Source organism: Triturus cristatus, chromosome 2_1 (genome assembly GCF_964204655.1).
Source record: "Triturus cristatus chromosome 2_1, aTriCri1.1, whole genome shotgun sequence".
In the NCBI taxonomy this organism is placed as follows: Eukaryota; Metazoa; Chordata; class Amphibia; order Caudata; family Salamandridae; genus Triturus; species Triturus cristatus.
The window spans coordinates 619,039,831-619,111,919 of record NC_140581.1 but is presented as its reverse complement, the minus strand read 5'-3'; positions in this window follow the sequence as shown (position 1 = coordinate 619,111,919).

Genomic DNA, 72,089 nt, shown 5'->3' with positions numbered 1-72,089 from the left:
GGTCAGCAGAGGTGCTCTAGAGCCAGAGAAACCAGGTCAGCAGAGCTCCTTTAAAGGGAGAGAACCAGGTCCGCAGAGCTGCTTTAGAGCCAGAGAACCAGGTCAGCAGAGCTGATTTAGAGGGAGAGAACCAGGTTAGCAGAGCTGCTTTAGAGCCAGAGAACCAGGTCAGCAGAGCTGCTCTAGAGCCAGAGAACCAGGTCAGCAGAGTTGCTTTAGAGCCATAGAACCAGGTCAGAAGAGCTGCCTTAGAGCCAGAGAACCAGGTCAGCAGAGCAGCTTTAGAGCCTAAGAACCAGGTCAGCAGAACTGCTCTAGAGCCAGAGAAGCAGGTCAGCAGAGCTGCTGTAGAGCCAGAGAAACCAGGTCAGTAGAGCTGCTTTAGAGCGAGAGAACCAGGTCAGCAGAGCTGCTTTAGAGGGAGAGAACGAGATCAGCAGAGCTGCTTTAGAGCCAAGGGACCAGGTCAGCAGAGCTGCTCTAGAGTCAGAGAACCAGGTCAGCAGAACTGTTTTAGAGTCATAGAACCAGGTGAGCAGAGCTGCTTTAGAGCCAGCGAACCAGGTCAGCAGAGCTGTTGTAGAGTCAGAGAACCAGGTCAGCAGAGCTGTTGTAGAGCCAGAGAACCAGGTCAGCAGAGCTGCTCTAGAGCCTAAGAACTAGGTCAGCAGAGCTGCTCTAGAGCCAGAGAAACCAGGTCAGCAGAGCTGCTTTAGAGGGAGAGAGCCAGGTCAGCAGAGCTGCTCTAGAGCCAGAGAACCAAGTCAGCAGAACTGCTCTAGAGCAATAGAAACCAGGTCAGCAGAGCTGCTTTAGAGGGAGGGAACCAGGTCAGTAGAGCTTCTTTAGAGCCAGAGAACCAGGTCAGCAGAGCTGCTCAAGAGCCAGAGAACCAGGTCAGCAGAGCTGCTTTAGAGCCAGAGAACCAGGTCAGCAGAGCTGCTCTAGAACCAGAGAACCAGGTCAGCAGAGCTGCTTTAGAGCCAGAGAACCAGGTCAGCAGAGCTGCTCTAGAGCCAGAGAACCAGGTCATCAGAGCTGCTTTAGGGCCATAGAACCAGGTCAGCAGAGCTGCTTTAGAGCCAGAGAACGAGGTCAGCAGAGCTGCTCTAGAGCCTATGAACCAGGTCAGCAGAGCTGCTGTAGAGCCAGAGAACCAGGTCAGCAGAGCTGCTGTAGAGCAAGAGAAACCAGGTCAGTAGAGCTGCTTTAGAGCGAGAGAACCAGGTCAGCAGAGCTGCTTTAGAGGGAGAGAACCAGGTCAGTAGAGCTGCTTTAGAGTCAAGGGACCAGGTCAGCAGAGCTGCTCTAGAACCAGAGAACCAGGTCAGCAGAACTGCTTTAGAGCCATAGAACTCGGTCAGCAGAGCTGCTTTAGAGTCAGAGAACCAGGTCAGCAGAGCTGTTGTAGAGCCAGAGAACCAGGTCAGCAGAGCTGCTCTAGAGCCTAAGAACTAGGTCAGCAGAGCTGCTCTAGAGCCAGAGAACCAGGCCAGCAGAGCTGCTTTAGAGGGAGAGAGCCAGGTCAGCAGAGCTGCTCTAGAGCCAGAGAACCAAGTCAGCAGAACTGCTCTAGAGCAATAGAAACCAGGTCAGCAGAGCTGCTTTAGAGGGAGGGAACCAGGTCAGTAGAGCTTCTTTAGAGCCAGAGAACCAGGTCAGCAGAGCTGCTCAAGAGCCAGAGAACCAGGTCAGCAGAGCTGCTTTAGAGCCAGAGAACCAGGTCAGCAGAGCTGCTCTAGAACCAGAGAACCAGGTCAGCAGATCTGCTCTAGAGCCAGAGAACCATGTCAGCAGAACTGCTTAAGAGCCATAGAACCTGGTCAGCAGAGCTGCTTTAAAGACAGAGAACCAGGTCAGCAGAGCTGTTGTAGAGCCAGATAACCAGGTCAGCAGAGCTGCTTTAGAACAAGAGAACCAGGTAAGCAGAGCTGCTTTTGAGGGAGAGAACAAGGTCAGCAGAGCTGCTTTAGAGCCAGAGAACCAGGTCAGCAGAGCTGTTGTAGAGCCAGAGAACCATGTCAGCAGAGCTGCTCTAGAGCCTAAGAACTAGGTCAGCAGAGCTGCTCTAGAGCCAGAGAACCAGGTCAGCAGAGCTGCTGTAGAGCCAAAGAACCCAGGTCAGCAGAGCTGCTTTAGAGGGAGAGAACCAGGTCAGCAGAGCTGCTTTAGAGCCAGGGAACCATGCCAGCAGAGCTGCTTTAGAGCCAGAGAACCAGGTCAGCAGAGCTGCTTTAGAGGGAGAGAACTAGGTCAGCAGACCTGCTCTAGAGGGAGAGAACCAGGCCAGCAGATCTGCTCTAGAGCCAGAGAACCATGTCAGCAGAACTGCTTTAGAGCCATAGAACCGGGTCAGCAGAGCTGCTTTAGAGCCAGAGAACCAGGTCAGCAGAGCTGTTGTAGAGCCAGAGTACCAGATCAGCAGAGCTGCTCTTGAGCCAAGAACTAGGTCAGCAGAGCTGCTCTAGAGCCAGAGAACCAGGTCAGCAGACCTGCTGTAGAGCCAGAGAAACCAGGTCAGCAGAGCTGCTTTAGAGGGAGAGAACCAGGTCAGCAGAGCTGCTTTAGAGCCAGAGAACCAGGTCAGCAGAGCTGCTCTAGCTGACACTGACTGACTGACACTGACTGATCGACACTGACTGACACTGATTGACCGACACTGACACTGACTCACACGAATACTGACTGACACTGATTGACTGACACTGACTGACAATGACTGACCCTGATTGACTGACACTGACTGACTGACACTGACTGACTGACTGACACTGACTGACACTGATTGCCTGGCACTGACTGACTGACACTGACTGACACTGATTGACTGACACTGACTGACACTGATTGACTGACACTTACTGACTGACACTGACTGACTGACACTGACTGACACTGACTGACCACTCTCTCCTACTGTACTACTCACTCCCTACTACTCTCTACTACTCTCTCTCTACTACTCACTCACTCTCTACTACTCACTCTCTACTACTCTACTACTCTCTACTACTCACTTTCTACTACTCACTCTCTACTACTCTCTACTACTTACTCTCTACTACACACTCTCTACTACTTGCTCTCTACTACTCGCTCTCTACTAATCTCTACTTCTCACTCTACTACTCACTCTCTACTACTCTCTACTAGAGAGCCAGAGAACCAGGTCAGCAGACCTGCTGTAGAGCCAGAGAAACCAGGTCAGCAGAGCTGCTTTAGAGGGAGAGAACCAGGTCAGCAGAACTGCTTTAGAGCCAGAGAACCAGGTCAGCAGAGCTGCTCTAGCTGACACTGACTGACTGACACTGACTGATTGACACTGACTGACACTGATTGACCGACACTGACACTGACTGACACTAACACTGACTGACACTGATTGACTGACACTGACTGACAATGACTGACACTGATTGACTGACACTGACTGACTAACACTGACTGACACTGACTGACACTGATTGCCTGGCGCTGACTGACTGACACTGACTGACACTGATTGACTGACACTGACTGACACTGATTGACTGACACTTACTGACTGACAGTGACTGACTGACACTGACTGACACTGACTGACCACTCTCTCCTACTGTACTACTCACTCTCTACTACTCTCTACTACTCTCTCTCTACTACTCACTCACTCTCCACTACTCACTCTCTACTACTCTACTACTCTCTTCTACTCACTCTCTACTACTCACTCTCTACTACTCACTCTCTACTACTCACTCTTTACTACTCTCTACTACTCACTCTCCACTACTCACTCTCTACTACTTGCTCTCAACTACTCTCTACTACTCACTCTCTACTACTCTCTACAACTCTCTCTACTACTCACTCTCTACTCACCCTCTACTGCTCTCTACTACTCACTCTCTACTACACACTCTCTACTACTTGCTCTCTACTACTCACTCTCTACTACTCTCTACTTCTCACTCTACTACTCACTCTCTACTACTCTCTACTACTCACTCTACTACTCACTCTCTACTACTCTGTACTAACCACTCTCTACTACTCCACTACTCTCTACTACTTACTCTATACTACTCACTCTCTACTACTCTCTACTACTCTCTCTCTACTATTCATTCTGTACTACTCACTCTCTACTACTCTCTACTGCTCACTCTCACTCTCTACTACTCTCTACTACTCACTCTCTACTACTCACTCTACTACTCACTCTACTACTCACTCTCTGCTACTCACTCTCTACTACTCACTCTCTACTACTCTCTTCTATTCACTCTCTACTACTCACTCTCTACTACTCTCTACTACTCACTCTATTACTCACTCTCTACTACTCTCTACTACTCACTCTCTACTACTCATTCGCTAATACTCACTCTCTACTACTCTCTACTACTCACTCTCCACTACTCACTCTTCTAATCTCTACTACTCACTCTCTGCTACTCTATTACTCTCTACTACTCTCTACTTCTCACTCTCTACTCTATTACTCACTCTCTACTCTCTACCTCTCGCCTCCTCTCTCTCTACTACTCTCTACCTCTCTACCTCTCTACCTCTCTACCTCTACCTCTCTACCTCTACCTCTCAGCATCTACACCTCTACCTCTACACCTCTACCTCTCTACCTCTCTCTACCTCACTCTACATGCACACATATGCACATATATATGCATATGCATTTATATATATATTTATGTATATATATATATATGTGCACCAGCTTTCTACTCTGCCATACTTCCCTGCAACAACATGTCTGGGTCGTTTGTGGGGAAACATCATTTGGATTGTACAGATATTCCATAGCGGTCCAAGATGAATTATGGGACATGTAGTATGGTGGTTGTTAGTCATGTGATTTTACAAACTTAACCACCCCTGGGACACTGCATTTCACAATGCTCAAACCTTTGAAAAAAGCTATTTGCTGAAACGCGTCAGGTGCATCGTGCCTGCGGCTGCCTGCGCTGATTGAAATAAAGCTGATATATCCGGATCCAGGCTGTGGCACTTTTCTTTGTTGGCATGTTACTTGGTGGGAAGTGCTGTCTCCCTTCTTAGTCAGAGCTGCCCTGCAGGGTTGGGGGTCCCCGACGACAGCATCGTTTTGGAAAAGTATTGATGGGGACATGACCTGCCCGTCCTGCTGCAAGCTTTGAGGATTTCCGGGCGATCATTGCAGCATGTGATGGGAAAGGGAGCCGAGGGAGATGATTCACAGCTTGGCAGGCTCCGGACACAGCGCTTATGGACATTTGTGTGGCAGCAACACAGACTTTTTGTGCACCAGCTTTCTACTCTGCCATACTTACCTGCAACAACATGTCTGGGTCGTTTGTGGGGAAACATCATTTGGATTGTACAGATATTCCATAGCGGCCCAAGATGAATTATAGGACATGTAGTATGGTGGTTGTTAGTCATGTGATTTTACGAACGTAACCACACCTGGGACACTGCATTTCACGATGCTCAAACCTTTGAAAAATGCTATTTCGTGGAGGAGGCTCCTGATATTTTTTTCATGACCGAAACTTGGCTGCGTGATGAGACCATTGTGGAATTGAACCTAGCAATCCCTCCAGAATACTCTATCTATACTCATAACCGTAACTCTAGGGGTGGGGGTATAGCAGCGGTAGTTAAATCATGCTACCCCTGTGTTTGGAAGAAATTAGCTATGGATGGATGCGAGAGTGCGCACTTTTTGTATTTCGGTTAATCATCACCTCACTTTCTCTGGGCTGCTGATTTATAGACCTCCTGGTAACAACATTGCCTTTAGAAAGGCCCTTCCAGAAATAGTGAGCTCGCTTGCGTTAGGATCGGCTAATTTTACTGTCCTTGGTGATCTTAACCTCCACTTTGACCTCTGTCATATTCCAGCTATTAGTAGTACACTTGCAGATTTAGAGGCGCTGCAGTTAAGTCAGGTGGTCATCCATCCCACGCATGTGGGTGGACACATCCTGGACCCCATTTTTACTAATCTGACAGCAGCTAATTTCCTGCCACCGATTCCGATAGCTTGGTCAGACCATTTTCTGGTGGAATTGAACCTCGCGATCACAAACCCCTCTTTTAAAAACTTAGACAGATCTGTCTTTAAACGTCCTTGGAAGAAACTTAAGCATGAGGATTTCCATCGGGTACTTAGCGAATACCCGCTTGGTCCTCTTAACGACGTCGAGTCTGGCCACGATCTCTTCTGTGATTGGGTCTCCCGGGCACTTGATTTGCTGATCCCTGCTACGTGGAGCAAATGTCGCTCTGCTGAACCCAGTCCATGGTATGATAGTGCCTTAGTGCTCCTAAAAAAATCATGTAAACAAGCGGAAAGAGACTGGCGTAAAACGTTTGATGCAGACAAAAAAACGCTGTACCTTGCTAAAACTAAAATCTACCATGGAGCCATATGTAGACCCCGTGCTGCCTACTATTCCCAGGAGTTCAAACGCAGCTCTAATCCTGCGAAGTTGATTTTTAAAGTTCTCAAAGACCTGACTGCTAAAAGAGCCTCTGTAGCTGAGATATGTTCAGTATCCCACTAAGATGAGCTCGCTACCTTTTTTTTGGAAAAGGTGCATACTATCTATCGCGCCTTTCCTAGTATCATCTCTCAATGTGAGAACCAGAGGCCTAATTCTACTTCTAATGTGGCTTTATCCACACTTCCTGGAATTTCAGAGGTAGAGTTCGATAGGCTGGCGGCTAAAGTTAAATCCGGGTCCCCTGCCGACCCGCTCAGACCCGCACAGTTCAGAGAATCGGCTGCATTATGCTTCCCCCCGGTGCGCCAACTCATCAATCTTTCGCTGTCTTCAGGGATTGTACCAACTAAGTGGAAACAAGCCTATGTCACTCCTATACTGAAGAAACCCGCCTTGGATCCCCTCAAATTGGAGAATTACCGCCCTATTTCTCTCCTCCCATGGGCCGCCAAGGTTGCGGAGGCTCATGCCAACGGAATCCTGACTCACCACCTACAGATTGCCAATATCCTGGATTCCTCCCAGAATGGATTCCGGGCTGATCATAGCACAGAGACTGCTCTCCTTGCGATGACGGAACATCTGCGTTCTGTGCTTGATTCCGGTCAAACTGCGGCACTGGTGTTACTCGACCTCAGTACTGCGTTTGACACGGTCTCTCAAGTGATATTATTGCAGCGTTTGGGTGAAGCAGGTGTCTCTGGCTTGGCACTTGAATGGTTTCGGTCATTTTTAGCGGGTCGCTCATTTCGGGACGCTACACCTCCATTTGAGTCTAAACCCTATTTCATTGAGCAGGAAGTGCCTCAGGGGTCGGCACTTAGCCCCACGTTATTCAATCTGTATGTGCAGCCGCTGGCTGCGGTCGCCAAGCAGTGGGGCCTGACTATGGTCTCCTATGCTGACGACACGCAGTTGGCGGTTGCACTTAATGGGGATTCCGACTCTGAGGCCCCTAGGTTCAGGGAGGGTCTGACAGCAGTGGCTGGCTGAATGACTTCTAATTGCTTACAGCTTAACGCCAAGAAAACAGAGGTCCTTATTGTTGGGAAGCAGAGCTCCTTCTGGGGTGCTCAGTGGTGGCCCCCAGAGTTGGGCGCAGCCCCCATTCCGGTCCCCGAGGTTAAAAACTTGGGTGTCTGGTTAGATCCCGCCCTGAGTTTTTGCGGACACACTAAAAAAGTGGCTGCTTCTTGCTTTGGTGTCTTGCGGGGGCTCAGGTCAACCCTGAAATTTTTTGACGCCCCCACTAGACAGCTGATAATTCAGGCCACCATACTTTCACGGCTTGACTATGCGAGCTCACTCCTATTGGGGGCCAATCAGGCGGAAGTTATCCGGATGCAGCGCGTACAGAATGCGGCGGCCAGAGCCCTGGTGGGTCTTCCCAGATTTAACTCTGCGAAGGAAACTATCCGGAAACTCCATTGAATGCCCATGGCTCAAAGGATTGAGTTTAAGACTCTATGTCTTTCCTTCAAGATTCTTAAACTGTCCTCCCCTCCGATCTTGGAGCATCTTCTTACCCCCTATGTCCCCTCTCGCTCTCTGAGATCATTGGGCCAAAATCTGGCAGCAGTCCCTCGGTTCAAACACTGTAGAGCGGGAGGGCGTTCCTTCCGCTATCTGGCGGCCAGGCTTTGGAATTCATTACCAGCTCACATCCGCGCTCTGGATGATTTGCTTATGTTCAGGAGGGTGATTAAAACCTATCTTTTCCCCCCTGGATCTTAATGTACTGCTCAGAACCTCCTTTCCCTGTCCCGTTGCCTCCTTCCTGGTTTTGTTCTCTGTTTTATGTATATTTCTTCTGCCAGTCAGAGCGCCGGGACGCCCCTTTGCTGGGGCAGCTGTGCGCTATAGAAGCTCATATAACATAACATAACATTTGCTGAAACGCGTCATGTGCATCGTGCCTGTGGCTGCCTGCGCTGATTGAAATAAAGCTGATATATCGGGATCTGGGCTCTGGCGCATTTCTTTGTTGGCATGTTACTTGGCAGGAAGCGCTGTCTCCCGTCTTAGTCAGAGCTGCCCTGCAGGGTTGGGGGTCCCCGACGACAGCAGCGTTTTGGAAAAATATATATATATATACACATATATAAACAAACATATACATATACATATATGCATACATATGCATGTTATGTACATGAAAGTTTGAGAAATAATAATACAAGCAAAGCTAAAAAACCACCTAATTACAAGCAGAATTGCTTTAACTTAAACGAGGATGAGACCTATTGCATTTTCAATGCTTGCTTACTTTGGTTCCATCAAGAAGGCATTCAGATGTGTCACACATTTGCCATAAATTCTGGATGGTAGCACTCTAGTTCTTCATTAGATCACTGCAGTAAAGCTACTGCTCACCAGGAAAGTCTGCTGCTGGTATTCAAAGTGCATGTTTCAGTCTGCATGTCAGAATTTTTTAATGAAATGGAAGAGGATTTGAGAAGTCAAAATGTGCCCTAATCTTTCTTTCTGCAGCATTAATCATAATTTCTATGGCAAAATGAACCCCCCCATTTTGTTCCTTTGCAAATTAAATGTTTTAAGTGTTACCACTTTATTCCAATCAAGATGGCATCAGGTGTGCCATACTTTTGTCATAAGTAAGACTGTTAGCGCTCTAGTTGTTCTTTAAAACACTCTGGGACATTCTGTCATTGGGCTACACTTGGGCTACATGTCGGTGATATTTGTGCTACATTTGGGCTCTTTTGTCTCTGGTGGCCATTTTGGGAGACTTATTTGTTTTGAAGTTTCCTAATTTCCTCATTTACAACTGTCTCCTCAGTAGGAAATACTTTCAGGTTTTTTACTTTCATTCCATCAAGAAGGCATTCAGATGTGTCACACATTTGCCATAAAGTCGGAATGTTAGCACTCTAGTTGCTTATTAGATCACTGTAGTAAAGCTACTGCTCACCAGGGAAGTCTGCTGCTGGTATTGAAAGTGCATGTTTCAGTCTGCATGTCAGAATTTTTTAATGAAATAGAAGAGTGTTAAGACAGGAAGTACCATGGGGAATGGTGTTGATGCTAAATTATTTATTAAGCATAAAATAACAAAGGCCCACGAGAGGCTACAAGAAGAGAAACATCACCAATGGCATCGAAGGTGGCAACTGACGCGTACAAGGTGTGACGTCACATAAGTAGTCTCCGAACATTCGGAGACGACAGCAATGTGACGCGCTAGAACAAACATAGACAAAATACTACTGTTGCTTTATATGCAACTTTCACTGTAACTTACAGTACATGCTCAACATCTCCTTTTCTTCAATACAAAACAAATTAAAATTTCAGTAAAACATGTAATCATCATAACGTTTAGGACATTTGATCTCCCTTCCAGACCTTGTGGTATGACCTACTTCTTTACATTTTGTATTCTCCATTGGCATACTCTTTCGTTTCACATTTTGATTAGGCACATCGTTTTCCTCTAGGTGGTGACTTATTGTTCCACTGGCATTGAATATCTCTCCGCCAATACTGTTCTCACTTGTGCCACATGCCAGTCTTTCTCCTTTGTTACTAGACCGACTCAATCTCCTCTCAATGTTATCTGAATCTTGACTGTCAAACACACCTTCCTCCCATTCCAAAATGCTATCTTCCAGATCTCCCTCCAGCTCCTGTTTATTTTTCATTATTATTTTCTACTGTCCTTTCTTTAGTTTAACTATATCATCCTTGTTGGACTTGGCCCTTCTGGCAGGTTCACCCCTGAACTTTTTGCTTTTACTGGTGACCTGGTGGTAATGATTTTTGGTTTCTGCGCACTTTCCCTGTGTCCCAGAGTAAAGTGCGTGCGCACTCTGAGTGCATGTGGTGAGATAGGCCTGCCTTCCCATAGGAATGCATGGGAAATGTATGTGTCCCTGGTAGTTCCTGATGCGTGGGGTGTGCAGGCTCGAGTTTGGTATGTGCGGACTCGTGTGATCGAATGCTGCACGATGATGTGTGCGGCGTGCATGTACCTAGTGTGGAAGTGCCACTTCTAGAAGTGGGCACTTCGGTGTGCAGTGTAAAATGTGTGCCTTGTCTGGCGATTGGCTGGTTGAGGTCATGTGACAGGCCAGGGAATCCCCAGAGTCAGGATGAGTCACCCAGTGGTGAATAGGGAGATCAGCAGCTAGATGGGTGGGAGGAGTACACCTGGGTCCTGAATAGGGCTGGGCTTTCCCCACACAATGCTGGCTCTCCCCCCTGTGGTGCGACTGATGACCCTGGCCTGTCCTCTGAATAGGGAGAGGGGCTGAGCAAAACAAAGTGCTCAGGAACCAGTTGTAACTGGTTCGCCCCTTCCCTGCACCTTGAGACAAAGGGGTTCACTGTATAAAAAGGGGCTGTGTCCCCTTACAATTTGTTCTCCTTTGGATCCTGACAGAGGGGGGCTTGCTGCTGGTGGGGCCCAGGAGGGACCACCATGGGGGCTACCTCCCTGCTGGAGGGCCCTGTGTGCTGGCCCCTGGGCCCTACCTTGCCCCCTGAATGCCTTCAGGACCTTCTGGACCCTTGTGACTTTCCTTTTACCTTGCCATGGCTTGATGCTGGCCTAGCGCCCTGGGAGCACTTTATTTTCCTTGCAGCAAGGTGCATTTCTGGTCCTAAGGGAGAGCGCTTTATTTATTCCAGGAGCGTGGGCTGCGCAGCGCTGTGCCGCGGCCCCTTGTCCGAGGGAATCCCAGTGCGAGGAATTCCCCCAGTGATGCTGTTGGAGCGGGTGCCCACCCCGCGTTCTTGTTAATGTGGCCGCGTTATGGCCACCCCGCCTTGTGTCTTGAATAGTGGGTGCCTACCCCACATGGCCGCCTTTTAATTATATTTAAATGCGGGAGACTACCCCGCGTTCGATCAGGAGAAAGTGCCGCCGGAGCATTTCACCGCCGCGGCCCGAGCCGCATTCAAAATTGCCGCTGAGCCCGCGGCCCGCCTGGTTGTGGGCGGGGCCGCGGGACGGAAGCGGAAGTGCCGCCATTACTGGGAGAGGAAGTCCCGGAGCCTCGCAGGCTCCATCTGCAGAGTCCCGGTCCCGAGATGGGGGACCGGGTAGAGCGTGGTGTGACGAGGCGGACTCCTTCACGGAGGGCGGGAGCCCACCCTGCCTCCGCGAGCCAAGGAAGTGAAGTCCCGGGTGAAGACTGCAGCGCGGGGCACCCAGGAGTGAGGGAAGCCCCGCGTTGCGAGAGGAGTCCAGTCCAGCCTTCGCCCCTGCCGGTGAGTAACGACGGCAGGGGGCGAAGGGTGGGGGACCGAGGCACCAGTGCCGGTGCTTCCTGCCAGAGCGGCCCCCACATGGCAGTGGGCCGCTCCAACGATTGGGGCAGTGTTGCTTTTAGAGCGCGAGTGCGCTCCAACCAGAGGCATAATTGTTATAGAACCCTGAGGCTCCAACGAGAGGGCCAGGGTTGGCAGTGGCGCCGCCGTAGTGGGCCACTGTAGTTCTTGGGGACATGATGTGTGTAGAGCCCAGAGATGGCTCCCACGTTTGGCGCATATTGATTTCAGGAGCCCGTGTGCTCCATGGGGGACATGTTGTTTCTCGAGCCTAGATGGCTCCAACGTTGTGGATATTGTTTCAGGGGCTAGTGAGAGCCCATGCCTACTATTTGCCTCCCCCAGCTGCGCAGCACTTAGTGCCAGCTGCAGTGTTTAGGCCCTGTTCTTGTCCCCAGCTGCCCAGCAAGTAGTGGGCAGCTGCTACGTTTAGGTTCTGGCACGACCTGGACTCTAATGTGTTTTTATGCGTCATGCGCCTTATTCTTACACCGCTGAATGTATGTTATGCATCATGTGTTTTCCTTTCCTGCACCTCTGAATGTGTTTTATGCGTCATGTGCCTTGTCCTTACACCGCTGAATGTATGTTATGCATCATGTGTTTTCCTTCCCTACACCTCTGAATGTGTTGTGATGCATCATGTGTAATGTGCTTATACCCCTACAGGTATTGTGATACTTAGGTGGTTGTTTTCTCCTAGTACAGGTGGTGCTAGTGAGGTCCTGGTTCCCTGCGCAATATTCTCCTAAGGTGGTTAGGGTTGCGTAGGTGGTACTTACCTGTTACCAGTAGTTACTGGTTGTGTGCTACACGTGTTATTTTGTGCTACAGTATTTTATATCCTATGTTCTAAGTGCTAAGTTCTAAAAGTGCTAATTCCTGACAGTGGTCCATGTGGCCCTGTCGCCTGTACATATAATCCCTTGTAAATTCTGCCCATGCCTGTTGGCACATTGTAAAGTGTGTGTTTTTATCTAATGTGTTTTGATAATACAAAGGCTATTTTTATATAATACCTTGTGTGGAGTTTCTTTTGTGGTGGGCCTTGGGTGTTGTTGCTGGGTGCGCGCGCAAACGCTTTACACATCGCCTCCGGGATAAGCCTGTCTGCTCGTGCCAAGCTACCAAGGAGGTGAGCAGGGGTTATCTTTGGCGTGTAACTCCCCAGCCCTGACTAGAGTGGTGGTTTCTGTCTGGCTTTGGCGCAAGCCCTAGCCAACCAGAAATCCCATTTCTAACAATCCTTGCTCCGCCATCCCTTTCCTTCTATATAAACTGTACCTTTCGTAGCTTGTTGGACTTGGACAGGATTACCGAATTTTGACTCTCCCTTTGTTACCTTGTGAGGTTTTTTGACAATGACCCAGTCTCCTTTTTCAATCACCTTATCCTTTGCCTTATTGGCTTTGTCTGAATATTTCTTCGTTCTTTTCTGTTTAGAAACGATATTCTCTCGCACCCTTACAACATCATCTTTTATTTCCTCCGACACCGCACCGTCTTTGTACCACTGATTAAATTTGGGTGTGAGCTCACTGTTACACTTCCTCCCTCTCATTAAATAGAATGGAGTGTGCGTGGTAGTTTCATTTGGAGTATTGTTATACATGCTTATTTGTTCACAAATATGCGTTTTCACATTAAAATTTGATGCAACTGCAAGCTGGATACCTTCTTTTATAAACTTATTCATCCTTTCCACTTGTCCGTTGCTTTTAGGGCTATATAACGGTGTTTTCTCTTATTTTATCCCTAAATAGCCAAAAGAATCTGTCATTTCTTTTGACACCAGTTGCGTACCATTGTCCGAAACTATTATCTTTGGTTGTCCTTCTATTGCAAAAATTTTTGTTAGAAATTTTATCACTACTTCTGTAGTTACAGAATGTACAAATTTGTAATGTACCCATTTTGAATAGTAGTCAGATAGTACTATTATATATCTGCAATCCTCTTGCAGTATGTGGAATGGTCCTGCAAAATCAATTGCAATTTTAGTCCATGGTCCGTTTTGTATTTCAACCATCTGTAGCTCGCCCTTGCTTACTCTACAGTGTTTGTCAACCTTTAAACACTGTTCACAATTGTCAATATGGTTGTTTACATCGCTGTTCATTCCTGGCCACCAATAATATTTTTTTAGAATGTTTTTCGTTGCAGTGATTCCTGGATAGCCTTTATGGGCAAATTTTATTAATTTTAGTCTTAGTTTGGCAGGCGGTATGAATAAGTCACACCTTTTTAAAAAAACATTCTCAAGAGTTAGTTCCTCACTTATTTGTTGGAAACTCTTCAATTCATTTTGAAGATTTTTGATGGGAGGCCATTTTGACGTTAGATGCTTCATGACTCTCTCCAATATTGTGTCCTCCTTCTGACAGTCCAACCATTCCTTCTCTGTTATTGAACCCTCACACATCACCGTGGCATCAACCAAGGCTACCACACATTCAGTATCATCAAGAAAAACTTCTCCTTGTGTATCTATAGGCAACCGTGACAAGCAGTCTGCCCGGCTGTTTTGACCACCCTTGATGTGCCTTATCGTAAAATTGAACTCTTGTAACTTGGATAGCAATCTTATTAGTCTTGAACTAGCCTTACGATTGCCACGTCCTCTTCCATCCATCATGTACACTAATGGCTTGTGGTCTGTGACAATTTCAAATTCTTTACCCCACAAATAGCTTTTCAATTTTTGCACAGCCCAAACACACGCAAGTGTTTCGCGTTCTATGGTGCTGTAGTTTGTTTCTGCTTCGCTTAACCTTCTGGATATGAAAGCAATGGTATTTTCCTCCTTTCTGTGATCTTGACAAAATATAGCTCCTATGCCTTTTGCACTTGCATCTACAGTAACAATATTCTTCAACTTAGGGTCATATGGTTTTAATGTAGGCGCTGAAATGATACTGTTTTTAATGACATCAAAAGCATGGTTTTGATCATCAGACCATTCATATTTTGCGTTTTTTCGCAACAATTTCCTTAAAGGTTCCACCTTGTTTGCATACCCTTGTATACATTTTGAGTAATACTCACTGAGGCCTAAGATTGACTTTAATGCTTCCTTATCCTCTGGTTTTGGAGCATCTCTGATCGCTTGCACTAAGTCATCCTTTGGTGTTATTCCTTCTGAAGTCAAGACTTGCCCCAGGTACTAAATTTTGTTTTCCATAAATTTGCACTTTTCTTTTGAAACTGTCATACCTTTGCTTTTTAATATTCTCAAGACTTTACTTAGCAATTTTAGATGGTCTTGTTTTTTCTTTGAATGAACTAAAATGTCATCTTGGAATGCCTCAACACCATTCATGTCACCAAAAAGTAAATCCATCAATTTCTGGAAAACTCCTGATGATGAGGCAAGCCCAAATGGTAGTCTGACATACCTGTATGCCCCAAAAGGCGTTATGAAAGTTGTTAATTTTTTCGATTCTTCTGTTAAGCATACCTGGTGGTGCGCTGATTTCAAGTCTATCAGCGTGAAATACTTGGAACCAGCCGTGGACGTTAATATTTCCTGTATTTTAGGAAGCGGATGGCAGTTCACTAAAATGTTTTTATTCAATGACCTCAGGTCTACACATAATCTTATGTCACCTGTTTTCTTTTTTTTAGAAACAACAATAGCTGATGCTCATTCTGAAGCATCAGCTTTTTCAGTTACACCTTCTTTGCTTAATTTGTCAATAACATTTTTCAACTCTTTTTTTACAGATAATGGTACAGTTCTTACTTTATGCTTTACAGGTATCGCCCCATCTTTTAGTTTTATCTCATGCACAAATCCTTTCACACATCCAATTTCATTAATAAAAACCTTGCTAACTTGTTCTAAAATTTCCTTAAGACCCTCTTTATTTTCTACTACCTGTATCGAATTCACAAATTCTTCTTTCAATATTATTGGGTCTTTAGCTCCTGGGACTAAAATTACTCCTAGCTTAGCTAAATCCTTCCAGTCCACTAAATTCCTGCCCTTCACTGCCACATATATTTTGGTCTCAATTACTCTTCCTTTAAATGTGAGACTGTCATAAAAATAACCTACCATATCAATCTCCTTTTCCCCAAACGCTTTAGGGTTTACATCTGTTTCATTAACCTTTACATTTTGCCACCTTTCCTCAAACATTTTATCAGATATCAACGTTATTGGGGACCCTGAGTCTGCAGTGAATGGTAATTCTACATTTCCAATCGACACTGTCCCTATAGGTCCTTTTAATTTGCCATCTACCATGTCTACAGATAATACAATGTTAGCACACATTTCTTGTTCAGATTGGCTTAATGCACTTATTTTCATACCCCCCATTGTTCTTTTCGTTTTACAAAGTACAGAATAGTGACCAAACTTTTTACATTTCATACATTTCTTACCAATCGCTGGGCATGTTTTACAATCAGCTAGGTGTTCTTGTGATCCACACCTGAAACAACTTAAAGTTTTACTTCCTACCTTTTTCTCACTTCCATTCTTTTCGTAATTTCTATATTCATATTTCTTTTTATCCTGTAAATAAAACACGTTTGAATTATTACTAGTACCAGACAATTCTTTTGTAGATATAAGTGATCTTTCTATTCCCTTTGCAATATCTACCACCTCCTGTAGCGTGGGGTTCCTATACGCTAACAGTCTCTCCTGTACTTTTTTAGAGTGACAATAGAATACAACTTGGTCTCTAATGTAGATGTCAGTCATGTCTTCAAACTCACAGTCCTTTGCCAAAACACGCAAGCATGCTATACATTCCTCTACTGTTTCTCCTTTTCTTGCTTCCTCAATGCAAACTTATGCCTTCCTACCATAATATTACTTTCCTCTGAAAACTGTTTTCAAGTCTGTTAATGGCTTCCTGGTACTCATTTATTGGTAAAAATACCCCAGGCGGGCTCTCATACTCTGGTAGGCTGCCAAATATTTCTTGTCCTGCTTTTCCACTTCATTACAGGTTTTCCTGGCTTCTCAAGAAAATGTGGTGGCACGCATATATTATTACTTTGAGCCATGTTATCACTCTTTAGCAGACTTGTATTTAATTGGATTTTTTGATAATTGTCTTTTAATTCACTTTTTGCGTTATTATCACCTTTGTATATACTTTCCAACTTTTCCAATATATATATGTTATTTCCACACAAATTGTTTGTGATATACAACTTGTCTTTTACTTATTTATGTCAACTTCTTTTCCCAAAACTCCTCATGTAACTACACTGGTAGATTAATTTGTCAGATTTTCTTTTTCTTTTATTTTTTTTTTCTGTTAATTTTGATGTCAATTTCCTGTTTGTGGTCTGCGCGCACCTTATCCTTCGTTATATCATTATCAACTCGCTTGCTCGTCAGTTTCACCTCTGCAATTACCTCACGCAGCGTTCCGCGCACCGGTCTCCTCAGTTAACACTCACGCGCGCATTGATTGATTGGAAACAAAGCATCAGCATTTCAAAATGGCGGCACGCTCGCTACGTCAGCTTGACGTGTCCGGTTTCACTCCAATGAGAACTCGGAGTTACTCCCTTCGTCATTCATGGCCAGCAGAGAACGCCTTCTGACAAGATTTCCTCAACGATGTTCAATGGTAATCTCCACACTAATGCAATGCAACACTTCACTTACTTTGTTATCCTGGATTGTTGCTTTGATTATCCATATGATTTTTTACCGTGTTGAATACACTTCGTCCACAAACTCCTCTTCATATAATTTCTTCATATTATTCTTTGTCCGCTCGCGAGCCCGTCTTCAATCCCACAACTCGTCGCCATTTGTTAAGACAGGAAGCACCATGGGGAATGGTGTTGATGCTAAATTATTTATTAAGCATAAAATAACAAGGGCCCACGAGAGGCTACAAGAAGAGAAACATCACCACAGCATCGAAGGTGGCAACTGACGCGTACAAGGTGTGAAGTCACATAAGTAGTCTTAGAGTCGGAGATGACAGCAATGTGACGCGCTAGAACAAACATAGACAATATACTACTGTTGCTTTACATGCAACTTACACTGTAACTTACAGTACATGCTCAACAAAGAGGATTTGAGAAGTCACTCAAAATGTGCCCTAATTTTTTTTTTTTCCGCATTAATCATAATTTCTATGGCAAAATGAACCTCCTCATTGTGTTCCTTTTAAATTAAACTACTCACTCTCTACTACTCACTCGCTACTACTTTCCACTACTCACTCTCTACTACTCTCTCTCTACTACTCTCTACTACTCTCTACTACTACTCTCTACTACTCACTCTCTACTACTCTCTACTACTCACACTACTGCTCTCTACTACACTCTACCTCTCACTCTCTACTACTCTTCTACTCACTCTCTACTACCCTCTACTACTCTCTCTACTACTCCCTCTCTACTACTCACTCTACTACTCTCTACTACTCACTCACTACTACTCACTCTCTACTACTCTCTACTACTTTCTACTACTCACTCTCTACTACTCACTCTCAACTACTCACTCTATACTACTCTCTCTACTACTCACTCTCTACTACTCTCTACTACTCACTCTACTACTCTCTACTACTCTCTACCACTCACTCTCTACTACTCTACTACTCACTCTCTACTACTCTCTCTCTACTACTCACTCTCTACTACTCACTCTACTACTCTCTGCTACTCTCTCTACTACTCACTCTCTACTACCCACTCTCTATCACTCTACTACTCACTCTCTACTACTCACTCTCTACTACTCTCTACTACTCACTCTACTACTCTCTACTACTCACTGTACTATTCACTCTCTACTACTCTACTACTCTCTACTACTCTCTCTGCTACTCACTCTCTACTACTCTCTACTCCTCACTCTCTAATACTCACTCTCTACTACTCTCTACTCCTCTCTCTCTACTACACACTCTCTACTACTTGCTCTCTACTACTCACTCTACTACTCACTCTACTACTCACTCTCTACTACTCCCTACTACTCACTCTACTACTAACTCTCTACTACTCTCTACTACTCACTCTCTACTACTCCACTACTCTCTATTAATCACTCTCTACTACTCACTCTGTACTACTCACTCTTTACGACTCTCTCTCTACTACTCACTCTCTACTACTCACTCTACTACTCTCTGCTACTCTCTCTACTACTCACTCTCTACTACCCACTCTCTACTACTCTACTACTCACTCTCTACTACTCACTCTCTACTACTCACTCTCAACTACTCACTCTCTACTACTCTCTCTACTACTCACTCTCTACTACTCTCTACTACTCACTCTACTACTCTCTACTACTCTCTACCACTCACTCTCTACTACTCTACTACTCACTCTCTACTACTCTCTCTCTACTACTCACTCTCTACTACTCACTCTACTACTCTCTGCTACTCTCTCTACTACTCACTCTCTACTACCCACTCTCTACTACTCTACTACTCACTCTCTACTACTCGATCTCTACTACTCTCTACTACTCACTCTACTACTCTCTACTACTCACTGTACTATTCACTCTCTACTACTCTACTACTCTCTACTACTCTCTCTGCTACTCACTCTCTACTACTCTCTACTACTCACTCTCTAATACTCACTCTCTACTACTCTCTACTCCTCTCTCTCTACTACACACGCTCTACTACTTGCTCTCTACTACTCACTCTACTACTCAATCTACTACTCACTCTCTACTACTCCCTACTACTCACTCTACTACTCACTCTCTACTACTCTCTACTACTCACTCTCTACTACTCCACTACTCTGTATTAATCACTCTCTACTACTCACTCTGTACTACTCACTCTGTACTACTCTCTCTCTACTACTCTACTACTCACTCTCTACTACTCTCTCTCTTACTACTCACTCTCTACTACTCACTCTACTGCTCTCTGCTACTCTCTCTACTACTCACTCTCTACTACTCACTCTCTACTACTGTACTACTCACTCTCTACTACTCGCTCTCTACTACTCTCTACTACTCACTCTACTACTCTCTACTACTCACTATACTACTCACTCTCTACTACTCTACTACTCTCTACTACTCTCTCTGCTACTCACTCTCTACTACTCTCTACTACTCACTCTTTAATACTCACTCTCTACTACTCTCTACTACTCTCTCTACTACACACTCTCTACTACTTGCTCTCTACTACTCACTCTACTACTCACTCTACTACTCACTCTCTACTACTCCCTACTACTCACTCTACTACTCACTCTCTACTACTCTCTACTACTCACTCTCTACTACTCCACTACTCTCTATTAATCAATCTCTACTACTCACTCTCTACTACTCTGTACTTCTCTCTACTTCTCACTCTTTACTACTCTCTCTCTACTACTCTACTACTCACTCTCTACTACTCACTCTCTACTACTCTCTATACTCACTCTCTACTACTCTCTCTCTACTACTCTCTACTACTCACTCTCTACTACTCTCTACTACTCACTCTCTACTACTCTCTCTCTACTACTCTTTACTACTCACTCTACTACTCATTCTCTACTACTCATTCTCTACTACTCTCTCTCTGCTACTCAGTCTCCACTACTCACTCTCTACTACTCTCTACTACTCACTCTCTAATACTCACTCTCTACTACTCTCGACTACTCACTCTCTACTACTCACTCTGCTACTCACTCTTTACTACTCTCTACTACTCTCTACTTCTCACTCTCTATTACTCTCTACTACTCACTCTCTTCTACTCACTCTACTACTCTCTCCTACTCACTCTCTGCTACTCTCTCCACTACTCTCTACTACTCTCTACTCTCTACTCAATTACTCATCCTCTACTCTCTACCTCTCTCTACCTCTCTATCTACTACTTTCTACCTCTCTACCTCTACCTCTCTACCTCTACGTCTCTACCTCTACATGCACACATATGCACATATATGCATATGCATTTATATATATGTATGTGTATATATATAAATACATATATAAACATATATATAATCTGCATATCTATATAAATACAAATATAAATGCATGCATACATATACATATATGCATGTTATGTACATGAAATTTTGAAAAACACTAATAAAAGCAAAGCTAAAAAGCCACCTAATTAGAAACAGAATTGCTTTAACTGAAACGAGGGCGAGACCTATTGCATTTTCAATGCTTGTTTACTTTGGTTCCATCAAGAAGGCATTCAGATGTGACACATTTGCCATAAATTCTGAATGGTAGCACTCTAGTTCCTCATTAGATCACTGTAGTAAAGCTACTGTTCACCAGGGAAGTCTGCTGCTGGTATTCAAAGTGCATGTTTCAATCTGCATGTCAGAACTTTTTAATGAAATAGAAGAGGATTTGAGAAGTCAAAATGTGCTCTAATCTTTCTTTCTGCAGCACTAATCATAATTTCTATGGCAAAATGAACCCCCTCATTTTGTTCCTTTGCAAATTAAATGTTTTAAGTGTTATCACGTTATTCCAATCAAGATGGCTTCAGGTGTGCCATACTTTTGTCATAAGTAAGACTGTTAGCGCTCTAGTTGTTCTTTAAAACACTCTGGGATTTCTGTCATTGGGCTATACTTGGGCTACATCTCAGTGATATTTGTGCTACATTTGGGCTCTTTTGTCTCTGGTGGCCATCTTGGGAGACTTGTTATGAAGTTTCCTAATTTCCTCATTTACTACCGTCTCCTCAGTAGGCATACTGTCAGTTTTTTACTTTGATTCAATGAAGAAGGCATTCAGATGTTTGACACATTTGCCATAAATTCAGAATGTTAGCACTCTAGTTGCTCATTAGATCACTGTAGTAAAGCTACTGCTCACCAGGGAAGTCTGCTGCTGGTATTGAAAGTGCATGTTTCAGTCTGCATGTCAGAATTCTTTAATGAAATAGAAGAGGATTTGAGAAGTCACTCAAAATGTGCCCTCATTTTTCTTTCTGCAGCACTAATCATACATTCTATGGCAAAATGAACCCCCTCATTTTGTTCCTTTTTAAATTAAATGTTTTAAGAGTTACCACTTTATTCCAATCAAGATGGCTTCAGGTGTGCCATACGTTTATCATAAGTAGCAGTGTTAGCGCTCTAGTTGTTCTTTGGAACACTCTGGGAAGCTGCAGTAGAACACAAAGGAATCAACTGACAGTCTCTGCCCTTGTTGGATGTACATGTTTTACTGAGAATGTCAGACTTCATTCTCACATGACTAAGAAAGATAATGTGAATTTACAGAAAATATGCTCTCAGTTTAGCTTATAGATCACCTTCCAAACCTCTGTGGGAAAATCTTGTGAAAATAGTTTTCTCTCAAACATGATTCATGGTATCCCAGCAGAAGGCTTTTTCACATGGTAAAATCACCTTAGAACATACCACAATTCCTAAAATGAGAATGGTACCATCAACAAATGATTTATAATGTAACTAAAGTCTTAAAACCTTCTATTAACTGCAATGCTTTTTAATGAGGTGCTATCATGTAAATTGGTCCCAAGATGGCTGCCAACACTTCTTGGATGAAGTGCTGACAGCCAATCAGATCTCACGATGAGATGTGAGGTTAGGCTCCGCCCAGATATATATGTGATTTTACTTTTGATTTTCTCAGGAACTACTGAACTGATTTACACCATTTAAGCAAAAGGCACGCCTCTGAACCAAGGTCTACCTTTCTGCAAAATGTGGTGTAATTCCGTTCAGCAGTTCGGGCTGTAGCTGCGTCAACAGGTCCTATGGGAAATTGCATGGGGAAAACGCGTTTTGGGACCCCCCTTTTATCTCAGCCCCTGCTTGACGAATCACCACGAAACTTTCAGGATAGGAGCGGACTGGAGCTGGCCAAAAGTTTTGAAAATTTCGCGAAGATTCGTCAACTGGCGCTAGACTTATTGGGAATAGAATGTTGCGGATTTCCTACGGAAAATAGGCCCTAACTATAACTACCTACTGGCGACCGCCAGTAGGTAATATCTGTTAGAATGTCATAATCTTTACTGGTGCATTATTGTACATAACATTTCAGCTTTTTTTTAACTATTTTATGAATAATTACTATGTTGGTATTCCCCTCTGGTAAACCCTACCTGCTTTCCTAGTTGGTGTATTCTTACAGTTAAGACATGTAGCCTGCCTTAGAATGTTGATGTTATAGAGATTCTACTCTGTCAAGTAGGTAACAGAGAGCAATGTAATTGTGGAGAGTGGAGACACATAATAAATGTTTGAGAACATTACCATGTAAGATTCATCTTTTCAACACTGGCGACGATCAGTCTGCGTAAGTGGTGCAGAAGTTATCAACTCCTCCCCGTCTGAGTGACCTCCACCAACACTGAACCCTATGAAGTCAACCTCACTTTCCTACTGATTCCCTTCTGGTACGAATGTACCTTCACACCCTGAAGAAGGTGATACCCCGGACAATGGGGTGACAACACCGAAACACGCGTCGGCGTGTTTTGATCTTTTATGTCCCTTACATGTGCACCTTATTGTCTGCTTTATGTAAAACAAATAAATGTTAATTTAGTTTATGTTTTCAAATGATCCATAATAAGATATATTGTAATCTTCTGAAGCATGACTCTATAAGTAGAGGACTGTACACTAGCAACCGGATTGCTTTATTAAAGAAGCCTGCGCATGCGCATTTCTTGCGAGAAATGCGCATGCGCAGGCGTCCGCGCATGCGCATTTGTCAGAAGAAGTTTGAAATGGAAGAGGGAGCCCCGGAGACGCCGCGTTTCAGGTAAGTATCTTTAATTTAGTATTTATTGTAAATGCGGGGTTTGCTTTAAAAGGAGGGCGGGCGGAAGGCCGGTGGCAGCGGCAGGCAGCTACGCTTCGCCCTGGGTGTGCGTAGCCCTAGCCTGCTTCGCCTACTTCGAAAACTGCGAAGCAGGCAGCGCTACGTACACTACGTGGGCGAAGCGTAGTGTCTCGCCCAGGGTTAATCTTGATGTGTGTCTTAGGCGGGCATTCCCCATTACTCTATGGTGACGCACACACCAAATATTACCTTCAGAGCTTTGCTGCATGACTCTGCTTTTCTTTTCTAGAAGGCACCCAGACCTTGGGGATCAGCTATATCAAGGCGTGTTTCCTTGCAGTGATACGCATACCTCGCTCCTCCGTATTTCCTCAATGGTGACGTGCACACCTTATCTGCTTCTACCAAATCATAAGGGTGCAGTAATGGTGGTAGGCACACTGAGGTTTTCCCTGTTGGTATATAAGTGTGCCTTGTCCTGCAGTGATACGCACACAACAGTCTCCACAGTACTTTGAATTCAGCATTCAAATAAAGTCCTCGCTTTTCAAGGATCATTTAGAAGATGATGAGTACAAGATCACTTTATTAAAACTGTAAATTCATTTTGGAGACAAGATCAATATAGTACTTGAACACAACAAATTCTTCAGGCGTACCCAGGGCAACCAAAAAAGTGTGAATAACTATGTAGCTGTACTCGGGGGCATGAGCAAGCTATGTGAGTTCGTGGAATTGAATGACTCTCTCATAAGAGACCAGCTAGTGCGATGCACTATTAAGACAACAATATAAGAGAGGTTTTTACAAAAACAACTCAACTCTATAATGGAGAAAACATAATGCCACAGCGTGGTGGATAGAACTAGACCCATCCCACAACTTATGTAGGAACCTTTAAATAAGGAACTGACAAGATTACAAGATGTGGATATTATATAACCCACAGAATGCTCTAATTGGGTAGCCCCGGTGGTCATGGCAAAAAAAGCCTGTGTGGATGACATTAAGTTATATGTCAATTTATGTGACCTCTATAACAACATATGGATTGAGAGAAACCCATTACCCCTCATCCATGAGATGCTAAGCACTATGGGAGAAGCTACCTGCTTTAGTGTCTTTTGAACTGATCCATGCCATGCCATGAGGTGGAATTACACCACATATCTAGATGGTTAATGCCATTTACTACTCCTATGGGCTCATTCATGTTCCATAGAATGCCATTTGGACTTGCTTCAGAAGCCGCAGTCTTTCAAAAGATGATGAAACAGATATTGGATGGGGTACATAAAACTCTTTGTTTTCAGGACAATGTCTTAATCTATGGTGCCACCACTGAGGAGCATGCCATGTTATTAAGAAGAGTACTTTCCAAATTCAAAGATGCAGGACTCACAATGAAGGCAAATGTCAAATTGGGGTTAGTGCAGTAGAATACCTTAAGCGCACAATTTATAAAGATGGGTTTAAACCTAAAATATTCCTACTTGAAGCTATTTAGGAAGCACCAGCTCCACAAATGAAAGAGGAACTTGAGTCATTATTGGGCTTTGCAGATTACATGGTGAAATATGTCAAGAGTTTTGCTGACTTAACAAGCAACCTCAGGGAACTTATAAAGAATCTCACACGCACTACAAGTAGCTAGAGGAACACCAATCCTCTTTCGAGAAATTAAGGAGCCATACTTTCTACCTTGTACTTGTGTAATTTCGAACCTGATAGAAATACCATACTTACTGCAGATGCCAGCAACAAAGGGGGAGGTGCCACGTTATCACAAATCATAGTTGGCAAGGAGAGGATTGTAGCTTTCGCCTCATGCACCCTCGCAAAAATCAGAAATGAACTACTCTGTGGTGGAAAGAGAAGCCCTTGTATGCTTCTGGGCTGTAAAGAATTATATATCTTTTGTGGGGCCTCCAATTTAGCACTTGCACAGACCATAAACCCCTCACATATATTTTCAGCTCTCAATGATCCCCAACAGTACCCCCTGTATAGCTAGGTGGTTACTGGACTTAAAAAGATTTTGTTTTAAGGTTGAATATGTGCCAGGCAATCAAAATACTGCAGCTGACCTCCTGCCTAGGCCCCTTGAAATAATATGGAACAATATATAACATTAGAGTATCCATTACTTGAAATTCATTCCCCTGCCTTAGCTTCCAAAGAGTGTGATGAGTGTTGTGCCAAAGACACGTCATTAAGACAACTTAAGATATATACGTTACAGGGTTGGCCAGAGTCTTGCAGTAAGGTGAATGAGGAGACCAAAAAGTACTGGGAAGTTCGACGTAAGATCAACTTAAGTCAGAACTTAATAAGAAATTATAAAATAATTCCCCATGCAGGCATTAGGAACAAAGTAATAGGCCTGGTGCATGAAGGCCATCTTAGGAGGAGTTCTAGCAAATCAAGACTTACAGAACGCTATTGGTTTCCCAACATGGATTCCATGGTGGAATCAAAATAAAAAAATTGTACGGTTTGTTGCAACAGTGACAGATCTAAAACAGTCCGCAATGTTCCTTTGTCTCCAGTTTCCATCCCAGATAAACTTTGGGAAAAACTGGCACTAACATCGTCGGACCCATGAACTGGAGAGGAGTAAGGAAAGGTTTCACATTTGTTTAGGTCAATTAACAATCCTATTGGGCAGTTATGAAGATGGTAAATCAGATCACTATAGAAACCCTTATAAGCCTCCTGAGAGACACATTCACAACTGAAGGCATTCATCCACCATAGTCATTGATAATGGAGTGCAGTTCACCTCTAAAGCTATGACAAACTTCCTCACAACATTTGCCATCACACACCTTAAGACTGCCCTGTACTGTCCATGGGCCAATGGTCTGGTTGAAGAGTAAATAGGATGGTTAAAGAGTGCATCTAGCTCTCCTGTGCCAATCACCTCCAGGTGGAGAGAGCTATACAAAACATGCGTTGAGCATACCACACTACTCACAACCAAGTCACTATGATATCACCTTCATCCCTTAAAAGAAGAAAGCCTATCACCAATGTCTTTCCTAATTTGATAGGCAGAGGAGAAAGGATAGAATACAACCTTTCATATGTGAGAAACACAATCACCTCAGAACAAACCAAGTACAAAAACGACTATGACGTCAAACATGGCACCAAACCACAAAAATGGGCAGATGTAGACTGGGTACACATTAAGAAACAAACTGATAGAAACAATGGGGACTCCAATTTCTTTGAACCTATGCAGATCGTTGACATCAAAAAGAGCATTGAGATGATGGACAACGGGCAGAATTGGTGCATGGACAGGTCAGCGAAATGCACTCATCGGACAACAACATTTCAAGTGATACTATCAGCCTGCATAGCTTCCACGGCGACTCATCAACCAGTAACCCCAATGACAATAGACATAGAAACACACCAAAATGGCATGACGACTATCTCATGAAAAAGTAGTTGCATGTATTTAACCAAGGAATCCAAACTATCCTTTTCACAATTATCGGGGGAAGAGCTGTTATAATGTTCTAATGTTTACTGATGTATTATTGTACATGACATTTCAGCTTGTTTACAATATTATGAATAATTACCATATTGGTATTCCCCTGGCAACTGCAATCTGTTTTTACAGTTGGTGTAATCTTACAGCTAAGCCTGCCTTTGAATGTTGATGATGAAGAGATTCTACTCTGTCAAGAGTAGGAGAGGATGTTGGCTAGGGCGATCAATCTCAAATCTGGTGAACTGGGTTTGAATCTCAGCATTGATGCTCACGATCCTGTGATTCTGAGGAAATCCCTTAATCTCCCTGTGCCTAACAAACAAAAACATTAATTTGTCCTTGTCTAACGCAACTCATGCTCGTGTAAAGTACTCTGATACCTTCGGGTCAATTTTGCTCTGTATAAAACTCTGGGAAAAATAAAGCAGGTGACAGACCGCGATGCAACACATCACATAACATAATAAAGGAGACCATTGCCTCTAAGATTAATCTTTTCGACAATATCTATCTATCTATCTGTCTGTCTGTCTGTCTGTCTGTCTGTCTGTCTGGTCTATCTATCTATCTATCTATCTATCTATCTATCTATCTATCTATCTATCTATCTATCTATCTATCTATCTATCTATCTATCTATCTATCTATCTATCTATCTATCTATCTACCTACCTATCCATCTATCCCTCTATCCATCTTTCTATCTATCCATATATATAACATTCGCTGAAAGAAACAGAGGTTACAGAGACATTATAGTTAGGCTGACATTTTACTCATACAAAACCAGAAAAATTCAGCAGTTATAGTTAGCTGAGCTATCTATAATGTGCACCCCCACAATGCACTGCTTAGTATCTCACATAGTACATCACTCATGACATGGTCAGTGACATCACTGATGACACCTCAATGACATCACTGATGGCATCATGAATAGAATCTCTGACCCGCCCACTGACACTCCAATATAACCTTTCATACACCAGCTCCAACTACCACACTACTTTTCTCAAAACCATTGGCACACCCATACTAGTACTTACTCATCCACTCACTGATTCATAGGTCTACACACACATCCACTCAGTCACCCATACAGCCACTCATACACCAACTCACTCACTAATACAGTCACTGGTATATACACTCATAGACCCATACAGCCACTCACTCACTGTCAGTCACCCATAGAGCTACTTACAAACCTACCCACTCACCCATAAAGTCAATCACACTGCCACTTACTCACCTATACAGCTATACACACACACACACTCACTTATTCATACATATACTAACACATACTCACCTATACAGTAACTTTCACAAGCACACAGCCACTTATAATCAACTCATTGACCATTACAGCCCCTAATATATCCACTCATAAACCCATACAGCCACTCACAGACCTAGTCAGTCACCCATTGAGCTACTCACACACCTAGTCACTCGTAGAGTTGTTTACACAGCCACTTACTCACCTATACAGTAATACACTTACTTATTAATACTGATACTAACACATACTCTCACCTATACAGTCACTGACACAAGCACACACACACCCAAACACCACCCTTGCAATAACTAAGTCACACATACAGTCGCTCATATACTCCCAGCACTCACATATACTGCCTTTCGCATATGCAGTTACTCATCCACATACCACTGACACATCCATTCACTCACCGACACAGCCATACATATACTAAGTCACCCATACACCCCCCTCACAAATGTACTCACTGACCCATTCAGCCACTGACTCACTCAAGCAGGCAGTCACCCATCCACTCACCCACCCACACAAACAAACACTCAGAGGTACTTAGACAACAAATCAATTACCCATACAGCCACTCACATATCCACTCACTAACTGATACAGCCACTTAGACACCAACTGACAGACTGATACAGATATTCGCATAACGTAGTCATTCACCCATCCAATCACTGAGACACCTAGTCACTCACTTATACAGTAAGTCACGTACCCACTGAATCATCCATACAGGCACTCACACACCCACTTATTTACCAATACACCTTGGTAGTTATATTTAACACTAATAAACTTTTTTAAAACCCTCACAGTCACGGATGATGTAATCAGTGATGTAATTTGAGATGTCATGAGTAATGTCACTAACCATGTCATGAGTGATGTAATATTGAAGGTCATAAGCAGTGCAAGGCAGGGGCCAGAGTTAGAGTTAGCTCAGCTATTTATAAGTGCTGAATTTCCCTGGTTTTGTACTAGTGAAATGTCAACCTAAATATAACATCTCTGTAACCTCTGTTTTTTTCAGTGAATTTATAAGGTTTTTTAAAATTATATTTCCAAACTATAACGTCCTTGTAACCTTTGGTTTTATCAGTGAATTTCTAAGGTATTGTTATTTCCTAACTGTAACCTGTAAACTTTAAGAGTGAGTGTGTGAGTGGCTGTATAGGTTGGTGACTCGGTGTGTGAGTGGCTGTATGGGTCTGTGAGTGAGTGTGCACCTGAGCCGCCAACATTTGGAAACAATACAGATAACCTGTGTCACATGACAGATCCTTGGAAGCCGACCCGCAGGGGATCTCGCATTGGGATTTTTGTCTCCCTGGGTCTGACTATAGTTATAGTCCTGCATTTCATAAATTGACGTACTATCTTGGAAATCGATTAATATATGTACACTGGCATGGAATGTGATTGGATTCATTAAGTTTTTATGTATTCCAAAAAATGTATTGGCACTGTGCACTTTTACGGTTCATCAAACCGAAATAAATGTAATATTAATCGATCAAGCTTGTAATGTCTGGATAATTATGTAAGTGCATGAGTAGTGCATTGGTGGTTGTATGATTACATAGGTAGTGCCTGTATGATTCTATGAGTGCAATTGCAATGAACACAAGGCGAATACCTGGTGTTTTTGACAAAGAGTAAAACACATATATAGACATATTTTACATATGTTTTCAGTGTAGCTATTTAGTAAGATACAAATTTAACTTTCCCCTATGTATTCATTTGTCAAAATAACTAAAACAAAAATGCATTTTCCTCCTTCACAGCCACACCGGAGGTCGTAATGACATCAGTAATCACACATACAAATGACAAAGTGTAAACAAGATATAAAGACATATTTTACACAAAGTGTGAGTCTAGCTGTTTAGTAACATATTGATTTAACTTTATTTTAACAACACATGGGTAAAAAACAAAATTACTTTCAACATCTGAACACACAATTAGAACATAACTGCCAAACACCCATTTGCTACTCATTGTTACCAAACTCACAGGGCATTAAAAACTGCTGCATAACTAGTGCAATGCACAATCTGTGCACATCACATGACCGGAAAAGTAGGAACATCATTGGATAATATACTTTTTAGAAAAATGAATAGGAAGTTTCCACCCATTCCTCCCTCTTGAATCTTCTTTTCCGGAACTTTATTGTGATCGGGTAGTAGATTTTGGCTGGAGACTTTTTTTGGACTTTTTTGTACCAAAAATGACAACCCAGCAACGAGATGGGGATCAGCTACAAGAACAGCAGAAGCAGGATGTGGAGGAGGTTGACACAGAAGATAATGAAGATGAGGGGCCTCCCCAGAAGAGGGCAAGAATGGCTTGGGATTTTTCATCCATCTGGGGAATCAAAAACTGCAACAAAACTAGTGCAATGCACAATCTGTGGCAAGACCCTCTCCAGAGGAACAAACAAAAAATGCTCATGATGGATGATGTCCATGTTATATCATCTTAAAATCTATCATAGAAAAGGTCTCCAACTGAGGATCAAGCAGAGGGAGCTGAAGGACCATCTACATCAGTGGCAGCAGCAATGATTCCGGGCCAGAAAGTCCCTTCAGAGGTACAGACTACAGATATCGCTCTAGAGTTTTCAAGAATGGCCATATATTGCATGGACTGTAGTGTTGTTATAAGTGAGGGTGAGCAGAGTGTTACAGCTATTCACAATGCTGCAAAAAATCATACATGTTAATTGTTTTCCCCTTTTATATTTTTGGCACATTTCTCAGTGCACATATTTCAAATTCCTCCTGTCCCAGTTGCCATTTCTGTTACCATAAAAAAGAACATTTTTCTTAAACTTTACAAAACCACAAAAAAATTAAAACCAAAACAGAAAATCATATCACCAGGAAATAAAGGAATATCATTGGATAATGCACTTTTTAACTAAAAGTATAAGAAGTACACGCCCATTTAACTATCTAGAACTTTCTTGAAGAGGATTTCATAGTGACCAGATGTGTGCAATGCACAATATGTCACAAGATGTTGTCAAGGGGTACAAATAAAAAATATTCTTTGGGACTACGTCCATGGTTTTCCATCTAAAAACATACCATAGCAATAGTGTAAAAGCAGCAAGAAGGCAACGCAAGGCTGAAAGTTACTCAACTTTAATAGCAACTACAACAACACCGAAGAAAAGAGTCCATTCAGAGTCCAATCTCAACTTCAAGATTTGGCTCCACAGTTTTTTCAGATGGCATCATACTGCATGAATTGTGGAGTTGTAGTGAGTGCTGGAGAGCAGTCCATAATGGGCCTTCGCAATGTTGCAAAGAATAATTAATATTTTTTATTTTATTTATGGCCCTTCATAGTTTTGCTACATTAGCAAGCATTTTATTATCTTACAAAATGGGTATCTAATATCTAGTTGTTGTCCATTTTATTATCTTCTAATTCATTGTAACACTGCTTACATATGACTTGCCGTATATACAAGTCAAAGTGTTCCTCTACAAATAAATACACATCTAACTTTTGCCAGTTAACATTATTTACTTTTTCATTCTAAAAAAATAAATCAACAGTCTGTGTTTAAAACTTCTAGTAAGTGCATCAACAACATATACAAACATACTGTGTTTTGAACCACACTGTGTTAAATGTTTTAACCTCTTCTTTAAAACTATCAACTGTGATATATGTGCCCTGTTCTGCAAATCCTGCTCACGACCAAAGAAATGAAACTGCACCTCACCACAAACCTTTTCTATGTCTGCCACAGTACTATGCAAAAGTGCTCTATTCATTTCCCATAAACATAAACCAGGAGTTTTCACATAGTACAGCCTTCTAGCTAAAGTTTGCATTGTTGAATGGTGTACATCTAACATCTTGAAATGATGAAAGGTGCCTTTGCACACTTTGTTTGATGAACAAGCTATTGAGGGTCCCTGCAGCTTTGTATGCTTTCCAATCTTGCAAGGATACAATCCTTGTAAAGTACGTATTTTCAGTTTTAAACTTTGCCTTGAAAAGTTATGCAGAACCTTCTTTAATATATCAATAAATTGTGGTTGAATACTACGAACACTACTACAATTCCATTTCTATACAGGCACCTGACTCTGCCTTCTTTGTACCTGTTCTTCAATAACTTGTTCCACATTTATAGGTACCATCACCTCTTTCGCTATAGGAGTGCTATTCTTTATTTCATAACATTGTCCTCTTTCATCAATAGCATGAACTAATCTGTTATCCTGGAGATAGCTTTCATCATTAAAGAAAGGCTATGTAGTAGAATTATGTACCGAATCTCCACTAAAAACTGTACAAAAGTTACTTCTATTCACTAATCTTTTTTTCTGGTTTTGTCTCCTCATACACAATACCACATTGTCAAGACGCTTCATTCTATTTATAATCAAAATAAAAAGTTTTCACTTCAAAGCAAAGGTCTTCTCAACTACTCTCTAAATTTGTGCTTTCTGTTTCACTGCATGTCTCCTTCTTCTATACTTCTTAATATTTCTCAGTAGATTTATAACTACTGTACTATGAAATATCCGAGCTCTAATTTCCCTAAACTGCTTCTGTCTCCTGGTTAAGGTGTATACATCTTCCTTACATTCTCTCCTCTTCTTGCTATATAGATTTTGTCCATTGTTATTCTTTCGCATAGTTTGAATTTTATTTTCATTATTTCATATTCTTTGGAAATGTCCACATATATTTTTTTAAATGAGTTTGTCCTCTTACCAATAGCTCTTTTTCATTTACCACTTTTTCTTCAGTTTGCCCTTTTTGAGTCTCAGTTCTGCATAGATGCTGTACTTGCTTCTGTTCCTTTTCCCTCCAAGCTTTTGTAGGCAATCTGTCTGTAATTATGCAAAAACTGTTCTGTAAAAAAACTTTATTTGAATAAATTTTCTAGCCAGTGTACCAGCTACTTTACTACTGCCTGACACATAATGCAAAAATAGTTTTTATGTTAAGTTGCAGTTTTAAATCTACAAATCAACCTGCCAACATAACTACAAGCACTTACTTCAATGTACCAATACCAAACCAAAACATAAACATTAATTTTTACTTACCTTTTAATAATGTAGCACCCTCTCATACAACACAGCTTGATCATATGTCAGTTCTGACTTATACACACTAAAAGACCACTTTATGCCTTTTAAAGTAAATTGCAAAATAAATATCAACCGACGTGTAAAAGTACATACAGTGTCTCAATAGTCTAAATCCGAAAACACAACATAAGAGCTATTTCTGTCCCTCCATACCACTATGTCACTCATAAATTTAGTGTTTCAGTACTTTCCCACTTACATGTGCTAGAATTTCCTTTTGAGAAACACTGCATATAAAAATCTGCACACTAATCTGTATCACAGCATGTATCGCTCTAATTCTTATTTAGTACATGCAAACAGTGTTTAACAAGTTGCATATATAATTCACTAGATAGTTCTAAACGAGCACATATTTCTCACTAAAACTTGTAAATACATGTATTTGTGGTTGACTATAATAATACTCCCTGGATGATTGGATGAGTGCATAGAGAGTGCCTATATAATTCCCTCAGGATATAAGCAGTGCCTGAGTATGTATGAACTACATTGGTGGTCCCATATCTGCATAGTTACTGCCTGTGTATTCACATGACTATATTGCTACTATCTGGGTGATTGGATGAATGCATGGGTGTTACTTGTGTGTTCAATAAGTACATATTTAGTTCCTGCATGATCAGAAGAGTGCATGTGTAATGCCATGGTGATTGAATAAGTCTAGATATCTCACTTGATATATAAGAGTATACATTGCTCTGTTTTTCCAGCGTCTATATGCATCAATACATTTCTAAAACTGAAAACAACAATTCTCCCTTTTTGAAAGCACAAAACCTTTTCTTAATGGCATACCTACATAATTATGCAAATATTTCACGTGTCTTTAGAACATATATTCAGAATTTCTCAAAGAAAAGTTGCATGCCAAATGAAGTTAGCACTCAAACTCTCAAAAGACATTCTTCACTATCACCCCTCACCAATTTTAAACAGATGTTGAAATAAATGCACCTCTCACACTTAATAAATGAAATTTTCTACAGCCTTAAAGAACATAGATCACCATGTAAACATATATGTGATTTCATAAAAGATATACTCCTTCGGGCCATCTTTCCAAAAATATATCTATATAATAAAATTAAAAAATAAAATATAGTTCTCTGCATCTTTAAGTAAACTCAACAGTCTCATCATACATAAAACTATCTGCAACCAAAAAAAACACATCTCACCATCTAAACATATGCAAACCGATCATACAAGTTAAAAACCGCACTGACAAACACTTCCTAATACATACCTAACAAGTATTACTACTTTATAAATTATACACAGGCACAGCACATTTTCTTATGTTTTAATCATGACTACAGCACTCCTCTTTTATAATGTGAGTAAAACTACCACAACTCCCAGAATGCAAAGAATGTAGATGTATCTATACTGCACCTAATACTTAGGCATTTAAAACGTTGTCATTGTTAAATGCATTGTTCATGGCAATTTTCAAAAGTACTAAAATGTTAAACACATACCCTCTGCCAGATACAGTTCATCTGATATTTTTTCACATCACTATGATACTCTTTTTAATCAAACTCCCATATACATCTTCATTCCAAACGTTAATTTTTTCTAATTTAATTAAAAAGTTATATACATACTGGTGAATTGAGCTTGTAGATTAAATTGTTGTTTTAGCTCTTTCTGGATAGTTTTAAGACTGTTAAGATATAAAAAACTAAGTACAAGAATGGTACATGACTCTCATAGAAAGCAACACAGAAATTGCAGCCTATTCAACTTTCCACTCTATAATCATGAAAACAGCAGCACATGAAATCATATCGTTTATTTTAGACTACTGCATCACCACATGTGAATGGTTAGCATCTGGTAACTCTTTCCCTCTCTTTCCTGTTGGTGCCTTTTTGTGATGTTTCGCAATGATAACAGAAAAATTGCAGAAAAATGGGAGTTCAAACCTATAGCTAGCTTCATTTTTTAACATGTTAAATACTGAACAACAGTTTACTACATAGTCCTGAGTTGGAAGATAAAACTTGCCATTGCTTAAATTGTGTCGTCACTCCTCAAAATTTAAAAAAATGTTCTGTTGCTTGAACACCCTTCCTCCTATACACTCTTAGCTCAGTGTAACCTAGCAAACCCAGTGGAACCAGTAGGTCACACGTTCACAGCACATTCTAGAAGGAACATGCTACTTCCAAATAAGATACAGCAGGTGTGCTTCACTCCACAGATTCAAAAGCATATCCATGTCCGTATTACATTTCTTTTTTTAAAGAACAGCCAATCATAAGACTTCTTGCTAAGGCATCCAAACACACTACCTAATTTTATTCACTTTCATGTTGACAGCATCCAATGAAATATATCTTTATTTTATTATTTTAAACCTCAATTTTAACTGCTTTTCCTTAGAAATACTACCCCATTGAGCTCCAGCCTTCTTCTGACTACTATTGCTCCTTCACTTCAAAATGCTTAGAGTATGGATTGTTGGCCACAGCTACATCTTTTGGGCTAAAGAGGCTGCAAGAAAGAGAGGTATTGACAGGTATATGGGTTTACCAAATATAGAGATTACTTGGTTTTGCCAGAAAAGGTTAAAGATGTATCAGTTGCTGGCTTTGGTTAAATCAATTGTGGTTTTCCAAGCTTCTCACCTCATGATTGTGCACTGTGGTGGCAATGTCCTAGGCACATTTACTGGGGTAGGGCTGAAATCCTAATGAAAGAAACCTTTGCAAAACTGATGTTGGTTTTCCCTCACACTGCCTTGGTGTACCCTTATATATGCCAAAGACAGATATGGAAGTGATCAAATCAATTCTGTCCACAAATTGAAAAAGCCAGGAAACATGTTAATAAAACAGTTTTGCAGTCCCCTGAGACCATCACATGGGCTGTATCCATAACAACAATCTGCATTTTGACATGAATGGAATGTATTTAAATGATGGAGTGCACCTTACAGTTGTAGGCAACAGAGTGTTTCTATGTAACCTGAAACACTGCATCCGGTCTTATGTGTAGCAGCCATATACACACAACCAACACAACAGCTCTTGTCAGAGCCACCCTAGTACTCAAAATATTGTGAAAATGTTTCTAAAGGTTTTTTTTAGTTTTTGAAAATATTCGCGATGATGTCACAATCCCCGAAGACATGTCGTGGAAACGGAAACAAAAGCAGACATTTAATGACCACCAACACATCCAAAAATAATATGTAAAAAATCCATTCTGAATATTACACTACACATATTACTATATACATACTTCTTTCAAAGCATGTTTAAACTCATATTTTTGTACTAAGTTTCTTTAAAAACCATCTTTCAGACCTATTTTCAGTTTTCGTTGTTATTTGGGACATCACAACAACGTTGTTAACCGCAACGATCATGCCTTTTCCATAAAGTCTAAAACACATATATCCACACATATTACAGTGTTTTACACACTAAGGGTTTCTTACAGTATTCTCTAAAGTCATGTTTTCTAGGGAGTTTCTATAAAAACTGTCTTTAAAACCTATTTTCTGTGTTCGCAGTGACTATAGGAATTGCAATGACATTGGTAATTGTGATACCCGCGGATAAGTTGTGAAAATGCAAAGCAAAAGCAGGAATTCAATAGCCACAACCACATGTAAAAATTATAGCTATGTAATTAATTCTAACCATCACAGTAGATAACTCACTATATAAATAACTATATAAAACATTTATCAAAATCGCAATATCTCTATAACAATGTATATTAATGATTCACTGATATATTTTTTGATATTTCCACCAATATTTGCGAAAATGTTATTAGTAATGATATCGCTGCAATGGTACGGGGATTTGTGCTAGCAGTTGCGTCATTATCGCTAATATCATGTGATCATGCGTGAGTAAAACATTTTATTCTGGACACATAACTTGTGTCACTAACACCCCCATTCCTCAAACATGGGGTCAGAGTACCTCTACTCTGACCCCTTATGTTAGATTTTTACCAAGGAACCATTTCTGAGCAATAATATGGCAGACAAAACTTTCTGTTTAGTTTCCATCCAGCCAATCAGAGCATTCCCATTGTCGCGTGCATTCGTGAGTATTCACAAAACCATCGCAAAATATCCGCGGCCAAAGATATCACTATAATTTTGAACTTACATTTCTCAACAACTACTGACTAGATTTACACTAAATAGGCAAAAGGCACTTCCTTGAACCAACATCTACCTCCTTCCCAAATTTGGTGTAAATTCGTTCAGCGGCAACGTACAACAATAGAATTTGCTGCCAAACAAATCCACCTCATTGTCAGTGCTTTAAGTGGTATTATTCAAGTTGCTCACTGAGGTGTAAGAGCCTTCCTATCAAGAGCCTGATTTTTTGGTAAAAATCAATAGGTGAATATGATTTCCCTGTGGCTGCAGTGACCAAATGAAATGCTTTGCCCTTGTTCCTGCTTCAAGAATTGGATTTATAAAATTCAGGAAGGCTTTCAAGACCTGGCTGTCTACTCAGCTGCTTTATTTCTTGTTCCTTCTCTTTATAGTTTGGCATCTGGTTTGAGAGTCTTTTATTTTCTATTGTAACACCAAGTTATCATTTTTGATGCTTTTTAAAAAACATAATCTAGCCTAAACTTCCTAACATCTAGCACTAATAGCTTTCTATCAATAAAGAATGTACCACACATGTGGACATGTACTCTTCACACAAACAGAAATGTGAAAAAAATACTACCAACTAATTGTTATTTGGACTGACAGGAATGATATCAAGTTCTTGCTGCAGTGTCTGGGCTTGGGGCTGGCTTACATATATTGAACTCTACCAACAGCGGATGCTGATAACTTTAGAAAGTGGTGGGTGTAATACTTGCCACAAATTCTAGTGAGTACGAAAAGTGAACGTCACATCTTCTAGGAGGGTTTTGGAGTGGAAGGCGGTGTTGTCCCTTAGAACATTTTAAACAATTTGTACAAAATGGAGTCAAATATTGGATTTTAAACCACAATTTCACATAAACTTGATAAAAAGGTTTCAGAAACATTCCAGTACTTTCATGGTATGCTAGGAAAGCCCAATGCTTACTACTAATTGACTCAAAATATGCCATTGGTCACACTTTCCCTCTGTTAAAAATGACCTCCAATGTGCCATTGCCAGCTTTTTAGGTCTCGCTGACCTGCGAGACATTTAGTGTGTGGGTTTTCAAAGTGCTGCTACAGGCTTTTGGTGGCCTCAAGCTTGCATGTACGCGAGCGTGCACGCGCGCAGCCACCATCTGTCTTTCCTCCGTCACACAACTCCCGCTTCTCCCTCTCCTCCACCACAGATCGCTTCGCTCGCCGCGCTTGATCGCGATCAATTTCAAATTCGCGGGCCGTGCAGCCGTGTCACTTTCACGGCCGCGCAGCCAATGCTTGTTGTCTTTGGGCTCAGCTCACAGAAGTCTAAAATTGGTGCGATGTTGAGTGTTGTGCATTTTGCAAGCCTTGACTGCCCTTAGATTCTAAGTTTTATCTTTACCAATGCCATTTCCTACCCTGCTATAATTGTACCCGTCAATCCTCTCGCTGCCATTCTTGCTCCTCCCACCACCTTTACGCTGTCCCACTAGCCTCTCATCCTCCTTTCCCGCTCATTCTTCCTCTGCTACACTTTGCTTTTACCCTGAAGAGTGTGTCTCTCTCTTTCTTTGACTCTGGAACATCTCTCCTGCCCTCTTCGCCCCTCTGCTGACTCTGCCTCTTTCCTTGCACCCCCACACCCATCCCCAGCTCCTCCCCTCCATTTGTGCCCCGTTTTTCTGTCCATCTTCCCTTGCTCTTGTTTTATTTTTCTCTCTTCCCCTTTGGTAATTTTTGCCCCCGTCCTCATGACCCCTCCCGTACCAACATCTGACCCTCCTGTGCTACTCGCCTTACCTGCTCATCCCACTTTTTAGTGCTGCTGCTTCTCCTGATCCCACCATACCATTCCTGGACTATTCGGTTTCCATCACGCCATTAAGCCTTTTTTCGGGATCTCATGATTGAAGCCATACAGTCTCTGCAAGATTTCCGTAGGGGTTGAGGATAATGGATACTATTGCCATAACATGGGCAGACTATTGAATACAATTTAGGCGTAGCAATTTTAAAAGCGACCTGACCTTTTTATTCAATTCAACAAGTAGAACCCAATAAATTGGTTTCCATACATATGGCTCCAAATGCACTTTCCCTAAAAAAGCCTAGACTATTGGAACTACATGACGGTGGATGACTCGTGGTCCACTAAATTAAGCACCAAGGAAAAGGATAATTATGTGGCAAGAAAGGCAAAATTTGCAGCATATTCTGATAAAGGGAAATTATGTACCCGTTCTTTGTCATTATCATCTAGTGGTTGTTGCATTTTAACACAGTGATTCAAAATATGAGCCCTAAAAATAAATTTTTAAAAGTTTTCTTACGAACAAAATGTAAACATATTAACTACAGTTAAAAATATGTGCAATTAGTGTTAGTCTTGCCTGAAAGCCAGGAACGCAAGTTTATGAACCCCGTTCTTTCCACCTTCTACAGAGTAAAAGACTGAGAGTAACATCTTGAGTGTAACATATGCAGTGTTACATTCAGCAGGAAAACAAGCCTACATATACTTTGGTCTTGCATTTGAATGTGTCTGTCTTATTCTGTGTTTTCCCTCTTTCAAGCCTGGGTTGGAGGTGACTTTATAATTTTCTCAACCCAGGTATTTAAAAAAATCATAACCATAACGTACATGCAAACAAATACTGTGGGTCAGTGCTCTTCATCCCGAGTCTGTTAAATTGTCATTGATCTTTTTCTTCCACCCACCACCGCATAAAGCATGTGGTACTGGTTATAGCCCACTTTTATACATTTGGTCTCTTGCACTGTGAGTGATGTCATTTTTAGGTGTCACCTGCCTGACAGTTTAAGCTGTCGGTTTGCGAAAGACCTATTGTGAAGGTAGTTTGGGGTTAGTGTCCACCCATTGCTTGCCATTAGTCAGCTTTATTGTTACTCTCATTTGCTTACTTATTTGTAAGCTTGTGTGGGTTTTTCTTCCTCTTCATGCATTTGGAGTATGTCCTCATTACTTGCGTCCTGCTTCTTACATTTCAGGCACTACTTTTTTTCTTTTTGTTTCAGCAATCCATGAGGGTACCTATGTTTTCCACGTCTCCCTTGTGTACTAATCTCCATTCCCTCTGCTGCACTTGTGTTGCTTTCTCTCTTCCATGTGCTTCTCCCCACCCCTTCCATGTTGCGTTCTCCCTTGTGTGCTTCTTCACCGGTGTTGTTTTCTTGTACGTATATTTATTCCCACTCTAGCTCCATGTTGCTCTCGCCCATGTGCTTGTCTTTGTTTTCCTCTGCCCTCTGTGTTGTTTCTGCCCCCCATGTTTCTCTCATCCGTGCCCTACATGTTGCTTTAGAAAAAAATGTGCTCTATTTTTTTTGTTTACTTATCCAACTCAGATAGGTAAATAAAATGATAAAAGGATGTTTGTAATTTTGTAGGCATACGCTGTGTGCCTACAAAGTGCCTACAAAAGGATGCAGGCAGCCGCGTAGTAGGCTTTTCTTTTTTCCAGCTCTTTGGCCATACCACACAGCCTTGGGAATGCTGTACAGCATCGCTAAAAACCATTGCCAAAGTCAGTTGGTTTAGATGAAAAGCCCTTGTGGCTTTACCAGTGCTCGTTCCTTATCAGATCTGCACATCTGTCTAAAATGTAGTGCACTTCAGTGCGAGGGCTCTTGTGTCACTCTCTTTTAAAATTTATATTTTCTACTTGAATTTTTTTTAATTTATATTGCATATGCTTTAAAAAGAAAAAGATTCACACTTACTAAGGTCAGATCTTATAATTTTGCAAGTGTCTTTTTCAAATAGTCCAGTTTTTTGTTTACCCTCTCTTCACACTACTGGACCTCTTGAAGTATTTCATTCTACGAAGAAGCAGCTCTGCAGAACTGTATTGTACACTCCATTAAAAATATGTGACCTGTTAAGAGAATTTTTAAATACAGAATGACAAATCGTAGTAACATGCAAAATATCGGGGACTAGGAGTGACCTATAGAAATATCTCCTGCTTTGAGGACAGTGCGATGTAAACATAAATTTGCATGACTAAAGAAACCAAATGCTTTTATTGCAAAGAAAACAAGCATTGGCATAGCCAATAGGTCTTGCTTTGGGACCTTATAAGTATTTAGTTATGCAGCGCAATATCCTTGGTGCAACAACATCAACTGTTGCATGGCTAAACACTTATACGGTCCCAAGGCGAGACCCATTGGCTATGCCAATGCATGTTTTCATGGGTGCTACACATATGCAATGGAAGCCCCCTTATACCAAGGCTTATGTATTATAGTTCAGTACCAAAATGTTGGCATTGATGCCCTATTTCATTGGTGACTCATATTTAAAAAGTCACCACCAGCATCTCATGGCCACCATTTTCTCATGGTTTTCCCTATCTCATATACCATGAATGCCCTCGTTGAGGTCAATAATTACTCCAGAAATGCCAGCACCAGTATTTTGTCATGCCAAAAATTGCATTCAATATGCCAAGGCCAGCATTTTGTCTGGGGTGCTCTCATATGGCAAGAATTAAATCAGGTATGATGGTGGCACAATGTTTCTATGTGGACACCCATAAGCTAAGAATAACCTTAAGCACACCATGGACTGTGGCAGATTCCTAAGCCACATCTCATGCGTACATTCACGCTCACTCATACTTACTCACTTTCCCTTACTCTGAAATAAAGTGCCTTCAAAGGTTTCTTGTATTTTGTATAGATTTATTCATATCACAGCATCCCAGCAAATACAGCTCCAACAACTCTATCTTTCTTGTAATAACTGCTCCCACTAGAATCCTCTCTCATTTGCATTCTACTCGTAACCAGGTGACCAACCTGTGACATCAGCACTAGGTATCTCTACATATCTCCCTTTTTTGCAACAAATAATATTGAAACATATATATATATGCAATGATTATATACAACACTTGTCTACAAAATTTTATCTAAAGTTGCACACAATACATTACTTAAATTCCTTACTAAAATTCCTATTTACATATCCTAAATTCATTACAAATACAAGCATGTTTATGGTTGACACACTTTACAAATATTTCCTAAACTCCAAGTTGTACCATCTTCTAAGTCGACAACATTGGATCTCACACTTTTGACTTGAAAAGGCCCAAGATATTTGCTTTCTCCTTTTCGGACCCACTCATTTCTCCGCACTACTACCCAATCTCCACTTTGGACATACACACGTTTTACACCCTTCCTAAAATCATATATCCCTTTCATTTTTTCTTGATTCCCTTGCACCTTTTTTGATATTTCCTCACGGTCAACCCATATTTTTTCCTTCCTACATAACCATACAGGACACTCCTTCTTCCCAGGCTCCCTTCCTTTAAGTGACACAAAAGGAGCTACTCCTGTACCAGAATGGGGAGTAATTCTGTGCATCCACACCATCTTTCTCAATTCTTCTTTCCACGATAATCCATTAGCCAGTGATAACTGTATGTTATCCATAATTATTCGGTTAGTTCTTTCCACTAAACCATTCGCTTGTGGTCTGAATAAAGCCACTCTCTCATGCACAATTCCCAACTTATTTAAATAGTCCACCATCTCTCTTGATGTGAACTGCACTCCATTGTCAGTCACAATACTCCCTGGTAATCCCTCTTCCAGGAAAACCTTCTCAAGAAACCTTATGACATTGCCCGTACTGATTTCCCCCATAGTTTGAACCGTAAACCATTTGGAATGATAATCTACTAGGACTAGGATAAACCTATCCCTCATTCCTAATTTATTAACCGGACCAATGAAATCCATGGACAGTTTCTCCCAAGGTTTTGTTGGAAACTTGGTACATCCTAGAGGAGGTTGACGTACAATTTTTGATTTATCACTATTCTGGCAAAACTGACAATCTTTTACTAAAGCCTCGACATCGCTATCAATTCCCGGCCACCAGAATGATTCTCTAATCCTTCTTTTAGACATTCCTTGACCTGGGTGACCCTCATGAATTATTTCCAAAATCTGCTTCCTTACTTCTTTCGGAGGTACGATCTGCCACCTTCTCATAACGTTATCACCACCAAGACTTAATTCTTCTTTAACTTTGAAAAACTCTGTCAAATCAGGATCCTTGCAATCATCCAAATGCCAACCCCTAACAATTCTTGTCTTCACCTTTTCTAACACTGAGTCATTCTTCATTGCTTTCTCCCAATCTTCAGACAACAAAGCACACACTCCTACATTACTACAGATATCCCCATTTATATCACCACACACTTCCTCAGAATTCTCCTCCAAAGGCATTCTCGACAAACAGTCTGCAACCAAATTTCTCTCCCCCTTGACATATTCCACATCATAATTGAATTCCATAACAGATAGTAACCATCTAGAAATCCTTGGTGTTACACTTCCTTCCAATCCTTTTCCCCCTTTAAAAATGTACAGTAAGGGCTTATGGTCAGTTCGGACTTTGAATGGAAGACCCCATAAATAAAATTTAAAGTGGCACATGGCCCAGCAACACGCTAAGGCTTCCCTCTCTATTACAGAATATGACCTTTCTGCACCTTGCAATCTCCTACTCGCAAACCCAACAATTTTTTCCTCACCTTTAATTATTTGCGACAACACTGCACCAATGCCAACACCACTAGCATCTGTGGTTAAAATAGTTCTCCCATCAACCTCGAACCGTCCTAATGTGGGTGCCTCAGAAATTTTCTTTTTTATAAGTTCAAAGCTTGTTTTGCACTTCTCTGACCACTCAAACGGGACACCCTTCTTCATAATTTCCCTTAAGGCCTCAACAGTCTCTGCAAAATTACTTACATATTTTGAACAATACTCTGCAAGTCCTAAGAAAGATCTTAGTTCATCTTTACTCTTTGGTTCCGGTGCTAAAGTCACAGCCTTAACAATGTTTTTCTTTGGTTTTATACCTTTTGCACTTACTTCGTGTCCCAAATAGTCAACTACATTCTTTCTCAACTGACACTTCTCTTTTTTTATGGTCAAATTATATTTCTCAAGTCTCCTCATCACCTCTTCAAATATCCTATCATGATCAGAATGATCTTCCCCAGCAATCAAGATGTCATCTTGAAAGCACCAGACCTTCCTCATGTCCCCAAAAATAGTCTTCATTGCCCTCTGAAAAACAGCCGAAGCCGATGCTAGTCCAAACGGCATCCTTTTGTATCTAAATGCACCTAAAGGCGTGGCAAACGAAGTCAAATGTCTAGATCCTTCATGCAAACTAATTTGATGGTATGCTGCCGACATATCTAAAACACTAAAAACTTGTCCCTTCCCCATAGTTGATAGCATCTCAGATATATTAGGTAGAGGTTCTCTATCAACCCAAATGTTCTTGTTTAGATCGCGCAAGTCAATACAAAGGCGAATTTTTTTACCATCCTTTGGCGCGATTACAATTGGAGCCAACCATTCAGAGGCCTCTATCGGCTCAATAATTCCTTGATTCAATAAATTGTCAATTTCTTGGCGTAAAGGTTCTAGCATTAAATTGGGTACATTCCGTACTTTGTGGACAACAGCCTTTGCATTGTCTTTTAAGATGATCTTGTGTGAAAATCCCTTTAATAATCCTAATTTGGAAGAAAACACATTAGGATATTTATCAAATAATCTCTCATTGTCAGATATATCTTGTACATTTGCCTTTTCTAAGACCATAACAGGTTCTTTGGCATTAGGGTCAATGACAATATTCAAGTCTTTTTGGTGTCTCCATCCCAAGAGGTCTGACCCAAAGTCGGTAATATAGATCCTACCCTTGACCGCCTCACTTTTGAATCTTAAAGTCATCCAACACACTCCAAGAATTTCTATCCTTTTCCCAGCATACCCTACTGCACGGATATCAGACTTATCCATTGTTGGACTATGGCCCTTAGACCAATTTCTCTCAAAGGAATTTTTTGACAGAAGAGTATACAAACTCCCTGAGTCAGCTAATAATCTAACTTCTTTCCCATCAAGTGTGACATTACAATGTGGCTTTTCCAACTTATCTGTACTTTCCATTTTCACATCAGCTTGAGACAGTTCCTTGATGTCATTTACCTGAGGTTCTTCATGAATAACATCAATCATTAGAAAAATATCATCCACATATTCACAAACATCTTCTACTTCTTGAACCCTATTTTTCCCAATACCCTTCGTTCTACACATCTTAGAGAAGTGTCCCCTCTTACCACAATTTCTGCACAATGTCCCTCTTGCAGCGCAGTTAAGGCTAGTAGCTATATGCCCTGGAGCACCACATCTAAAGCATTTAATATCTCTTGGTTGATAACTTGTTCTAGACGATTGGAAAGGTAACAGCTTATTGTCAGGATTTTTCTTCGCATCAGTTTTGTTGTCACTTTTTTTCTCAACAAGCTCTACTTTTTCTTGTTTGAAGTCATTAAGAGGTTTATCCATTTCTTTTATCCAAATATCTGTATGCTCCATTGCCTTTGCAATCCCAATAGTTTCATCTAAACTATATTCTTTTGTTAACAATTTTTCTCTTATCTTTTTGTTATTTACACATCGTACTAATTGATCTCTAATTAAAGAATCGTTCAACTGCTCAAATCTACATGTTACTGCTAACCCTCTCAAGGTTGATACATACGATTTTATATCCTCACCATCTTTTTGGTTTCTAGTAAAAAATTTATGACGTTCAAGTACAACATTCGTTTTTGGTTTAAAGTGCAATTCTAACATTTGTAGGGACATATCATAAATATTAGAAGGTTGGCCATCTCCCATACCTAAAGATATTTCTGGAATTTCTTCATAAATTCTTCTACCTTCTACCCCTAAATGATGCAAAAGAATTGCTTGTCGTCTAACAGGACCATATTTGTCTCCCCCAATAGCTAAGAGATAAGTTACAAATAATTTTTTCCATTGTAGCCATGGTATAGATGGTTCTCCTGGAGACACTAAAAAAGGAGGTGGAGATGACATGGATTGATCTGACATATTTCCTGCAAATAAATAAGTTAATTTTAAAACAATAATCTAAAATAATGAATTAAAATAATAACTTAGATATAGAGTTGAAATATTGTTATTGTTATTGATGTTTTCGATTGTAATTTCAGATTTTCCAATCCTTTTCATGTAGTAACTCGTGTTTTCCACAGTCTATTATGAAGATTGGTCCTTCCACAGTGTTTATTGCACTAATAGTCCTTTTTTTCTGTTCGTGTTTTTGCACTCTGCAATGTTTGGAGCATAGAGTAACTGTTCCAGGAAAGGCAAAGACAAAACACGGTATTTAACCTTTTCTTCCTCTTGTAAACACTCTTGTTGTTAAAAATGTTTAAATGCACACGAACATTATGCTAGCTCAATGTTGACTCGAAGCGGTGGCTCAATGTTGACTCGAGCGTGAAGCAACGCGCCTTAATTCGTGAAGCGTGAACAACGTTTGTCTGAGTGGCTCGAGCAGTCGAGCGCGAGGCGGAATGAATGCGCAATCAAAAGTAAACACTTGAGCTCCTTTGATGACACGTTTTGTATTTACTTAGCAATTACCATTTTCAGTGTTGTTACGGATACGCTTTAAGTGGATTTCGGACTCCGGATACGCTTTAAGTAGATTGCGCGTGCCCAAAATAGCGTGTCTTTACAATTTAAACGTTGTTTAAGCTGCTTGCAATACCCTTCATATACAACAGCAGACATCCAGCGCTTAGATGTTGATGTTAATGTTGGTTTGAGTTAGAGAATATAGCGCTTATAGTCATTCAACTGCACAGTCTTTGAAAAGAAAAAAAAAATAGAGTACTCACAGAGTGTTAAGTTTTCTTGCCTTTGTCGTGCTCTAATGCCTTTATCTTCTAATGCCTTTATCTTCTAATGCCTTTATCTTCATCTTTGTTTACTCTAATACTTCTGTCTTTTTTGTTCATATGCCTTAATCTTCTTTTGAAAATCCAAGGATGGGATGCTGTTTCTGCTTCCTTGCGCAGACCACTCGTCGCCATGAAATAAAGTGCCTTCAAAGGTTTCTTGTATTTTGTATAGATTTATTCATATCACAGCATCCCAGCAAATACAGCTCCAACAACTCTATCTTTCTTGTAATAACTGCTCCCACTAGAATCCTCTCTCATTTGCATTCTACTCGTAACCAGGTGACCAACCTGTGACATCAGCACTAGGTATCTCTACATACTCTTTCTAACTCACTTATGCTCCTCATTCACATTCCCTCACACTCACTCATTCTTACTCATACTCAGTAACTTGCTCTAACTCCCCCTTTCTTATTCTATCTTATGAGCTGATGCTGAGTCTGGTGGTGTGGGAGCGGGACAGAACACCACCACCCTACTCCCACAGCACCAAAGTTCACCGGTAGCTGCCTACCAGATTACGAGCTACCGCATTGTCTGGCGGGTGGTCCTTTGGTGTTCCCACATCAGTGATTATTAATAAGGCACCTCATTGGGAATGCCAAAGCAAGTTCCTGCATGGCATGGACTGTTAAGCCCATGCCATGCAGGAACTGGGCATGCATGTAGACATGGGGGCACACAAAGTGCCCTCTGTATGCATCCCCATAGCCCTGAGACCCCTGTAGGGCCCCCTTAGTTTCCTCACCCCAATACAGTTTTCATGGCAGGCTCACCGCCTTGAAAACTGTGGCAGAGAGGAAACTCATAATGTGCTTGGCAGTGCTGAAAATGCATTGCCAACATATTAAGGCCTCTGACCGCCGCACCACTGCCGAGGGATCATGTATTCCAGGTGGCTGTGGCGGTCCAATGGCGGTCCAACCGGAAAAATCAGAATACGGCAGTCGGACTGCTGGGTGCACTGCCACCGCGGTGCCACCCTGGGTTTGGCAGGCCACAGACCGCGAACTCGGAATCAGACCCTTACTCACATCAGCACAGTCATACTCCCCCATTCACTCTCACTTACTGATTCTCAAGCACATACTCATGGTCACTGTTCAACACAATGACTCTCCCTCACTCACCTCTCCCGCATTCACCCTCACCTAAACTGCCCCCTTTCTTTCATACATACTCACTCCCAATCACTAAAAGAAATTGGGTTATTAGTTGAGAAGGGTAAAAGCCTCACTCGCATAATAAACACAATCCCTGTCAGGGTGAAACACATAAGTCACTAAACAAACCTGTGGTTAACCCTCTAGTAGCTTGGCACAAAAGTAGTCAGGCTTAACTTAGAGGCATGTGTAAAGTATTTCTGCAGCACTCATACAGTAATAAAGCGAAAACAGAGCATAATAAAAATCCTATACCAATTTAGAAAAAAAGTACATTTTAATAAATAAAGTGACACCAAAACAAACAATTTCGATCAGTAGAACTAGAGATTCTACAATTTTAGGCAAAAGTGGAGCCAAAAATCCCCAAGTGCTTCTCATGGTTATCTGGCCGTGCTGGATTGAGGAAAAGTAGAATTGGCAGTTTGAAACTGCACTACAGACTGCAGTGGAAGGCCTGAAACAAGTTTTACAGTGCTGCTTTAGTAGGTGGCTGTAGGAAGCAGGCTCAATATATACTATACCAAAGTAAGGTATAATGTGCACAGAGTCCAGTGGTTCCCCAGAGGCTTGAAGAGGCTTAAGTAGATAATACTAAAAGCTCTATTTGTGAAAGTGTGGTTGAGCAGTTAGGCTTATCAGAGGGCTGTGTTAAGCATTTATTTCACACACTTAGGCAATAAATAATTGCACACGCTCAAAGACTAAATCCAGACCAATTGTTTTGTATGAAAAGGTTATTATCTTGCAATTTTATTTCTAGAATCAATAAGTACTCAGTTGCAGGTAAGTAACAGTTTAAAAGTAGCAATACTTTTCAAATACAGTAGCAATTGTTTTACAAGGCAGTAAACAATGCTTTACAGTAATAGAAATACTTTCGTGATATCCAGTTTCGAACAGCAGAACTGTGCAATAGCTATACTTTTGTATGCAATAGAATGAGAAGTGCAATGCAGTCCTAGGGGAGGAAAACAGTGTTCTGCATTAATAGGTAAGTATATGTCTTACTCTTCCAGGCTTTGAGGGTTTAGTCCAATACTGGGCCGTGTTCAGTGTAAGGGAGGTACTGCACCACCAGCGGCTCTGGGGCGGTTGGGTGCAGAGGTCACTGAGCCCAATGTTAGTCAATGGAGACAGGGGACACCCAAAGAGGTGCAGGGTTCAGTATCTACGCCGCAGCTGTTGATACCGGCAATGATATTTACCCTGACAGTCAGCAGAGAGCAATGAAGATGGGTAGGATTCAGTAGACCGCTAATGCCGTTACAGTTGCGGCTGTCGTCAGCAAGTTACTGTAGCTCCAATGGAGGTACTGCCAACCAAGCAGTCGCGGGGATGGAGATGCACTTGGATGGAGGAGTTCCACCATCATCGGTCTATCATGGAGAAGCAGTGGCAGTGCAGGAGGAGGCCAACAGGGCCACTTGAAGGAGGGTACAGGCAGAGTTGTGAACAGCTTAGGTCATTGGGCCGAGAGGACCCCTCTAGGTCAAGGAAGCCATCAAGCTGCGGTGCTTTTTCCTTTTGTTTGGCAGGGAAGAGTCACATCGACACAAGTGCCGGTCCTCTACCACTGCAATCTTGGGGTTCTTTTTGCAGACGTGAGTTGCGTTGACACAAGTGTCGGTCCTCTAATGCTGTGGTTCCTGTACCGTTGGACACCGGGGACTAGAGCCTTTAGCCCAAAGGGATGTTCTTGACGATTGGGTGAAGGCTGAAAGGTCTCTGGGGTTTCTTGGAGGCCTTGCAAGGTTTCTGTAGGGACAGCAGGTCCAAATTTTGAACTGGTTGCTGGTGGCAGGGTTCTTGCCAAGTTCTGTCTGCAGCGGTTCAGTTCCTGGTCCAGCAGTGGTCCTCTTCATCTTCTTATTTTGTCCATTGAATCTGAGGATCAAGATTTGGTGTGCCCCTAAATACTGAGGGGCAGATTTACAAGAAAGTGACGCATCTGCCCCTGAGTTTAGGGGTGTTACAGGTACTGGCAGATGGTAGTCAATGGTCTTTTGCCTTTAAGTTGACTGCACCCTTAGAGTGTCCCCTTCCCTTTGGGGAAGGGGCATCCCCATAACCTAGTTTGGTCAAATCCTTCCATTCAAGATGGGGGATTTCCTAAGGAGGGGGTCAGTCCGGTCCAGGGCACTTTAGGGGTGGTCCTGACAGAGAGGGGGAACATCTCTCCTGACAATTAATTTTCCCACAGCCCTTGCTGCTAAAAGTGGGGCATGGTCAAGGGGGCAGGCATCTCCACTAGCTGGAGTGGCCCAGGCTAGCAAATCAAAGGGCAGGAAGCCTTTGAGGCTCACTGCCCTGAATGCTGTGCCTGATTTGGGGTAGGTGTGAAGCACCTCCACTGCAAGCAGCCTTTGTCCCTGTCCCACGAGCACACAAGGGCTCCCATCTCAGGGGACAGGCTGTGTGTGGCAGACTGGTGCAGACCATTCAGCTGGACATGAGGAAGTTGGTCGTTTTTCTGTGGGCATCTCTAAGATATCCTCTGAGTGCACTTTGCAAAAGATCCAACACTGGCATCAGTGGGGGTTTATTACGCTGATTAGTTTGATACCAAACTCCTTACCATTCAGTAGGTCCATCATGGAGCCGTAGAGTTCGTAATGACAAACTCCAAACCTATGTACCCAATATGGCTCCACCGCACTTACGGTCTCTATGAATGGCACAGACTCTGTAGGAGCACATTGCTCATTTAGCTGTGCCCCCACCTATGGTATGATGCATCCTGCCTTAGGGTTGCGAGGCCTGCTAGAAGGGTGACTTACCTATGCCACAGGCTGTGGTTGGTGGCTTGGCTCATAGGGATGTGTGCTATGTTGACTCTTATGTTTTGTCTGCACCAAAACACACAGTCTGTATAGGCAGTGTGTATGTTTTTTTGGTGGGGGGCCTCTGAGGGGGGCACAATACTTGCAGAAGTCATTAGAGATCCTCTCTGGTCACAAGGCCCTTAATACTACTGGTAGGTTTTACAAGGGAATTACAGGTGAGCCAGAGGTGTGCCAATTGTGAAAACAAACTAACAATTTTGGGAAAGAACACAGGCACTGGGAACCTGATTGGTAGGGACCCAGCCCACACTCAGCCAACGTTTATCAGATATCATACAAAAGGGGGGGGGATGTAACCATGCAAAAAGGGGCACTTTACTACATTGCACAAGGAGTGCTACAGCCCACTAGTGGCATTTAATTGACATGCCCTGGGCACGAGTAATGCCACTTTACTAGGGACTTTCAAGTAAATTAAATGTGCCAATTGGGTATAAACCAATCGTGCCATGTTTTAAAAAGAGAGCACAAGGACTTTAGCACTGGTTAGCTGTGGCAAAGTGCACAGAGTGGTAAGGCCAGCAAAAACAAAGTCAGCAAAACAGGAGGTCTGAGGGCAAAGGGCTAAGGAGAAAGACACGCAATTCCTGTGCTGGAAACAAAGAGCCAGACAGACAGACCAGGATTAACAAAGAGAACACCGATCTCAACCCTTCCTCCAGCTTTTGTTAGGGCTGGAAGCACAGGGTTATCAGACACTAGGGCAGGGCTTGCCATGTTGCTCTTTACAGACTTTGCCTGGGTAAAGAAATGCCTTGACGTGGGCCCTAACAATTCCATTGTAGCAGATATACTGAGCTGCCTAAGGTATGGAGAGCATGTTTGCTAAAAAAATTAATTGTGCCGGTGTGAGGGGACCATAGTTGAATTATATCCCTCAGACATGCGCAACCCACACAGCTACCTCCTCTTTCTCCTATCATCAGTAGCCTGGAGAGGCCCAGAGGACTGACCTGCACACTGGCAGTGCCCATGAAAACAGGAAAGTTGTCTTTTCATGAACACTACTTAATTAAATGAACAACAGTCCAGAGGATTGCTCAGAGGGGGCAGTGAGCAGCCCAAACACCCTTGATAATGAGGTGATCACTGCCTACCAACTTGAAAGTAAGAGACAAACCACAACTACAAACAGTGTGGAGTCAAGCTTAGTGTAAAGGAGGTTGTTCCACCCATTGGAGGTTCCTGGTTTCAAGTGGATACATTTAAGGGGACAGCAATAGAACAGCAAAACCTCAGCAGGGATCCTTCCTCCTGAATACAAGAAGCCTATATACCTGACTTCCAAAGTGGGCTCAACCTAAGGCCTAGGCCGCACTGCACACCAGCGCAACCCTTACAAGCTGCGTTTACACTCTGGACCAGCCCAGGAGCCAAAAGCTACCTTCCCACTTATTGCAAAAGCCACTACCACTGAACATGTGACCCCCGTCGCGCCTAGGGGAGGGGCGCCCTTAGTCGCGCCACGGGCCTGAGCTCCTCTGAGGCCAAAAAAGAGGGTTGAACAAAGGGGTTAGGTTAGGTGATGTCATGGGGGGGTGAGGGCGTAGAAACCTGGACGGCCATTAGGCTGCGCACCAGGGTTCCCAGCCTCTTTGTCCCCTTGGACGTCAGACAAGCAGCAGTGGTGCGTTGTTAATAGCAGGCAAAAGCCACTACCACTTTGTTTCGGCAAATACAGGGCTTAGGATTTTTCGCACCAGTTGTAGTATTTCTATAATTTGTAACCACATTTGGGCTGGTACCTTTGTCACTTAGAGTTGTCTAATTTTCTTGAAATATAATAGGCAAAAAAGGCTAGGTAAATATCTAGACATGCTAATCTGCATTGTATGCCCTTTTGTTACAGGTAGCCTCATAATTAGTGCTGTCCTTTGCACCTGGTGGATTCTGATTCCCAGATTATTGGTTTTTACTACTCCAGAGCCCACGTAATCGAGGACTTAAAAGCTAATCATTGATTTCAGTCCGTGATCCTCTTTTTTATGTTTAGTCGCTGCTCACACATCCTTCCACCTGTACATAAAGATTTTTTTGTTTGCGTTATCATTGTTTCTAAGCACTTTTTTTTTATTTTTTACGAACACATACTGCTCTCTAGATTTCTGAATTGTGTTCACTTACCTATACTGAAAAATATTTCCCCTTTAGGAGTTTTGCTAAAGTACACCCTACTCTTCTGCTCACCTGAATTGTTATTGGTGATAAAAGGGCAAGGTAAGCCCCCCATTGCAAAAGAAACTGCTCTCGAGAGAAAGTCTAGCACTATCTCCCGAGCACAGAAATCGTTTATTTCTTCCCTTCCTGGGCTGCCAGGTTCACCGAGGGTGGAGATTAGCGCCGGATGATTAATCGACGGGAAAATAAGGAAGCTATCAAAGCCTTTTACCCCGGATAAGTACACAGGTCAGTGATTTATTTTGATTGGTTTCTTGAAAAACAGAACCCATGCTGATACTTCATTTCGTTTAATGTTAGAGATCTGTTTTGTTTTCCTGTCTGGCAGTGAAGGTGCAGCATGCTAACACCCATTTTGTGCACAATGTACCCAGCGTTAGACTCGATCATCGAGTTTTCATGTCTTAATTTTGAGCTATTGCCAATGCATAGTTCGTTATCTTTACAGTAAAATAAAAGATCATCCCTTTGCCATTGCACCTAAAATAAAAATATTTTTACAGTAGCAAAGAGCGGTCCAAGCACCTGACTTCTGTTCAGAATCAACCTTGCTATTCATAAACGGATATACATTTTTTCCAAAACATAATTAAAACTCTTGCAACCTCAAACTCATCAATCAAGCCTTATGGTCTCCAGAATAAAGTTTATAGTATGCTGCCTCTACTTCTGGTTTATCTTCCTTCATAGCTAAATTGAGATGCAATGCTAAATAAAATTATTATGAAATGATAAGCATAAACCAAATAGATTAAGACAAAGTTCAAAGCAAACTTCAGGTATGCCAATCATTTTATAAATAGACTATTGTATAACGAATGCATTTTGTAACTGTTTGCCAAATGCAAATAAAGATAGAACATACAGAGACATTGCTTATGTAATAATGTGTTGTATCAAATTAAATTGTAACCAGTGTTTCACTTGAAGTACATTTCTTGACAATGCAAATAGACAAGGATTATAAAAGAACGCTGTTAGACTTGGCATCCTTAGTGTGGTTTCCCCTGACTTTTTGCCTGAACCACCTGTTTTTCTGATTCTCTGCTGGATTTCGTTTTTTGCTGGCTTACATGCTTTGGGCACTTTGCCACTGCTGATCAGTGTCAAGGTGCAAGTGATCCCTGTGTAAATTGTTATCCTGATTGGTTATACATGATTGGCATATTTGATTTACTGGTAAATTCCTAGTAAAGTGCACTGAGTGTGCCAGGGCCTGTAAATTCAAATGCTGCTAGTGGTCTTGCAGTACTGACTGTGCCACTCATACAAGTATCCTATTCAAATGTGACTCAGACCTGCCACTGTACTCAGAATCTAATCGCACGTCTTTTTAGGGAGATGGATTTTAAGTTGTGTGCTTGAAAATGCCACTTGTAGAAAGTAGGCATTTTCTCATTTAACCATCCTGTGTGACTCTGTCTGTTTCCCTGTCTGTTTTTGGAGTGACAGGGACTGGGACTATGCCTTCACTGTAGACAGCCACAAGGGGATTGAGGTGTGTCCTTCATTTCCTGGGTGACACAGGCTGAGCTAAGTAGACCTTAGCTGCATTTAGAGAGGTGGGAGGAGTTTCACTTACACCTGAATAGGCAGTGTCTCCTCTGCACAATGCTGTATCCATCTCTTGTAGTGATGCTGCACTAGAGAGGACAGAACTGGTTTGAACTGGGCTTAAAGACCCAATACGGGGTATAAGTAGTGGGCCTTAACCCCAAAGAATTAGATCACTTCTGGACTCAAGTGGAACCTTTTGCAAAGGAGAAGAGCTGGAGAGCTGTAAGGAGAAGTCCTGCCCCTGCTGTGTGCTTTGCTGGTTTGGCCTGCAGGTGCTGCTTCTGCCAAGGAAGAGGACAAAGACTGAATCTTTGCTGAGAATCTGCTTAAAGAAGTATCTCCAAGGGTTGTGTGTGCTGGCCCCCTGTTCTGAAGAGACAGGGACACAAAGACGTTACCACCAGCTCCTCTAAACCCCATTGCTGGGTGTTCTGGCCTACCAGGAGGGGTCTATTCCAGCTTTGGGCCTCTGGAGGTTTTTCCTGCTGTTAGGAGATGGAAGGGACTTAAAGAAATCAAGAAAAACAAATCCAGTGTCATCAGCAATGCTGTCAGTGACTCCGCGAACTACACCCAGGCAAGGGGCACCACTCGTGAAGTGCACAACGCACAGCTTGTGAAGTGCACAATGCACTACCCCGCCTGCACCGCAGCACTGATGCCCTTTGACACCTGCAGTTCTCGGCCTTCCCAACACCAGCGCTCGCACCGATGCCTTCACCGCCGGTGCCAGCAACCGGTTATCACGGAGTCAATAACATATGAGGCTGAATTCACAAACTCTTGGACTTAGCATTGCCCCGATGGAACCGAAGCTCACTGCAACTTCCCCTGTTCTGGACTCAACATGTCGCCTCTCCGCCTCCCTGTGGCAACCAGAGGACCCGCCTCAACCTCAGCACCAATGTCTTACATCCATGACGCCATGCATTGTCCATAGACTTCGTTTTCCAAGGTACTGGATTTTGGGGGTCTGCATGTCTCCGGGCCCGATACCACACACCTCGCGATCAGCCTGCACTTTATATTTATGGCTGTAACAATGTCGTAATAACACCTGGTAGAGCTCTTTGCTTCTACGAGTGCTATTTCTGCAAGTAACTGTTTTTAAGTGCTATTTTGATATATGTATGTTGGATTTTTGTTGTTTTGGTCTTTTTTGGTTTAGATTAAGATACCCTATTTTTATAAACTGGTCTGGTGTCCATTTGAGGTGTTTTCACTGTGTTACTGTGTGTTTTGAGTACCACTACTTTAAACATTGCCTTTGGGATAAGCCTGTCTGCTCGTGTCAAGCTACCAAGGGGGTAAGCAGGGGTTATCTAAAGTTTGAATTTCCCTTGCCCTGACTAGAAGCACGGGTCCCTACCTGGAAAAGGTGCATACCTCTGCCACTTACAGACTTTTTAACTGACATTGGATTACTGAATTAGAGCTTACCCTTCTGATTGAAATCCGTAGGTGGTTACCTTTCAATTGGCTTTTTTAACTAGTGCTCATCACACACTACCATTAATAGCCTTGATAGTCCTTGTAGCGGGTGAAAATGTCTGGCATTCTGCAGATAGATGGATAAATATTCTGGAGTTTGAAAACTCAAGAGTGCGGGTAGGATATACTCTTGGCCCTTGTATGTGGCTATTAATTCCGAGATCGAGTGAGACAGTGAGGGGTTTGCAGTTCCCTGAAAACAAGTATATTTCTATCTATGTTAGGACCAAACGTACTGGCCTCAAGAGTGATCTCTGTGTTATTGAAAATCACAGGGTTTGTGACTGTAAAATGGTGTTGAGCTTTGTAATAATTCCTTGTGCAGTCTGAAAAAAGCTGTTCCAATTGGCTAAATGCGATATGCGAAAATTACAAAAGACTTGCAATGGAATATGAATATGACAGCATTAAAAAGTTGCTGATACCTCAAAGGGTGGCAACTGATTTGTAACGGAGAAACTGTGCTTGGGCCTGTAGGTTTTAAGGCATGGGCAAATTGGAAAATTCCCCAGGATCCCCACCTTCCCAGAGGGGCTCCTTGTCTAACAGATGAATAAAGTCCCAATTGTGTCGTAAAAAATCATTTAATACTTGCCACTTCATTTGTTATTGTTGTATTTGTGAACAAGCATAACTCAGCCTTGAAAGAGATGTTATGATCTTGAGGGTCAAAGCAACAAAATGAGAGTAAGTCAGGTTAGGCTGCGCATGCACATTAAGCTTCCAAAATGTACATATGCATAGCCAAACCACAAGTGACTTTTCTTCAGTACATGCAGGACTCAGGAGGAGGGAATGGAGTAAAGTGTAGCTCCTTGTATGTTGCAAGCAACTGCATCAAACACCAAGTCAGACACTTGCTTCTGGCTGTACTGGGCATCAGGCATTTAGCCGGGAGTCTGGAACAGTGGGGCTGGTTTTGCAGTGGTGAGGCAGTTTTATTACTGGGGGCTGTTTTTGCAGTGGTGCTGCAATATTGCCCCCCAGTAACATGAGCAGCAGTGCTTCATACTTACACGCCCTCACACCGCTTCCCGGAAGCTGGTCCAACAAAATTGCCAGGGCTGCTATGAGTTCCTACTCTGGCCCTGGCTTCTGTCCAAACTAAAAAGCTGAGCTGCTCAGAAACCAGCACTGATTTCAACAATTTTGAACTTGCCTCACACTTTCCTGTAACACATTTATCCTGATGTTGGTGCTTGTGGAGTGCTTTTTCTATGTATGCGTATTGTTTGCAGAGCAGCTTCTTGTGTTCCCAATGTTCTTCCTGTGTTAGGAAAACACGCACAACTGCAAACTCAACTATATTTAATGTGTCAAATGCATCCAACAAAAAACACATTTTACATTAATAGACTTCTTTTTATAAAAAGCCAGTGCCTGTTACACCCTTCCTGATGTAACATTTCAATGCCAGGTGTGTTTGCACAGGATACAAAGAATTGAAACATGGTGGACACTAAGGGCCTGATTACAATGCAGGTCAGACCAGTATCTGCAGTCCTGTCGGAGGCAGTCCGACCATCGCGGCCTCGTCGGAAGCAGTCGGTCCGACTGCCAGATTACAGTGCACACCTCCTGTACTCCGAACAACCACTGGAAGACCGCTGACTCCAACAGCCTTTGTCCGACAGCAGAGATGGCGGTCAGAGATAAACAGCATCCATAGGGCAGTATAGGGATCTCCGACTGCTGTTCGGATTATGATGTGTGTTCCGACTACCCGACCGTGGCGTCTCGACCGCCTGCCACGAGTAGTCTGAAACAATGGATTTGAGGAGCATATTCACCCAAATCAACTTTCCCCTAACAGTCTCTGGCATTGATCCCTTTCTCCAGGTCCCCCCTACACCCCGACAGCCAAACCCCGAAGACTACGATCCTGTGGGTGACAGAATGCATACAAGTCTGTAGGTTGTATGTATTCCCATTGAGTGGACTGAGCACAGATTGCCACACTCCAGCAATGGGGTACATGGTGCACAAGACATATCCCACATATGTCATGCATGTGTGTACATATCACATGTTTTCTGTGATTTTGCATGCACTTGCAGCAACATATTCAAGAGTATGTGTACAGCCTTAGATGAGACCTCCGCAGTAGCATCAGTTGTATAGTAATACTTTGGGGAGAATTTTCTTGGCCTCGGCAGTCGGAATTGGATCACGGCCTCAGTGATTGGACGGTCAGTCCGAACCACATCGTATTCAGGCCCTCACTTGTTTATCCGATTGCTTATTTCATAAGTTGGACAGTCACATTGTAACACTTACTAGAGCCTGCATGATCTCTGTAATCTGAAGGATTGATCTGTAGTCCTAGGTCTCAGTCTGTGCAATCTGTGTAACCAGAAGTATACCTTTGCTATCAGTCGTCTGAGCTTGTAAGGGTTCTTTATCCCTTATGCACCTAGGGGGTAATGCAAATTATAATTTCAACAACAAAAGAGTGTGAAAAAAGAGGAAACCAAAAAACAGGAAATAATCCAGTTGAAGGGAATATATACGTGTTAAAGTGCCACAGACAAATCAATCAGATATGAATATAGAACCCTCACTCACCAACCTGGTTGGTGACATGCTTCATCATAGGGTTCCACCAGGGGTGCCTACTGCACCTCTGGTGTGCTTCAACGCTTCCTTAAAGCGGAGCGCAAATATCAGACTGAAGGGATTCTAGTGTATGATAAGTGCAACAAATCATAATGAAAAATGTGAATTAAGAAATGCCCAAGATTCGCCCACAAGCGATTTTAATGGTGACAAAACTGGCACTGACTAAAAACAGTGAAGGATGGTTAGTACTGACTTAAATTGGTCAGGTACATCCTATCTAGTGAATACTGTATTGGTCGACATGTTTCAGCTTATTATCGTCATTTACAAAGCTTTCTTCAGGACCTTATGAAAAATAAAAACAGCAGCTTGGCGGTATAAGCTCACTAAGGCTTACCCTAACCTCAAGTGCATAGGAACCGGGTACACTCACGGTTTAGTAAGGGCCTTCGAGAACTTCACAAAGGCCTCAGGGTATCTGTAAGAGAACATATATGTATAATGCACGTATAGATTAGTTTCTAGATCATTACTTCATGTAATAATTTCATTACAGACTGAATGAAAGGTCATAGGCACAAATTAAACTTAGCAATGAAGGTATTAAACTAGCATGCACACTGACAATGCTCCAAAACTACCAGTATTTACAGAGAACCACGAAAGAATAACCACAATTTTATGTTAATCTTTCAAATCCATCATACGGAATGAGTGAGTCTACTCAGTTCAGCCGTTTATCAAGTGAACAGACATAAAAGATTACTATGATGTGAGTGTAATCACGCTAGAGCTTGGCACTTTTTAAAAGTGTAGAAAGCAACACCAACAGAAAATGGCGTGTGCTACCACATAGGAGAACAACAAATAAATAAAAACAAGGTTTCATACGGAATGAGTGAGTCTACTCAGTTCAGCCGTTTATCAAGTGAACAGAAGTGAAGAGAGATTCTCTTGCAAAATTTCCCCAAACAAGTGACGGACATTCCTCTCACGTGTGTGACCACCTACAATGTTGCTTCAAATGCCATTTCAAAATCTATCAAAAAGCATTGGCGGATCCTTGAGAGTAACAACACCAAATGGGATAAACCATTGTTCTCGTACAAAAAGGCTAAGAGTATAAAAGACTCTTTGGTTCACACTAGACCTAGGAACATTAAGAGTTCTATTGAAACCTCTGTTCTCAATGTGTGGGGCTTACCACCAGTTTTGGGACATTTTCCGTGTGGGTCATGCAGTGTTTGCCACTTAACTTCAACCACTAAGACATTGGTTTTGGAAAATGGCAAAATCTGGACACAACGGGGTCATACTAATTGTAACACCACTGATGTGGTTTATTTGATCACTTGTCCGTGTGATCTGAACTATGTTGGGATGACCACACGGAAGGTCAAACAGCGTATTGGAGAGCATCGGAGCAATATCCGATGTAAAAAAAGCACTACTAAACTGACTTAGCACTTCTTGCGTTTTAATCACACTGTGGATGATCTACATTGGACTATTATTGAGCAAGTTAAATCAGGGCTCAGTCTGCCTAATCTATTGTTTGAAAAAGAACAGCGATGGATTTATCGCATGTCGACACATCTGGTGTGGTTGAACGAAAATATCCCGTGGGGAACAGTTATGAGACGTAGCAACTAATGTTGTTATTCTATTCTGGCAGTTCCCCCCCCCCCGCCTTTCTTTTGTAAGACCCCTAAAGGAGCCTGACAATTCTAAACTTTATTTGCTAGGTCCTTTTTGAAAATAATGAGGGATAGTAACTAATACCCTTTGTGGATTTATATACAACTCACAATGATTCCCTTCTTTATTCATTTTATCGATACACTTTTTAGCTTTAGGTTTACTTTGACTCCAGCTATTGGTTGTATCGTAATTTCCATGTGGCTTTATTGCGTGTCTACAAATGTATTTCGGTTTGTTAAACTCTGCAAATTGTCTGCGCTTGTGTCAGGATATGAGTAAAGTTTTCTTTACATGGAGAAAAAGGTTGACATTCTAGTCCCTCTCTGATTCTAGCGGGTTAGTCCTTTCTTTCTGTTGACGTAGACGTCTTCAGCGCCGGTCACGTGATATGTGGAACGGCTCGTAGGGGTTGAATGAGACTTCCCGCCATTAAGTCTATTTTCTCTACCTAATCATGAACGCTCCATACTTTTGCTGACTCCGGGCTCGGTGGTACTTTTAGGTTGATTTACCTGGCAGTGGACTTGGATGACGTGAGTGCCGCTCGATATTTATACATTTTTTTCACAGCGGTACGTTGTGGGTTATGAATTAGCGGGGATGGTAACTAAGTGTGATTTCCCCGTTTTCTTTCCTTTCCCACTATAGTTGTTCTGTAGTCCCGCCACCCACTTGTATGCCTAAGGAGCAAGTTCATTTTCCTGTACACGTAAGCCTTGTTTTTATTTATTTGTTGTTCTCCTATGTGGTAGCACACGCCATTTTCTGTTGGTGTAGCTTTCTACACTTTTAAAAAGTGCCAAGCTCTAGCGTGATTACACTCACATCGTAGTAATCTTTTATGTCTGTTCACTTGATAAACGGCTGAACTGAGTAGACTCACTCATTCCGTATGATGGATTTGAAAGATTAACATAAAATTGTGGTTCTTCTTTCGTGGTTCTCTGTAAATACTGGTAGTTTTGGAGCATTGTCAGTGTGCATGCTAGTTTAATAACTTCATTGCTAAGTTTAATTTGTGCCTATGACCTTTCATTCAGTCTGTAATGAAGTTATTACATGAAGTAATGATCTAGAAACTAATATATACGTGCATTATACATATATGTTCTCTTACAGATACCCTGAGGCCTTTGTGAAGTTCTCGAAGGCCCTTACTAAATCGTGAGTGTACCCGGTTCCTTTGCACTTGAGGTTAGGGTAAGCCTTAGTGAGCTTATACCACCGAGGTGCTGTTTTTATTTTTCATAAGGTCCTGAAGAAAGCTTTGTAAATGGCGATAATAAGCTGAAACATGTCGACCAATACAGTATTCACTAGATAGGATGTACCTAACCAATTAAAGTCAGTACTAACCATCCTTCACTGTTTTTAGTCAGTGCCAGTTCCGTCACCATTAAAATCGCTTGTGGGCGAATCTTGGGCATTTTTTAATTCACATTTTTCATTATTATTTGTTGCACTTATCATACACTAGAATCCTTCAGTCTGATATTTGCACTCCGCTTTAAGGAAGCGTTGAAGCACACCAGGGGTGCAGTAGGCACCCCTGGTGGAACCCTATGATGAAGCATGTCACCAACCAGGTTGGTGAGTGAGGGTTCTATATTCATATCTGATTGATTTGTCTGTGGCACTTTAACACATATATATTCCCATCAACTGAATTATTTCCTTTTTTTGGTTTCCTCTTTTTTCACACTCTTTTGTTGTAGAAATTATGATATAGGGATATTAAGAGTGTGACTCAACCCTCTCTCTCTTGTTGTTTTCATTGGTAATGCAAATTAGCCATCAGAGGCTTTAGGGAGAGAAAAGGTGACTTTCTAAAAGTAATTTTTCCTTTTAATATTTATAAAAAATCCGACGTCACTAATATATTGGGCTATTAATAAATATTAAAATAGTCTAAGAATGATATTTCTAGGTTTTTCCTTGCCAAATATATCATTATTACTTTAGTTGGGCATTCCAATACCCCTTTATGCAACAGTCAGGCTTGCCACTGTGAAAATAGGTTTTGGGTGTTAGTCACTGTAAGGACAGGTTTCTAAATGTCCAACTTTTAAATACCATGCACCCTGTCTTGTGAGCTATAAGGCCTAGTTAGAGGTGAGTTAATCATTAAAAGGAAAGTTTAGACCTGTCCTAACAGTTTATTTTCCGAGGTTAGACTGGAGTTTTTAAATTGCTCCAGTCAGTCTACAAATAGAAATCCTGAAACAATGTTTGCACTGCCTCTGTCAAGTACCTGTCCCAAAAAGCCAAGCTTCCGCAGGAGCCGATGACTATTCCACAATTCCCAAACTCAGTTGCACAAGCACAGCACACATATAATATATACATATGCTCAGGCAACTTAAGGAGGGAAAGGGGAGTTGGAAAGAAAAGAGATACGCCACGTCTTCCTTCACCAGACAGGACTGCTTCTATTTTGTAGGGTCCTTCCTGCAAGACAGATCTATATTAATATTTCACATTACATTCTATTCCTATATTCTAGTCTTACACTAAACCCCACTGAAATTACCTGTCTTAGATAAGTGGCTGTCTATTCTCTTGCAGGTTGCCTCCTAACGATTTCCGCTACTCAATGACTCTGTTAATGTAAGACACTAAATTATTCGGATGCTAATTATGTTGTATCTCTAATACTCTCAACCTACTCTTTCAGTTATTATACATTGTATTTTACCTCGCAACCTTATGTGGAAATTAATACTTCGGTCTTTTTTATTTACAGTTGAAGTTCTCTTCACTGGCAAGCTTCAGGTGTTTTCCAGTGGCTGGAGAGGACTTCGTAAAGTTGGTAAGTATCTTTATACATATATATATATATACATAACAACACCTACTTGTAGATGTTTGTGGGAATTAACTTCTTTCTTTTATTTCTCTCTGTCTCCTTAGGTAAATGTTCACTCCGCTCCTTAGCTGATATGCAATAACAGGAAAGATGCAGCTCTAGCTAATTGCCCTATTAGCCTGTGGAGCGCAGTAAGGTAAGTTGACTAAAACTCGAGATTCTGTACTCTTCCTTGGCAAGAGGCTGCCAAACTCGTCAAATGTGACTAGTCAGAACCCTGACTCTGCTGCTTCTCCCAAATTGAAGTTCACAAGTTCCAAGAAATAGAAGGAGAAAACAGTCTTACCTTCTGCAGCCGCGGAAGCTGAATACTCTGGAAATGCTTCTTATACTCACGAACCTAGACCTTGCCAGCCTAAAAATACGCCGCTGAAAATACTGCGACCGATACCCTCAGAAAGTCAGTTGAAGTGCGCAGTTTGCCGCGATGACAGTCGCAAGCACAACTGCGTGGAGGAGGAGGAAAAATCACTAGACCGCCAACCTCGATTGGTTATCACCGGCGGCCATGTTGAGATTCCGCTGTGTACTGATCTGTAGTTTAGCAAAGGAATAAAGAGGATCATTGTGGAACAGGTTTTTACGTGATCTAAATTGGCGAACCTTATGAATTTTGCCAAAACTGGAAAGTGTCTTTACATGTTGTGATGCCTTAAACAAGCCAGTCCTGACAGCCACTGTATGAATGGCACAATTAGTACTACATTCCATTTAACTTTACAAGCCCTAGGTACACCTTGTGCCACATACTAGGGACATATACGTAAGTCAAGTATGCTAATTAAGATAGTACCAATTCAGCCATGTTAGAAGGGGGAATACAGACAGTTTACTACTGGTTAGCGGAGGTACAGTACAAAATCTATTTTGACCACCCATATGATGGTCATTTCCTACAGAACTTTCTGAAGTTTTGAGAGAAATGCATGAAGAAGGCCTGCGTGTTAACTCTTATAGTAATCCAGGTAGAACATGACAACAGCTTGGATTCTTTAGATTAGTGGAGCAATTGCAGAACCCCTTTTAGCATAAAACAATGATAAAATGCAGTGTCAGAGGCAACGTTATTCAGTAGGGTTATATAGATCACTATCAAACAGTGCACTCACGTTGCACATGTTACCCAAGGGGCTTTTATCTGAGACATTAGCCTGTAAAACTCTGATCTGAGGGAAAGGTTGCTGTTCACAGCCTGAGATATCCATGGAACATTGGATAGCTCTGCTGTCTGAAGTATAGCCCTGTATAATTTCTAATCAAAGGACTGATCTATAGCATGAGCCCATATTAACTTGATGGAATTTTCTGCCTGAGCCTAAGGGGTTGTTTATCTGCACGGAGCACCTGTATTAGGAGTTTTGTAAACTGAGAGGGTGCCAGTCAGTCTTAAATTCAAATCTACAGGAACAAACTGTGCAGTAACTCTGTTCTCTGAAGATTGTGGTGTCTTGTGTTAAACCCCAAACTAACTCTAACCCCAACATTTTTCATGTTATTCCCCATTGCTTGTGCACAGACAATAATCAGATGTAAAAACACACCCAATACACAAAAAAAATGTTTTAGTGTCATGTGGTTTGTTCTGAATAGGTGGCCTAAACAATGTCTATGTTTAGAGCCCCCTAAATCATTTTAATATCTCTGACTGGGGGGCATTTGTTTGCTCCCCCAATGTGTTCCCAAATAGAAAACATTAAAGGCATTCCATGTCCATTTAAAGGACATGGGCTACTTAAAAAAATAGTTTTCCCATTTGGGAAGGAACATACAACAAGATGGTAGTTTGCTCTTTCTTGCAATCCACCATCCTTGTATTCACAGGAATACAAAAGGAGGTTACAAGTTGCAACCTACCAAATTATTATTCACTAGGTAGGTTTTTTTGCTAATCCCTACTATCACAATCTATTAGGATTTGCAAAAGTCATGTAATTTGCTTTTGTATAGTTACGTGAAAATGGTATTCAGACAAAATATCAAAAATTAAATATCAATATATATAAATATCGATTTGAAAATATCGTGATACAGAAATATCATTGACAAGAATATACATTTTAAGATATGTAATATCAATTTTAAAAATGTCTAAATTGTTAATATCATTTACAAAAATATCTGTGTTGTCAATATAGATGTTAAAAATATCTATGGTGTTATAATATCGTTTTTTTAATTCTTTTTTGCATTTTGCTGTATATTTTAATGGCATATGTTATAAAATGTTTGTATAATTATTGTTCATGCTTTTTTAATATAGTTTGTGAACTTTTAGTAGTTTTTAAATTTATGTTAATAGTTTTATGTAATTTTTAGTACTATAGCAGGTTGTGGGGCTTTTAGGGTAGAGGGTGAAAAGTAAATGAATTATAAAATATTTTTAATACATTTTCTAATATTAATTATTTAGTTGATAATTATTTATGTTAATTTTATAATTACATTTGTTTAAAGTTACCTTTTAGGTTCAGGTTGTGGGTTTTGTATGGTATAGGATGGGAAGTAAGGGGCTGATTACGATGACGGTGAACCCTCCACCAACAGTTTGTTGTTGGTGGCTCACCACTATTGTGAGGTAATTTCCCGCCCACCATATTAAAATGGTGGGTGGGTCTGTGGTGGTTGGAAACTCCGACCGCCAGGCAATCAAGTGGCTCCTTGAGCCTGCCGGTGCTGCACAGGCCCTCACAATCCCTTACATCTTTTATATGGTTTATACTTTAATTTGTACTTAAATCAGACGTTTAAAAAAAAAGTATAATATTGGGTACTTGTATATAAAAATATATCTACCTTACTGTGGTGGAGATATATATATATACATATATAAGGTCCAGAGATCCGGGGCTATCTTGACGGCTCCAGTAGACCTAAATATCAAACTACTATCCCCACAGTCAAGAGATAATCAAAGCACTCCAGAATGGTTTAAATGTTTATTTGTGCAAAGATTTCTCGCACCAATGCGTTTCAACTTTTGCTTTGTTCACGGTACAACAAGGCAAAAGATGAAATGCGTTGGTACGAGGCATCTTTGCACAAATGAACATTTGAAGCATTACGTAGGGTATTGATTTTCTCTTGACTGTGGGGATAGTAGCTGATATATATATATCACCGCTCCATCCAGAAGGATACGATGCACTCACGGGGTTAAAACCAATATTTATTAAAAGCAGTCGTCTCAGACATGTTTCTGCGTGATGCCTTTCTCAATGAGTGAACTGCTAAAATATGTCATCTGGTGTTTGATTTGCTTATGAGTCGTATCATCACTTCCCATTGGTGGGCTCACAGCCAATAGGAGGGCTACAGGTGATGGCCCTGCCGACAATGAAGGTAGCGAGCTATGCAAGCCCGAGGACGCCGATCCATTTGACCGACGCCTGCAGGAAAGTTACCTGTTACATCCAGCGGCTGACGAGGGGTTCACCCGGTGTTTTTAGAACTTTTGCCTGCAACGAGGGGCTAGGAGGGACTGCCTTAAGGAAACGATCAGCCGGGTATCCATGGCCTTCGCGTTGTTACCGGAATCGGCCTATCAGGGACTAACATAATTTCGAACTATGTGATTGCCGGTACGACGCGGATGCCGGGACACAACGCAGCTGTGGAATCGCAGCCATAAGAACTGTAGCCCTCCTATTGGCTGTGAGCCCACCAATGGGAAGTGACGATACGACTCATAAGCAAATCAAACACAGGATGACATATTTTAGCAGTTCACTCATTGAGAAAGGCATCACGCCGAAACATGTCTGAGACGACTGCTTTTAATAAATATTGGTTTTAACCCCGTGAGTGCATCATATCCTTTGGTCCGCACTTGGCGAGCTTGGCAGTCTGAACGGCATATTACGAGTTGGGTGGATAGCATTTCTGAAGACTGTGTTTGAACCGCCAACACCCCCAGCACACCTCCGACCGCTGGGTTCGCGGGAAAGGCAGATGCCATAGAGCAGTAGTACTGAGCTCCACCGGCGTCCATATTACAAGTTAGCTTTCTGACGAGCTGACTGCGGCGGTCCCGCCACCAGCTTCAAGTCGGCGGTAGCGAAGGATTTGTGGTGCATATTCACCCCTCTCCTGTTCTTCCAGGCAGAGGTTGACGTGGATCCCTTTCTCCATGTCCCTCCTTCAAAGCAGCATCTTCACCTTGAATAATCCGACCCTGTTTGCAGTGATCTACAGGTGAGTCCCATTTATACCGTATACCCATTGCCTGGACTGACCACATATGGGGCGGACTGCAGCAATGGGAAGGTGGTATTTTTCTACATGTATCATGCATATGTGTGCATTTGACACATATGCAGTAGAAATATTCAAACAGGCATCAATACATATGGGAAAATAATCACCACTGCTGGAAAATCTCTGCAGCCATACCACCAGCACTGTTGTCAACTCGTAATATGGCAGTCTGAAGACTGCCAGTGCCGTGGGCTACTGGTGGATGCTGTTTTCAGGTGGTCGGGCCATGAAACTCGCACTAAGGCCTTTTGACTATTTTTCGAATATGTCTATATTCTTCTTTGTATTACAAAATGATCATGTCATCATAATATTATGAAAACAGAGCCAAGACTAACCAATATGAAATTACATGACCATATGAAGGTTGAGTGTGATGAAAAGAGATAGAAAACACTATTTGCAACATCCCATGAATTTAAAACAGCTATTTAAAGCATATCTCTGCAACCCACATTAGATGTGCCCAGTCTTTATCTTGTTTAGCAGAGAGTAATAACTGCACCCCAAACTTTAGTGATTTGTAAAATGTGTACCACATAACTTTCAACATCCACAATCATGATTGCCTCCAGGGCTTATGAAATTTCAATGCTATGGATCCATACTTGTTCACTCAGGACCTCAGTGCTGTACTTGACAATGGTGTTAACTGTGATGCCATCAATGTCATGTGAGATGGCATTAGTGATATCATCAATGATCTCATTTTGCACGCCATATGTGATATAATATTCAAGGTCATAAGCAGTGCATAGTGGTGGGCAAGTTATAGCCAGCACAATAATATACAACTTCATTTTACTTTTAAATGTAACTATGAATGTGTAGATATGTGTATATATGTATATATATTCACTGCAAGGATGTTATTGTTACGCTCAGGTTTCACTCATACACCTCCTGGCCAAAGTCACTACTCTCTCGTGCGCAGTTCCACCGTTAAGGGTCTGCCCTCAGCGCCAGTTTGAGCCCATAAAGTAGGTGTTCAAGGCCCTCCTCTACCCGCAGGCTCCTGTCTGCGCCTCATCCGTGCTATTCTAGTGGAAGAGCACCCTGCTCTTCTGCTATTCCGCTCTGTTCTGTGTCACTCTTTTCGTGTTTGCTGCCTTCTCTAATTTTGTACTCTTTCTTTCTGCCTTTTGTTTCTCTATTGTACCTCTGTATCTCTGCCTTTTTCCTCCCGTTCTGGTCCCTTTCTCTCTGCCCACTTTCTCTATTGTGCCTCTGTTTCTTTGCCTTTTTGCTTCTGTTTTTGCCTCTTGTCCTCCCTGCTCCTTCTCCCCTCTATCCTGGCCACTGCTGATCCAATGGCCCCCTCCCCCTGTGTTTTGTTCCCTCCTCCCAGCTGACAGCCCTCCCTCCAACCCCTACTTAATGGCAGCCACACGCAGCAGTCGTGCCTCTGGCACGCCACAGGCAAGCCTGTCTTCATCCGTCCATTACTGACTGCAACCAGCGCCAGGGACCCTGATCCCCCAACCCCCCACTGCTATGACCCCTACACTCTCCACGCACTCAACCCTGGACGCAGCAAATGCCAGCTCTCGGTGCTGAGCAACACTTAAGTCCCGATCTCCTGCCGACACTGCCGCCGCACCTTCACCCACTTCCAGACCCCAGGGGTAGCTTCCTGCCCGCTTGACACCAGCACACACAAACCACTGGACTGCATCCTCCTCAATGTATGCTCCTTGCACAGACACCATAGAAATCTGGGACCTCCTTAACATCCACTCACCCAACATCACCTTCCACACAGAGACCTGGACCAATGCCAGCTCTGCTCCCATCATCGCAACCGCCATCCAGGACAGATACAAGATCCTGAGAAAATACTGCCCAGGTGGAGACCTCGCCATCATCCACAAAAGCACCCTCCAATTTCCAACCAACAACCTGGATGACGCCTCGCCCCCCCATGGAACACATCCACTTCCAGATGCAGCCCAACCCCAGAATGACGCTCGGTGCCTACACACCATCTGGACTCCTCTGACCACATCGCACCCCATGCCCTCGCCTCTACAGAATACACACTACTCGGAGACCTGAACTTCCACCTGGACAACCACAGCAATACCAAGACTACCACCCTCCTGAGAACCTCACCAACATAGGACTGAAGCAACTTGTCTCTACTTCCACTCACACAGCAGGACACACACTTGACTCCATCTCCACCAGAAGAAACAACATTCCCTTCAGCCACACCATGGAACTACTATGGACCGACAACCACTGCATTCATTTCTCCTTTTCTAAACCCACCGCACCCAAGCCCACATGCCACCTCTCACACAGAAACTGGAATAAAGCCTCCAAAGAACTCTTCACCTCTTGCCTCACCTGCACTCCACCCTCTACTACGACAAACCCCCACACACTGGCAAACAACCTCCACCAATGGATCGTCAACTGCGCCCACTCTTTCGCCAAAGCCAATTGGTTCGCCACAGAATTCTGAGAATCCAAGCTCTGCTGCTGACTGGAGAAGATGTGGAGAAACAGCAGAACCCTGGAAGCACATGCTGCCTACAAAACTGCCATCACAGCACACCACCAACTCATCAAATCAACAAAGAAAAACTTCATCCCAGGCAGAATCCTCACCAATGCCCACAACTCCAAGGAACTCTTCACCATCATACAGGAATTCACCAAACCCAACAGCAAAACAACCAACGTCCCTACCTCCCAAGACCTCTGCAACAAACTCAGCTCTTTCTTCCCCTCAAGATCAAGATTCTCTGTGACAACTTTGATGATCAAGACCATGGCATTGCCTCAACTCCCACCCCCAACGATGCCACCCAACAGACCCTTCTCACCTGGACCCCTTTCACCACAGAAGACCTCATAAAGACAATGAAGAGCATCCACTCCAGAGCACCTTCTGACTTCTGCCCGCTGCACATCTTTCACAGGGCCACCACTGCCATCGCACCCAAGCTATGCCAAACTATCAACTTCTGCCGTGACACAGCCACATTCCCTGACAACTGGAAGAATGCCAAAGTCAACCCCCTCCTAAAGAAGCCCTCTGCAGACCTCCAGAAGTTTAGGCCCATCTCCCTGGTTCCTTTTGCTGCCAAAGTCATCAAAAAGGCCATCAATACCCGGCTAGCACACTTCATAGAAACTCACAGCATCCTAGACACCTCTCAGTCCGGGTTATGCAGCGACAACAGCAACGCCCTCCTCACCGCCACAGACAGCATCCACGCCATCCTCGACCAAGGCCACACGGCAGCCCTCATTCTTCTGGACCTATCAGCAGCCGTCAACACCATCTCCCACCACACACTAGCCACTAGACTCCACGACACAGGCATCCAAGAAAAGGCTTTATACTGGATGAGCGCCTTCCTCTTAGGCAGAACACAGAAAATAAGACTCCCGCTCTTCCTCTCAGAACCAACAGAGATCCAATGCAGAATACACCAAGGATCCTCCATCAGCCCCACACTCTTCAACGTCTACATGGCCCCCCTCGGAAACCACTATATCAACATTGTCTCCTACACCGATGACACTCAGCTCATCCTCTCCCTCAACAAGGAATCCGATATCACCAGGCAGAACTTCCAGGAAGGGATAAAAGCCATCACGACCTGGATGAGCAACAGCTGCCTGAAGCTCAACTCTGAAAAAGCAGAAGTCCTCATTCTCTGCTCTACCCCACCTACATGGGACAACAACTGGTTGCCCCCTGCCCTCAGAAACCCACCAACCCTAAAAGAGACCACGCACACCTCAGCATCATACTTGACACTTCACTCACCATGAGCCACCAGGTCAATGCCGTATCCTCCACATGCTTCAACACCCTCTTCATACTCCGCTAGATGTTCAAGTGGATCCCTTCTGAATCCAGGAAAACCATCACCCATGCACCCATCACCAGCAGACTGGACTACAGAAATGCCCTCTACCCCAGAATCAATAAAAACCTCCTCCGCAAGCTCCAGACTGTCTAGAACACAACAGACTTATTCTCGATATCCCACAACACAACCACATCA